The sequence below is a fragment of the Arachis ipaensis genome, chromosome B9 (genome assembly GCF_059453495.1).
Source record: "Arachis ipaensis isolate K30076 ecotype BB chromosome B9, ASM5945349v1, whole genome shotgun sequence".
Taxonomy (NCBI): Eukaryota; Viridiplantae; Streptophyta; class Magnoliopsida; order Fabales; family Fabaceae; genus Arachis; species Arachis ipaensis.
In genome coordinates, this window is record NC_142444.1 from 63,424,240 (window position 1) to 63,496,328 (window position 72,089).

The window sequence follows — 72,089 nt, forward strand, 5'->3', positions numbered from 1 at the left end:
TGCAAAGGGAGCTTAGGCCGAGGAGCTCCCACAAGTCCTATGGACATATCGGACAACTCCACATTCCACTACAGGAGAATCACCCTTCCGACTTGCTTACGAAATGGAGGCAATGATCCCTGTGGAGATAGAGGAAGGATCCTCCAGAATGATCCTTTATAATGAAGAGGCCAACTCCCAAAATCAAAAGAAAGAACTCGACCTACTTCCAGAAGCTCGAGAAAGAGCTCAGATTAAAGAGGAAGCGCTGAAGCGTCGAATGACTTCAAGGTACAATCAGAGGGTAATTTAGCGAAGCTTTGCCGACAACAACCTCATTCTAATCCGAAATGATATAGGAGTAGGTCGATCAGGAGAAGGGAAGCTAGTAGCTAACTAGAAAGGACCTTACCGAGTTGTAGAGGTACTGGGAAAGGGCTACTACAAGGTGTTCGACCTAGAGGGATGAGAGTTACCAAGGTCATGGCACGCTTGTAACCTAAGAAGATACTATAGTTAGAAAATAATAAAGATCTTAGTTCAAGGTGCACTCTTTTTCCTGAAAAGGTTTCTTAATGAGGTACCAAGCCAAGATCTACAAAATTGCCCGATTTAGAAGGATAAGCACTCATATGTATGTATATATATATATATATATATATATATATATATATATATATATATATATATTCCTATCTATATGCCTATTTTCTACTTGAATAAAACTTTTCAGATTTAAAAATTTCCTACCAAGACGCATTAAAAACATAATTCATCGCCTGATTTCGACAAGGTCGGCTAAGATGAAAGCGATAAAAACAGATTAATGCAAGAAGTTATAAAAAGTAATCCATAAAAAGTGGCCTGACAAGGTCTGACTAAAAATAGAATACTAAAAATAACTTAGCTACAGCTTGGACCGACAAGAGAAGTCGGACAAACAAAAACTACAGCTTGGATCGACAAGAGAAGTCAGACCAACAAAAGCTACAGCTTGGACCGATAAGAGAAGTCGGACCAACGAAACCTACAGCTTGGACCGACTAGTGAAGTCGGACATACGAAAAATGTGCGCTAAAAGGGATATAGTTTAGCCTAAAAAGCCATGGCTCTACGACAAGGCTATCGAAATTGTCCAGACTAACTAAAAAAGGGGTTCTACCAGAACGCTAAAAAGTTATCGGACGAAGTTAGCCCCAAAGGTCATCTCGCCCCGAACAAAAGATGGACTAAACAAAGATCTAATCAAAATGAGGTTGGACAATTGAGTACCAATGCTCTATAAAGATCTACAAAAGTGGCAAAGACATGGACAGTATAGAAATATACACATCAAAATAAAAATATTTAAAAGACTCAAAAGGCCACCTGAAAGGCAAGCCTCAAGAGTTTAAAAGTGTCTTGTTAAGTTGCATAGAAGCAACTAAAAGTCAAAGAAGTCTACCTTCATAAAAAATAGAGTTTAAAAAGCCCATAAATTAGGCTGTACAGATAAAACTCAAAACAAATCATAGGGGGTCCAAGGTTTCCCCAGTAGCAGCATCTGTGGCTGAAGGCGGATGAACAATGTTCATAGGGGTGGCGTCCACAGTCCCATCATCCCGATTAAGAATTTGACAATCCGGATCAGGTTCGGATGTTCGACCTCAGTAGAAGGAGTTGAAGAAGTTGTAGCTGTAGATGCCTTGGCTGGTGGTGCAGGAGGAGGAGGCCCATCATCTTCGTCATCCGGGGCAGGCACTATTTTACCATCTTCCACCACATTGTCCAGGCTAAAGAGAGTCAAGTCAAGTTCATGAGCAAGAACTCGGACTTGTGCCTTTAGATTTAATAAGTACCCGTCACGGTATCTACCAGATGGCCCTGGAGATCGGCGTAATTCACAAGAGCAAATTCAAGCCTCTCCTTCAGCTCCAACACCTCGGCGTAAGTGCGGGTATAACTTTCCTTATGTTTCTTCGTCATCTCCTCAGCTAATTTTGCAGCCGCCTCAGCCTCGACAGCTCGAGACTTCTCCTTTTCTAAATCCAGCTCTAGCTTAGCCACCCTAGCATCCAGTTCATCCTTCAAGCCTTTAATTCTATTAAACTCTGACTTGGCATCCTGAAGAAAAGCTTTCGTCGCATGGACCGGGGAGCCCTGAACAGTACGGAATAGAGTTGCTCACATATGGGCCATCCGAATACTGTTATTAGTAATAAAATTCAAATGGTGAAGGATGGACACATCATCCATCAGAAGTTGACCATAAGGAGCAATTTGATTATCAACAAACCCCACAACATCAAAATCAGGGGCGTCCAAGTCATAAGGATCCACAGTCTTCTGTTTTTTAGGAGGAGGACCAACAATAGGAGAAGAGGCAGTACCAGAGGATGACTGGAGAGGAGCAAAAGGAATCACACAAACCTGAGGATTTGGGATGATTTTTCTCGGCCCAGTAGTGTCTGAGGTCGGTTGACGGAGTTCCCCAAGGGTGTATTGGTAAAGATTTTCTTCAATAAGATTGCGTTGCAAGTATAGCTCTACCAACAACAATCCTCGGGTGTCAAATTTAGAAGAGGGATTTGATTGTCACAAGTTCAACCCCAATAGAAATAACCGAAGTATTCAAACCTCGGGTCGTCTCACAAGGAATGGGCAAACATGTGCTTCAACACTGGTTAGAAATCCGGGGTTGTGAGTTATGAGCATGAAAATAAATGGAAATCTTAACAAGCAAGTAATCTTAAATTGCAACAAATTAATTCAATTAACTAAGCGAAACATAAGCAATTCCAATGAACAAGTAACATTCCAATTAATTCTATTATAAACCAAACAAGTAACTATAACTAAGGCAAATAGTTGAGAAATTTGGTTTTCAAATATGAATAATAAAAGCAACTCTCGGCTAGGCATGGGAATTGAGGTCACCATCCTTGTCTAACAACCATATCTTGACAATTATGAGGAACCAAGCTCATTAAGTCTACTTCCAAAAGTCTTAAGTACGTAATATCTACCCCTAGACTTGAAGTACGTCAAATAGCTTTGATCACATCAACCCATAAGTCCCAACCTACCTACTAATTAGATTAGTAGTGGGTTGGCATCAATGAGTATCAAATTGACCACCAAGGGTTCCCAAATCATCAAATCCATTAGACCTAATGACTCAAGTTTACCCAATTTCCTTGACCTAGGCCAAGAGTAAAGAAGACTACTCCATAATCAAAGTAAACAATTCATCAAACACATGGTAAGCATTAACAAGAGGCATGTTCAAAATAGCAATTAAATTGAAATCTACAAGTACCCACTAACAATTATCAACATATAATCATCCAAACAACAAAGCTAAACATAGAATGCATCAATGTAATATCAACAAGTCAAGATTTACAACATTCATGAAATGGGTATAAAATGACAATTAACAAGGATTCATAAAACTATCACTAGATATAAGCAAAATTGTAACAAGGAATTCAAATTGAACAACTAAAACTAGTAATTAACAAGATTCAGTTCACAATCCAACAAGGGAAGATCAAATTAAAACTAGATCTAGAGAGGAACAAGGGTTTCTCTCTCTAGAATAATCAAAGAACCCAAAAAACTCTAAAATTGTGTCTTAGTGTAAAAATGATTGATCCCCCCTTTTCCCCTAGCATCATTGGGTCTTTTCCATGCAAAAACAGCTTGAAATTGGGCCTGATGAGCCTCAGAAATCGCCAGGCATGATTTCCTTTAATGAGGTCACGTGCAGCTTCCCACGCGTGCGCGCCATGCGTGCGCGTGTGCGTCGATGAGAATCTTCTGATCCGCGCGAATGCGTCCATCTTTGCGCGCCACTTCCAGCCAACCTCATCCACGCGTGCGCGTGTGGTGCGCGGGCGCGCCGATGCTGCTTCTTCCAAGATTTCAATTCTTCATGTTCCTTCCTTTTTGTACATGTTTTCTCCCTCTCTTCTAAGTCATTCCTACCCTATAATTCCTGAAATTACTCAACAAATACATCACGGCATCGAATGGCAATAGAAGAGGATTAAAATATGGCAATTTTAAGGTAAAATAAGCATGTTTTCCATCATGGAGCAATATTGAGAAGTGAACACAAAACTATGCATGTCTTGCGAATAAGTGTGAGAAATATTGATAAAATCTCCCAAAATAAGCACAAGATAAACCACAAAATCGAGGTTTATCATCGGCCTCTTAGGAGGAACTTGGGTAGATCCTTCTCCAGAAACCTTCGCCGAGATGTTTTGCACAGCAGTTGTGTTCCGAGGGTTACCTGAAACTGGAGATCGATCTCGGTCGAGATCTTCTGTACTGGTCGGTGCCGACGTGTCCGGCTGGTGAGTGGCAGCTGGAGCTGTCGTGTCCGACTTGTTGGCTGACTGCACTGCTGATCCTTGGTCACCGGAGGGTAGGGGGTACCTGCAAGAGACTCCGATGCTTAAGTTAGCACGGGTATTAAGCAGGTTTATTGTAGAATCAGAGTATGAGTTATACCTGGGTGCTCCAGTGTATTTATAGTAGTGTGGGCTGACTTTTCCGATAAGATAAGTTAGTTATCTTATCTTATCTTATCTTTGGGTGAGGTCAGCTTATCTTCAAGGGAACCGCCTTTATCTCTATAGGCTTGGACTGCCTTTGGATTTGGGTCGTGTTCCTCTATTTGGGCCCCTTATTGGGCTTTCCTGTCGATTTGGCCGACCTCTTTGAGAAGAGGTCGGGTAGCCTGATCTGAAGAGGTCGGTCGCTTTGTCGCCAATCATCCCAGGTCGGATAGCTCAACCCAGGATATGAACAGTGCCCCTGCTTGAGCTCGGTCTTTTGTTGAGGTCGAGTCCTTGACTTCGGTCCTTCTCTAGTGAAGCCGAACTCAAGCATTTTGTCGATTCCTTTCTTTGTAGAGCATTTTTGAATGTGGAACATTTTCCTTTAAAAGCGCGTGCTTTTATATCGGCGCTTTGGGAACATGCAAGGGTTTAATACCCTCATTAATTGGCTTCAAATGCCCCGTTTCCCTTGGTTTTTATTTTGAACTTTGCCATCAGAAATGGTTTCTCTTCTTCGTTCCTCTTTGTAACTTCTCCCTTTACTCTCTCGTTTTCTATTTTTCCCTAGAGTTTCACAGTTTCTTCCTGCGACGCCTACTCTACTACCGCTTTCTGCGGAAAAGGAGTGATTCTGGGTTTCTCCCTCCGTTTTCTTCCGGAGAATTTTTTTCCGTTCGAGGGGTGGCTCTGTCGCTTCTTGCTATTCAGCTTTCTTTTGAGGTTTCCTTCTATTTTCCAGGTTTGATTTTTCCTCTTCTATCATTTTTTTATGTCTGAGTTTGATTTTTCTTGGAGAAAGTTTGGATCTTTCTGCTTTTACTGCGCCTGATTGTTGCGTGTTCTGGAGTTTCTTCGTCTTTTGTGTGAATTTTTTCGTCTTTCCTGTTGCTTGATGCTTTTAGGGCTTTTTCCTGTTATCACCGTTTCTGCTTGTGCTTTCGATGATGGTTTTTGTTTGATTCTGGAGAAAAGGATGTGTCTTTGACGGTTCTCTGCTTGGCATGTTTGGTGTTGTCGTAGCTTTTTGTAAAAAGATAGTGGCTTTGATGACTTTTTGTACTTTTTTGTGTTTTGTCTTTTTCCTATGAAAATGCTTGCTGTTTGAAATCTTATTTTTTTTTGTTTGGGGGATGCCGAGACGTAAGCTGTAGATTTTTCCTGAAACCTTGCTTTGTCACTGCCTCCAAAGGATGCCCCAGGACTTTGGTTTGAGTCTTGGGGTTTTCCTTTTCTGTTTGTTCGTCTGTATCATATTAGTCGAGTTGCTTTGCCCCTTCTCCGAGATAGTTTTTAGTAATCCAATCTTCTTTTCTTTTTGTAGGATTAGTTGTCCTCATGTCTTCTCGCAATAACGTTGTAGAGATGTCTTCCAAAGTTCCCGAGGGGATGTCCGATTGGCTGGACTCCCTTGTCCTAATGTGTGTTTCTGTCATGGATACTGAATTTTGTGTAGAGCTGAGGAAACGTCATAGGATTTGTGGTAACAGTGTTCGGGAGAGTGATTATGAGCTTGTAGCTCCTGACTCTGATGAGAGGGCTTGTTTTCCTACTTCTGTCGAGGGGGAGCGTCCCTTTTTCTATGCCTATGAATATTTCTTCAGCCAGTTGGACATTACCTTTCCTTTTACTGCTTTCGAGACCGACTTGTTGTGGTCATGTAACATTGCTCCATCCCAGCTTCATCCGTATTCCTGGGGTTTTATCAAGATATTTCAACTGCTTTTCCAAGAGTTAGGCATAACACCTTCTCAAACTCTTTTCCTCTATCTTTTTGTCTCGGCCAAGCCTGGCGGTTCTTCCAAAAGGAAAGTTTCCTGGGTTTCTTTCAGATCGGCCCAGGGGCATAAAGTTTTTGCCATGTATGATGAGTCTTTTAAAGATTTTAAGAATTATTTCTTCCGAGTCCGTGCTGTTGAGGGGGTCCGCCCCTTTTTTCTTGATGAGAATGACGAGCTTGCTTTTCCTCTAGAGTGGCAAAAGAATGTGAGAGTGTCACGTTATACATGGGAGATGCTTAATGAGGTTGAGCGGGCTTTTGTAGTTGTTCTTGAAGATTTGTGGGGGGAACCACCCCATCTGAATACAAAAAGATTTTTGAGTGATCCATCTTTGGTTCGGACTGCTTTGGGTACTGTCTGACTTGTTTCTATACTTGTTTCTTAGTTCTTCTTCTCCTAGGTTGCTCATCATTATGGTTGATTCTGTATTTTCAGAGATGTCGAAAAATAATGATTCCATGAAGGCCTACAAGAAGGCGAAGAAGGCTGCTGCTGCTCAAAACATCTCGGCCAAGGCGGCCGGAGAGGGATCTTCTCAAGTTCCAGTGAAGCCGCCTGTGCCGAGTTCTCTTGGGCCGAGGAAGGTGATCCCCACTCCTCGAGTTCGTCTGACTGATCCTCCACAGACTTTCGCCATTACTTCTGGTGCTCCTCCCAACAAGTAACAGAAAACAATTGAGGCCTTTAACCTTGACGCCCCTGATTTTAATGCAATCGAGTTCGTAGATCAGCAAATCGGTCCCTACGGTACCCTCTCCATGGATGATGTGTCAATCCTTCGCCATCTGAATTTTATGACCCGAAACAGTGTTAAAATGGCATATATGGGGGCTGCCTTGTACCGGACTGCTCAAAATCTTCCTCTCCATGCCACCAAAGAATTTATGGAGGAGGCTAAACAGGAGTTCGACCAGATGAAGGGCCTGAAGGAAGAGCTTGAGGTAAAGGTAGCCAAGTTGGAGAAGGATCTGGAGAACGAAAAGGCGAGTTCCCTTGCTCTGGCGGCTTCTGTGCGGTTGGCCGAGGACACGGCTTATGTTACATCTTATCGGGAGGTGGTACGCCTGAGGGAGGAGTTGGAGAATGCCCGAGCTGATTACTCCGAGCTCCAAGGTCATCTTGTTGGCAGCGTAACTGCTGCCTATGAGAACCTGAAGGAGCAGGTTCGGATTATTGCTCCTGAGGCCGACCTTACTCTTTTAAGCCTGGATAATGTTGTGAGGGATGGTAAGATTGTCCCTGATGACCAGGATGATGATGATGTTGAACCTCCCCCTGCGTCTTCTGCCAAAGTGTCAACCTCTTCAGTTCCTCCATTTGTGTCTGATCCGGATTGCCAGATTCTGAACCGGGATGATAGAACCGTGGATGCTGTGCCTATTCAGACTCGCCTTCCTTCTCCTTGTACTAATGCTGCCGAAAAGGCTCCCGATCTTTGCTGATTTCTCTTGGATATTTTGTGTAAATAGCCCGGCTTGTGGGCTTCTGAACTCTTTTTTGTAGTTTGAATATTTTGCTCGACTGTGGATACTCTTTTGGGTTGCTTGTTTAGCAACTTTTATTTTTAAAAAACAACAAGTAGTTTTCAAGCTTTTGGGGCTGACCCTGAAGCTCGTTATAATATTGTATTTTATATCATGCTCGTTTGCACTTGTCTTAGCACTTTTTGGAGATGTTGGAGCCTTGCTTCTCGGCCTCTTTGGATCGCTTTGCACCTGTTGCTTGCGGGTTGACTCCTTTGAGGTCGTGGATGGGCGGGTCCAACTTGTTTCTCGGTTTTCTCGCTCTTGCTTGTATTTCTAGCAATCCATAGCCGATTTCTTTATGTTGGTCCTCGTTTTAGTTACTTTTGCAGTCCTCTTTCTTGGACCTTTGCTAGGTCTCTTTCAGAGACTACTTTAATAACTTGTTTGTGGGAGGTCGACTTCTTTACGTCATCCTTTTCTAAGTTATTTTTGTAATCCTCTTTCTTGGACCTTTGTTAGGTCTCTTTCAGGGATTACTTATATAACTTGTTTGTAGGAGGTCGACTTCTTTATGTCGTCCTCATCTAAGTTATTTTGTAATCCTCTTTCTTGGACCTTTGTCAGGTCTCTTTCAGGGATTACTTATATAACTTATTTTTGTAGGAGACCGACTTCGTTAGGTCGATCTCTTCTAAGTTATTTTGTAATCCTCTTTCTTGGACCTTTGTCAGGTCTCTTTCAGGGATTACTTATATAACTTATTTTTGTAGGAGACCGACTTCGTTAGGTCGATCTCTTCTAAGTTATTTTGTAATCTTCTTTCTTGGACCTTTGTCAGGTCTCTTTCAGGGATTACTTGTATAACTTATTTTTGTAGGAGACCGACTTCGTTAGGTCGATCTCTTCTAAGTTATTTTGTAATCCTCTTTCTTGGACCTTTGTTAAGTCTCTTTCAGGGATTACTTATATAACTTATTTTTGTAGGAGACCGACTTCGTTAGGTCGAACTCTTCTAAGTTATTTTGTAATCCTCTTTCTTAGACCTTTGTCAGGTCTCTTTCAGGGATTACTTATATAACTTATTTTTGTAGGAGACCGACTTCGTTAGGTCGATCTCTTCTAAGTTATAGCAATTCCTCTTTTATAGGATTGGCCAGACCTCTTTCCAGCGATTTGCTGATAACTTGGGTTGACTCGGTCTGACTTCTTAACGTCGGCCAGTCTTTAAGTTATTATTTAGCAATCCATAAGACCTCGTCAGGTTCTATTTCTGGATAACTCGATAACTGCTTGCATTATTCTGTGTTCATCTTTGCCGATTTGTAGAAGGTGGTTTTTATCTTTGTTTGTTCGACTTTTAGATGAATCGCGTTTTCATCTCTATTGGTCTTTATCGTGATCGTGCAGTGAATCTGTTTTTCACTTTCTGCCGATCTGTTGCTTTATAATCGGACGATGAATGCTTTAGATTAATGCATCTTGAAAATTTGTAGAATATCTAAATATATATATTATTTAAAAGCAAGTGCAAATATATACATGCGGGAGTTTTTCATCCCTTTAAATTGGATAATTTCTGAATCTCGACTTGGTGCCTCATTAAAAAACCTTTTCAGGAAAAAGAGTTCGTTCGAGATCTTTTACCTTCTCTAGCTATAGTACATTCTTAGGTTGCAGGCGTGCCATGATCTGGGAAGCTCTCGTTCATTGAGTTCGGACAGTCTGTAGTAGCCCTTTCCAAGTACTTCTATGACTCGGTAGGGTCCTTTCCAATTTGCTGCCAGCTTTCCTTCTCCGGGTCGAGTTGTTCCAATGTCATTTCGGATTAGGACGAGATCATTCTCAGCGAAACCTCTTGGCACTACCCTTTGATTATATCTCGAAGCCATTCGTCGCTTTAGCGCTTCTTCCCTGATCCGGGCACTTTCTTGGATTTCCGGAAGTAGGTCGAGCTTTTCTCTTTGAAGTTGAGAATTGGCTTCTTCATTATAGTGGACTACTCTAGGTGACCCTTCCTTGACCTCTATTGGGATCATTGCCTCCACTCCGTATGCTAGTCGAAATGGTGATTCGTTTGTGGTGGAATGTGGCGTTGTTCGATACGCCCATAGGACTTGTGAAAGTTCTTCGGCCTAAGCTCCCTTTGCAGCTTGCAGTCTCCGTTTTAACCCAACCAATATGACTTTGTTGGCAACTTCGACTTGTCCATTGGCTTGAGGATGTTCGACGGAGGTGAACTGGTGTTTTATGTTCAGATCGGCTACTAACTTTCTGAAGCCTGCATCTGTGAATTGGGTGCCATTGTCCGTGGTGATGGAATATGGAACCCCAAACCTTGTGACAATGCTCCTATATAGGAATTTCCGGCTTCTTTGAGCAGTGGCGTTGGCTAGGGGCTCTGCCTCGATCCACTTTGTGAAATAGTCTACCCCTACTATGAGGAATTTGACTTGTCCTGATCCCTGGGAGAAAGGTCCGAGGAGATCAAGTCCCCATTTTGCAAATGGCCAAGATGAGGTTATGCTGATGAGCTCTTCTGGTGGGGCGATGTGAAAGTTGGCATGTTTCTGGCATGGTGGGCATGTCCTTACATACTCTGTAGCTTCTTTTTGTAGAGTTGGCCAATAAAATCCCGCCCGGAGTACTTTTTTTGTGAGAGCTTGTGCTCCGAGATGATTACCACAAATGCCACTGTGTACTTCCTCTAAAACTTTCCTTGTGTTGGAGGTCGGCACACATTTTAGTAGTGGTATTGAAATCCCTCTTTTATATAGGGTGTTGTTTATGATGGTGTAGTACTGAGCCTCCCGTTTTAACCTCTTTGCCTCCTTCTTATTTGTGGGGAGTGTTTCTGTTTTGAGGTAATTAATTATGGGGGTCATCCATCCTTGATCCTGACTTGTTATGGCTAGGACTTTTTCCTCTTCTGAGATTGATGGATTCTGCAGCATTTCCTGGATGAGGCTTCTATTGTTGCCCCCTGGTTTGGTGCTGGCTAGTTTTGAGAGTGCATTAGCTCGGGCATTTTGTTCACGGGTATGTGGCAGATCTTATATTCCCCGAGTTGTCCGAGCTGTTCCTTAGTTTTATCCAAATACTTTTTCATGGTGGGATCTTTGGCTTGGTAGCTCCCTGTTATTTGTGAGGTGACTACTTGTGAATCGCTAAAGATGTTGAGTTTTTGAGCTCCCACCTCCTTAGCCAGCTTCAAACCAGCTAGTAATGCTTCATATTCCGCTTGGTTGTTTGAGGCCGGGAACCCAAATTTGAGGGATAGCTCAACTTGGGTTCCTTGGTTGCTTTCTATTATCACACCTGCGCCGCTTCCAGTCTTATTTGAAGACCCGTCCACGTAGAGATTCCATTCTGTGGGGGTTTCCAGGGTATCTGTGAATTATGCGATGAAGTCAGCCAAGTATTGTGATTTGATGGCGGTCCGAGCTTCATATTGGAGATCGAATTCTGATAACTCGACTGCCCATTATAAAATTCTGCCTGCTAGATCTGTTTTCTGTAGTATCCCTTTTATGGGCTGGTTGGTCCGAACCTTAATGGTGTGAGCCTGGAAGGTATAATACGAGTGGTTCTTCCTCTCGTGGTCGAGTTAGGATAGGTGGTCGTCCCAGAAAATTTTTGAAATCCTGGAAGGCTTGCTCGCATTCCATTGTCCATTCAAACTTCTTTCCTTTCCTTAAAGTGGCATAGAAGGGGAGGGATCTTATTGCTGATCCTGCTAAGAATCTGGATAAGGCTGCTAATCTCCCGTTGAGTTGTTGTACCTCTCTGACACAAGTCGGGCTCTTCATGTTGAGTATGGCCTGGCATTTGTTCGGGTTTGCTTCAATTCCTCTTTGTGTGAGCATAAAACCTAAGAATTTGCCCACTTCTACTGCAAAGGTACATTTTGCGGGATTGAGTCGTATGTCATGCTTCCTTATAGTGTCGAACACCTGAGCCAGGTCGGTCAGTAATATCTCTTCGCTTTGTGTCTTTATTAACATGTCGTCTACGTAGACTTCCATGATTTTTCTGATATGATCTGAAAAGACTTTATTCATTAGCCTTTGATACGTAGCTCCTGCATTCTTGAGACCGAAAGGCATCACTATGTAGCAGTAATTTGCTTTTGGTGTTAAAAATGAGGTCTTTTCTTGATCTGGTGGATACATGGGGATTTGGTTGTATCCGGAATATGCATCCATAAACGAGAGGTATTTATATCCGGATGAAGCATCTACCAGAGCGTCGATACTTGGGAGTGGGTAAGGATCTTTTGGGCAGGCTTTGTTGAGATTGGTGTAGTCAGTGCACATTCGCCATTTCCCATTTGATTTTTTCACCAAGATGACGTTAGCTAGCCATAGTGGGTACTTGACTTTTCTTATGAATCCTGCCTCCAGTAGTGCTTGTACCTGTTCTTCCACAGCTTGGGATCGTTCTGGCCCATGTTTTCTTCGTCTCTGCTGTACCGGCCGAGATCCTGGATAGACTGCCAACTTGTGACTCATTAGCTTGGAGTCTATGCCTGGCATGTCTGCAGCTTTCCATGCGAAGAGATCGACATTATCTCGTAAGAACTGTACTAGTAATTCTTTTGCGTTTCCTTTCAGGATCGTGCCAATATTAGTTGTCTTGTCTGAGGTGTCTCCGATCTGAACTTTCGCTACCTCTCCTTCGGGCTGTGGACGGAGTTCTTCTCGTCTCTGAACTCTACCAAGCTCAATTGTATGGAACTCTTCTCCTCTGCCTCTGAGGTTTGGACTTTCGTTATAACAGTGGCGTGCCATCTTTTGATCTGCTTTTATTGTAGCTATCCCTTCTGTAGTTGGGAATTTCATGCATAGATGTGGTGTTGAGAATATTGCGTCGAGTTGATTTAGTGTTGTCCGACCTATTAGGGCATTGTAGGCTGAACTCACATCGACCACGATGTAGTCTATCTTGAGTGTTCTGGATTGGTTCCCTTTTCCGAAGGTTGTATGTAGTGACACGTATCCCAGTGGTTGTACTGGGGTATCGTCCAGTCCGAACAGGCTGTTCAGGTATGCTCTAAGCTCTTTTTCTTCTAAGCCGAGCTTGTCGAAGGCAGTTTTGAATAAGATGTCGGCGGAGCTCCCTTGGTCTATTAATGTGCAGTGGAGATTGGCGTTCGCCAGTATGATGGTGATGAGCATGGGATCGTTGTGTCCTGAGATGACACCTGATGCGTCTTCTTTGGTGAATGTGATTGCAGGGATGTCGGGTGCTTCCTCCTTCCCTTCGACATGATATACTTCTTTAAGATATCTTTTACGGGATGACTTGGAGATTCCCCCTCCTACAAATCCTCCGTGTATCATGTGGACATGTCTTTCTGGCGTACGAGGTGATTACTCAGCTCATCCGACATCTTCATCCCTTCGTCTTTTTCTTTGCTCATCATCTCGGGTGGCCAGGTACCGATTTAGTTTTCCTTCTCTTACTAATTTTTCTATGATGTTTCTTAAATCGAAACATTTGTTGGTGGAATGTCCTCGGACCTGATGATATTCACAGTATTCGTTCCGATTTCCTCCTCCTCTTTTGCCTTTGAATGGACGAGCTGGGGGTATCTTTTCTGCGTTACAGACTTCTTTGTAAATATCCACCAGAGACACCCGAAGGGGGGTGTAATTATGATACTTTTTTATTTTTTCCCCCGTTCGATCTTCCTTCTTCTTGGATTCTTTATCTTTATCTCGGTAGGTGAAACCGGATTTCGAGGCCTCCCCAAGTCGGGAATTTTCTTCCATGTTGATGTACTTCTCTGCCTGCTCTTTGATATAGATTGGCTGAAAGGTCCCTCTCGTAAGTTGTTGATGAGGCCCATGACGGAAACCTCTGTTGGCAAGCTTTGTATATCTAGGCATATTTTGTTGAATATTTCCATGTAGTTGCGAAGACTTTCCCGATCTCCTTGCCTGATTCCTAGTAGACTGGGGGCGTGCTTGGCCTTATCTTTTTGGATGCAGAATCTGGCCAAGAACTTTTTGGCTAGGTCGTCAAAGCTTGAGATGGACTTAGGACGTAAGTTGTCGAACCATCTAATTGCTGTCTTCGTGAGAGTCATTGGAAAAGCTTTGCAGCGAACGATGTCTGAGGCGTCGGTGAGGTACATTCTGCTTCTGAAGTTGCTGAGGTGATGGTTGGGATCTGTAGTGCCATCATACAAAGTCATATCCGGAAGTTTGAAGTCTTTAGGGATTTTGGTCTTCATGATTTCCCTAGTGAAGGGGTCTTGATCCTTGCGAGAGTTGTCCTCAGGGGTGGTCCGGGTAGCCTTTGCTTTGAGATCGGCTTCAAGTTGTAGGAGTTTATCTTTCAATTCTCGATGTCGTCTTACCTCTCTTTGTAGATCCTTGCCGACTTCTTGCTGGTACTGACTTTCTTTTTCGAGTTGCTTTAGGCGATCTTGAAGTGCTTCTATTACTCCCGGATGTGATGAGTTTTTGTCTCTGTTAGATTCCTGAGTGTCCTTTGGTGTGGCACCCGTATTTTTGTGCGGCGTTCTGTCTTCTAAATCTGAGTTGTGGTCATTATCCTGTTCATCCACCATGGTGATGGGATGACTTCCAGGTTCCCCGGCAACGGCGCAAATGTTTCGAGGGTTACCTGAAACTGGAGATCGATCTCGGTTGAGATCTTCTGTACTGGTCAGTGCCGACGTGTCCGGCTGGTGAGTGGCGGCTGGAGCTGTCGTGTCTGACTTGTTGGCTGACTGCACTGCTGATCCTTGGTCACCGGAGGGTGGGGGGTACCTGCAAGAGACTCCGATGCTTAAGTTAGCACAGGTATTAAGCAGGTTTATTGTAGAATCAGAGTATGAGTTATACCTGGGTGCTCCAGTGTATTTATAGTAGTGTGGGCTGACCTTTCCGATAAGATAAGTTAGTTATCTTATCTTATCTTATCTTCGGGTGAGGTCAGCTTATCTTCAAGGGAACCGCCTTTATCTCCATAGGCTTGGACTGCCTTTGGATTTGGGTCGTGTTCCTCTATTTGGGCCCTTTATTGGGCTTTCCTGTCGATTTGGCCGACCTCTTTGAGAAGAGGTCGGGTAGCCTGACCTGAAGAGGTCGGTCGCTTTGTCACCAATCATCCCAGGTCGGATAGCTCGACCCAGGATATGAACAAGTTGCTTTCTTAGCTCGACGGAAGTGTTTCATTGAATATGTAGACTTCACCATCTCTGCAAAAAGAAAAAAGCGAAATCAAGTCGCAAGAAAGAAAGGTATAGATCGGAAAAATAAACAAATATAGAGAAGTTGCCATACCCAATTCAGCCTTAAGAAGGGAAGGATCCCCTATAAACTTTTTCGTATCAAGATGGGGAGGCTCTCCCCAATTTTCCACTAACACATTGACAAAGGCCTGCTCGACCTCATCCAAGCTTTCCCAAGAATACCTAGCTGATGAGCGGATAATTTACACCCTTTTTGGCATTATTTTTAGGTAGTTTTTAGTATGTCTTAGTTACTTTTTATTATATTTTTATTAGTTTTTATGAAAAAATCACATTTCTGGACTTTACTATGAGTTTTTTTGTTTTTCTGTAATTTCAGATATTTTCTGGCTGAAATTGAGGGACCTGAGCAAAAATCTGATTTAGAGGCTGAGAAATGACTGCAGATGCGGTTGGATTCTGACCCTCCTGCACTCGAAATAGATTTTCTGGAGCTATAGAAGCCCAATTGGCACGCTCTCAATTGATTTGGAAAGTAGACATCTTGGGATTTCCAGTAATATATAATGGTCCATACTTTGTCCGAGATTTGATGGCCCAAACTGGCGTAAAACGCCAGCCAGAGACCATTTTCTGGCATAAAACGCCAGAACTGGAGTTAAATGCCCAAACTGGCACCCAAGCTGGCGTTTAACTCCAAGAATGCCCTATGCATGTGAAAGCTTCAATGCTCAGCCCAAGCACACACCAAGTGGGCCCCAGAAGTGGATTTCTGCACTATCTGCACTTAGTTACTCATTTTCTATAAACCTAAGTTACTAGTTTAGCATAAAAACTACTTTTAGAGATTCATTTTGCAACTCATGACATTTTACATCTCATATTGTATTTTCTACGGCATGAGTCTCTAAACCCCATAGGTGGGGTGAGGAGCTCTGCTGTGTCTCAATGGATTAATGCAATTACTATTGTTTTCTATTCAATCACGCTTGATTCTGTTCTAAGACACTCACTCGTACTTCAATATAGAGAATATGATGATCCGTGACACTCATCATCATTCTCGAACTTATGAACGCGTGCTTGACAACCACTCCCGTTCTACCTAAGCTCAACATAGTCATTGGGCGACAGCTTGAGTGCGTATCTCTTGGGTCTCTAATCCACAGACCGAGTCCATGGGATTAAAACCTTCGTGGTAGAGGCTAGAACCAATTGGCAGCATTCTTGAGATCCAGAAAGTCTAAACCTTGTCTGTGGTATTCCAAGTAGGATCTGGAACGGAATGACTGTGACGAGCTTCAAACTCGCGAATGTTGGGCACAGTGACAGTGTGAAAAATGATAGAGAGATCCTATTCCGACACAAGTGAGAACCGACAGATGATTAGCCATGCGGTAGCTGTACCTGGTATTTTTCATCCGAGACGAGAGATCCGACAGTTGATTAGTCATACAGAAACTGTGCCTGGTATTTTTTCATCCGAGAGGACGGATGGTAGCCATTGACAACGGTGATCCACCAACATATAGCTTGCCATTGAAGGAAGCCATGCGTGCTTGGAGAAGAAGATAGTAGGAAAGCAGAGATTCAGACGACAGAGCATCTCCGGAACCTCAACCTGTTCCTCATTACTGAATCACAAGTACCATTTATTTCATGTTATTTACTTTTCATAAACAAAATCATTTTTATTATTAATCTCCTGACTAAGATTTACAAGATAACCATAGCTTGCTTCAAGCCGACAGTCTCCGTGGGATCGACCCTTACTCACGTAAGGTATTACTTGGACGACCCAGTGCACTTGCTGGTTAGTTGTGCGGAGTTGTGAAAAGTGTAATCACAATTTTGTGCACCAAGTTTTTGGCGCCGTTGCCGGAGATTGTTCGAGTTTGGACAACTGACGGTTCATCTTGTTGCTTAGATTAGGAAAAATTTATCTTTTTTTTTGGTTTAGAGTCACTAAAATTGCGTCTTCTTTTATTGTTTTTGTTAAAATTTTAAAATCTTTGTTTTCTTTTTCTAGATTTTTTTTTGAAATTTTCTAAATAAATAGATAAGAACCAATAAACTAATAATTGAGTCTTCTGTTTAAGTTTAATTTCATGTTTTAAGTTTGATGTCAATTACATGTTTTTATTTTCCTTTAATTTTTCGAATTACATGTTCTTAGTTCTTTCTTAATCTTCAAGTTGATCTTGTTTATTTTCCTTGTTTGATCTTTAGTTTTTCTTGTTTTTGTGTCTTTCCTTGTTTTTCTTGTGCAATTTCGAATTATTAGTGTCCAAAATATAAAAATTTTTAAGTTTGGTGTTTTGTGTCCTTATTCCTTAAAAATTTTCAAAATTTGTTCTTGGTATTCATCTTGATCTTCGAAGTGTTCTTGGTGTTCATCTTGACATTCAAAGCTTTCTTGTTTGTTTTCTTTGTTTTGATCTAAAAATCCTAAGTTTGGTGTCATTTTATTATTTTTCTCTTTCCTCATTAAATTAAAGAAAAAGTAATATATCTTTTCCTTTATTTACTCATCATTTTCGAACTCCTTAGATTGACTTAGTCAAAATTTTTAAAATTTGGTAGTTTCTTGTTAGTTAAGTTAAAATTTCAATTTTAAAAATTTATCTTTTCAAATCTTTTTCAAAACAAATTCTTTTTCAATTTTCTTCTTATATTTTTCGAAAATATTTTATAAACTTTTTCAAAATATTTTTCTTTTATTTATTTTTATATATAATTTTTGAATTACTTGTCCTATTTTATTAATTTGATTATAAGATTTTAAGTTTGGTATTTTCTTGTTGAGAATGTTTCAATCTTTAAAATTTTAAAATCATATCTTTTTCAAATCTTTTCTTTTATTTATTTTTTTTTATTTTCTTACAAGTATCTTTAATTTTAAGACATATCTTTTTCAAAACTTCCTAACCACTTTCTCTCTCTCCATTTTTTGAAAATCATATCTCAAAATTTTTCAAATCCTTTTAATTAATTAATCATTTTAGTTTTCCAATTTCTTGTATTTCTCTTCTTTTAATTTTCAAAACTTATACTTTTTTTTCCATTTATTTTATTTTATTTTAATTTCTTTAATTTTGAAAAATTTTAAATAAAAATAATAAATAAAATTTTTATTTTAAAATCCACATCATCTCCCTCTCTCCATCATGGACCTAAGGGGAATTGAACAGTCCAAAAGGACTCTGGGGTCGTATGCTAACCCCATTACTGCTTCATATGGGAGTAGTATCTGTATACCTCCCATCAGAGCCAGCAATTTTGAGCTAAACCCTCAGTTCATTATGATGGTGCAGCAAAATTGCCAGTATTCCAGTCTTCCACAGGAAGAACCTACTGAGTTTCTAGCACAGTTCTTACAAATTGCTGACACAGTACGTGATAAAGAAGTAGATCAGGATGTCTACAGATTATTACTGTTTCTATTTGCTGTAAAAGATCAAGCTAAGAGGTGGTTAAATAACCAACCCACAGCAAGCATAAGAACATAGAAACAGTTATCAAACAAATTCCTAAATCAATATTTCCCTCCAAAAAGGATGACATAGCTAAGGCTGGACATCCAAGGCTTTAAACAAGAGGATAATGAATCCCTTTATAATTCCTGGGGGAGGTACAGAGAGATGCTAAGGAAATGCCCTTCTGAAATGTTTTCAGAATGGGTGAAGTTAGACATCTTCTACTATGGACTTACAGAAAAGGCCCAGATGTCTCTAGACCACTCAGCTGGTAGATCTATACACATGAGAAAGACAATTGAAGAGGCTCAAGAGCTCATTGATACAGTTGCTACAAATCAGCATCTATACTTAAGTAGTGAGTCCTCCATGAAAGAAGAGGCTAAAGCATTATCCACTAAACTTAGTCCTCCAGAACAAGTTGTTGAACTCAATCAGCAATTGCTTCTTATAACAAAACAGTTAGCAGAATTTAAAAAGATGTTACAAGACACTAAAAATGCCAACAAGAATATGGAAGCACAATTGAACCAGACAAGACAGCAGCTATCTAAACAGATAACAGAAGAATGCCAAGCTGTTCAGTTAAGGAGTGAAAAGACATTGAATGTCTCAACTCAAGGCAGAAGAAAGCTAAGAAAGGAACAACTGACAGAGAATGACCAAGCCACTGCCCAAAATCCCCCTGAGGACAGTAAGAGCCCAGAGAAGAATGATTCTGGTGTTCAAACTCCAGAAAAGGGTGAAAAATTGGCGTTAAACGCCCAGTGGATGGCCAATTCTGGCGTCCAAACGCCAGAAAAGGGTGGCAATCTGGCGTTAAACGCCCATACTGCACCCAGTTCTGGCGTTCAAACGCCAATAAAGGATCAGACACTTGCAAGTACTGATAACAACCCCCTTAAGCAGGCTTATCCAACCCCTTCTGTAGGAAATAAACCTGCAGCAACTAAGGTTGAAGAATATAAAGCCAAGATGCCTTATCCTCAGAAACTCCGCCAAGCAGAACAGGATAAACAATTTGCCTGCTTTGCAGACTATCTCAGGACTCTTGAAATAAAGATTCCATTTGTAGAGGCACTTGAGCAAATACCCTCTTATGCTAAGTTCATGAAAGAAATCTTAAGTCAAAAAAAGGATTGGAGATAAACTGAAAAGTTTTCCTCACTGAAGAATGCAGTGTAGTCATTCTGAAAAGCTTACCAGAGAAGCTTAAAAACCCCAGAAGCTTTATGATACCATGCACATTAGAGGGTGCTTGTACCGAGACAGCTCTATGTGATCTTGGGAAAAGTATCAACCTAATACCTGCATCCACTATCAAAAAGCTTGGTTTGACTAATGAAGTTAAACCAACCCGGATATGGCTCCAACTTACTGATGGCTCCATTAAGATTCCATCAGGCATAATTGAGGACATGATTGTCAAGGTTGGGCCATTTTCCTTTTCCACTGACTTTGTAGTGTTGGAAATGGAGGAGCACAAAAGTACAACTCTCATTCTAGGAAAACCTTTCCTAGCAACTGGACGAATGCTCATTGACATCCAAAAAGGGGCAGATAACCCTGAGAGTCAATGAGGATGAGTTCAAGTTGAATGCTGTCAAAGCTATGCAGCATCCAGACACATCAAAAGACTGCATGAGCGTTGATATTATTGACTCCCTGGTGGAAGAGGTCAATATGACTGAGAGTTTTGAATCAGAGCTAGAGGACATTTTTAAAGATGTTCAGCCTGATCTGGAGGAACCAGAGAAAACAAAAGAACCTCTGAAAACTCCTCAGGAAGAGGAGAAGCCTCCTAAATCCGAGCTTAAACCACTACCACCATCCTTGAAATATGCATTTCTGGGAGAAGATAACACTTTTTTGGTAATCATAAGCTCTACTTTAGAGCCACAGGAAGAGAAAGCACTAATTCAGGTGCTAAAGACACATAAGACAGCTCTTGGATGGTCCATAAGTGATCTTAAGGGCGTTAGCCCAGCCAGATGCATGCACAAGAACCTATTAGAGGATGATGCTAAGCCAGTGGTTCAACCACAGAAGCGGCTGAATCCAGCCATGAAGGAGGTGGTGCAAAAAGAGGTCACTAAGCTACTAGAGGCTGGAATTATTTATCCTATTTCTGATAGCCCCTGGGTGAGCCCTGTCCAAGTTATCCCTGAGAAGGAAGGCATGACAGTGGTTCATAATGAAAAGAATGAACTGGTTCCTACAAGAACAGTTACAGGGTGGCGTATGTGTATTGACTATAGAAGGCTCAATACAGCCACCAGAAAGGATCATTTTCCTTTGCCATTCATAGACCAGATGCTAGAGAGACTAGCAGGTCATGAATACTACTACTTTTTGGATGGCTATTCAGGTTACAACCAAATTGGAGTAGATCCTCAGGACCAAGAGAAAACAGGATTCACATGCCCATCTGGAGTATTTGCCTACAGAAGGATGCCATTTGGTCTGTGCAATGCACCTGCAACCTTTTAGAGGTGCATTCTCTCTATTTTTACTGATATGGTAGAGAAATTTCTGGAAGTCTTCATGGATGACTTCTCAGTATTTGGAAACTCATTCAGCTTCTGTCTTGACCATCTAGCACTTGTTCTGAAAAGGTGCCAAGAGACTAACCTGGTTTTAAACTGGGCGAAATGTCACTTTATGGTGACTGAAGGAATTGTCCTTAGGCACAAAATTTTGAACAAGGGAATAGAGGTGGATCAAGCTAAGGTAGAGGTAATTGAAAAATTACCACCACCTGCCAATGTTAAGGCAATCAGAAGCTTTCTGGGGCATGCAGGATTCTATAGGAGGTTTATAAAGGATTTTTCAAAAATTACAAAACCTCTGAGCAATTTTCTAGCTGCTGACATACCATTTGTCTTTGACACAGAGTGTCTGCAGGTGTTTGAGACTCTGAAAGCTAAGCTGGTCACTGCACCAGTCATTTCTGCACCAGACTAGACATTACCATTCAAACTAATGTGTGATGCCAGTGACCATGCCATTGGTGCAGTATTAGGACAGAGGCATAACAAACTTATGCATGTCATTTATTATGCTAGCCATGTTTTAAATGACGCGCAGAAGAATTACACAACCACAGAAAAGGAGTAGCTTGCAGTGGTTTATGCCATTGACAAATTCAGATCTTATTTAGTAGGTTCAAAAGTGATTGTGTATACTAACCATACTGCTCTAAAATATCTCCTCACAAAGCCAGATTCAAAACCCAGACTCATACGATGGGTGTTGCTTCTGCAAGAGTTTGATATAGAAATAAGAGACAGAAAATGGACAGAGAACCAAGTAGCTGATCACTTGTCCTGGATAAAACTAGTAGCAGGAGCGTCCCTCCCTCCTACTGAGATCTCTGAAACCTTTTCGGATGAGAAACTCTTGCCATTCAGGAAGTACCGTGGTTTGCAGACATTGCAAACTATAAAGCTGTGAGATTCATACCCAAAGAGTACAGTAAGCAGCAAACAAAAAAATTGATTTCTGATGCAAAGTACTACTTGTGGGATGAACCATATCTCTTTAAGAGGTGTGCAGACGGAGTAATCCGTAGATGTGTGCCTAGAGAAGAGGCACAAAAGATCCTATGGCATTTCCATGGATCACAATATGGAGGACATTTCGGAGGTGAGTGAACAGCCATAAAAGTTCTCCAATGTGGCTTCTAATGGCCTACTCTCTATAGAGACTCCCGAGAGTTTATACGTAACTGTGACAGTTACCAGAGAGCTGGTAATCTGCCTCATGGTTATGCCATGCCTCAGCAAGGGATCTTAGAGATTGAGTTATTTGATGTATGGGGTATTGACTTCATGGGGCCTTTTCCACCATCATACTCAAACACTTATATTCTGGTGGCAGTAGACTATGTATCTAAATGGGTAGAGGCAATTGCAACACCACTAATGATACTAAGATAGTGATGAAGTTCCTCCAGAAGCATATCTTCAGCAGGTTCGGTGTCCCTAGGATATTGATCAGTGATGGAGGCACTCATTTCTGCAATAAACAGCTTGACTCTGCTCTGGTCCGATATGGAATTAACCATAAAGTGGCAACTCCATATCATCCACAGACAAATGGGCAGGCTGAAGTCTCGAATAGAGAACTAAAATGAATCTTGGAACGGACTGTAAGTACCCGTAGAAGGGATTGGGCAAGAAGTTTGGATGATGCTCTGTGGGCATACAGAACCGCATTCAAGACTCCTATAGGGACCTCTCTATACCAGCTTGTGTATGGAAAAGCCTGTCATCTGCCAGTAGAACTGGAACACAAGGCCTACTGGGCAACCAGGTTCCTAAACCTTGATGCAAAGTTAGCTGGAGAAAATAGATTACTCCAATTGAATGAGCAAGAAGAGTTCAGACTCAATGCTTTTGAAAATGCTAAAATTTACAAGGAGAAAGCAAAAAGGTGGCATGACAGAAAGTTGTCATCTAGAGTCTTTGAGACAGGACAGAAGGTTCTGCTGTTTAACTCTAGGCTCAGATTGTTCCCTGGGAAATTGAAATCCCGGTGGAAGGGACCATATGTGATTACAAGCGTGTCACCATATGGATATGTAGAGCTTCAGGATATGGACTCTGATAAAAAGTTCATTGTCAATGGACAGAGAGTCAAATATTATCTTTAAGGCAGTGTTGAGCAAGATTGCTCAAAACTTAGACTGAATTAAAAGCTCAGCAAAAGTCTAGCTAAAGACAGTAAAGAAGCACTTGCTGGGAGGTTCAGAACATAAAGCAGAAGAATCACAGAGAAAAAGAGCTCACAGGCATTAAAATGCCAGTAAAGAGGCAATTTGGGCGTTAAACACCAGAATGGCTACCATTCTGGGCGTTTAACGCCAGTAAAGGTATCATTCTGGGCGTTAAACGCCAGAATGGGCAGCATTCTGGGCGTTTAACGCCAGAAATGGCAGCATTTTGGGCGTTCAGAAAAATGCCCAGTAAAGAAGGATTTCTGGTATTTAATGCCAGCTAGGGTACCTAGCTGGGCGTTAAATGCCCAAAATGGCCACCAGATGGGCGTTTAACGCCGGAACAGTAAAGGGGGAGGTAATTTCGTTTCCAATTCAAATTTTTTCAAATTTTCATGTTCTAATTCATAATTTTCTGCATAAAAATGTTACAAATATTCATCTTTCAATTTCCAATTTCAAAAATTAATAATCTTATAAACTCTTTTCAATCCTTTTTTTTAATGTTTTTAAAAGAAATAACTCATTTACCTTTCCAATTTCTTTCCAAATCTTTTGAATTCATCCATCTTATCTTTTATTTCTTAGGGGCATTCACAAAAATTCAGATTTAACTTCCTCATATCTTTTTCAAATCTCTCATATTTTACAAACTGTATTTTTTATCAATCATATCTTTCTACCTTATCTTTTTCAAAAATAATTCGAAACCCGTTCCCTCCCTCCCTTTTAAATACATATTCGACCAGCCCCTCTTCATCCATCATTCGAATCCTTCTCTCCCTCTATTCATCTTATTTCTTTTTTTTTTTTTGAGGACAAGTAAATCTCTAAGTTTGGGGTGATTTCCATGATCCCTGAGCTAAAACAAACTAATCTCATGGCACCCAAAGAAAGACAAACCGCTTCAAGAGACAAGAAAGAAAGCAATCCAAAACCACGTTGGATGCATGAGAATTTCTGCACCAAAGAACATGCAGACCATTATTTCAAAATTGTGTGCAGAAAATCAGTGATCCCGGAAGTTAGGTTCAATCTGAAAGAAGATGAATACCCGGAGATCCAAGAGTAGATTCAAAACAGGGGCTGAGAAGTCCTGGCTAATTCTGAGATACATGTTGGAAGAAACATGGTCCAGGAATTTTATACAAATCTGTGGATGACAGAAAAGCAAAGATTAGAGGGAACTACTTTCTACTCCTTTCGGACTATGGTCAGAGGGAAGATTATTTACTTTCACTTTGACAAAGTGAGAGAAGTTCTTAAACTTCCTCAACTAGAAGATGATCCAAAGTCCTTTAACAGGAGAATGGCCAAGGATAAAAGGCTAGATCAAGTTCTAGAGGACATATGCCTCCCTGGAACTAAGTGGATTACTAATTCAAAAGGTGTCCAAAACCAGCTAAAGAGAGGAGATCTCAAACCAGTTGCTAGAGGTTGGCTGGATTTTATTGGGCGTTCTATACTCCCAACCAGCAACCGATCTGTAGTCACTGTCAAGAGAGTAGTGACGATTCACTGTATTATGCTGGGGAAAGAAGTAGAGATTCATCAGCTAATTCTTGGTAAAATTTATATATTTGCAAACAAGGAATCCACTGGTGCTAAATTGGCTTACCCAAGCTTGATTAGTCTGTTATGTAAAGATGCTGGGATAGAGATGGGTGTGGATGAATATATCCCAGTTGAACGCCCAATCACCAAAAAGGTGATGGATGGAGCTCAAGTTCAAGACAACTCCATCAAGAGGAGGGCGCATGAGCTCCTCCCAGAAATTCCTCAATTTGAATATTAGGCCCGCTTAGAAGCATCTGTCACCAAGCTGCAAGAAGCTATTGATCAACTCAAAGAAGAGCAATAGAATCAAAATAGCATGCTCTGCAAACTGCTCAAAGAACAAGAGAAACAAGGGCGTGAGATACAGGAGCTAAAGCACCAGAAGCTGCCCCTTGAAGAGCTAGACGTCCCACAGATTGAAAGAGCAAGTATCTCTCAAAATAAAGGTTGTTGAATCCTAACTCTGTGATAACTTTTGTTATTAGAGACCTATTTTAAGAGTTACAAGAGCATTAGTATTAGAGTCATTTATTTTTATGTCTTTAATTTCCTTTCTTTTATGGTTATTTGTCTGCTTTTATGTTTAGTTTCTGTCTTATTTTTATCTTTATTACATGATTATTAGTGTTTAGAGTCTATGTCTTAAAGCTATGAATGATTCCATGAATCTCTCACCTTTCTTAAATAAAAAAATATTTTTATTTGCAAAAGAACAAGAAGTGCATAATTTCGAAATTTATCTTGAAAATAGTCTAATTATTTTGATGTAGTGGCAATACTTTTTGTTTTCTGAATGAATGCTTGAACAGTGCATATTTTTTAAAGTGAAGTTTATGAATGTTAAAATTGTTGGCTCTTGAAAGAATAATGAAAAAAGAGAAATGTTATTAATAATGTGAAAAATCATAAAATTGATTCTTGAAACAAGAAAAAGTAGTGAAAAACACAGCTTGCGAAAAAAATGGCGAAAAATTAAAGAAAAAGAAAGAAAAAGAAAAAGCAAGCAAAAAAAGTCAGTAACCCTTTAAACTAAAAGGCAAGGGTAAAAGGGATCCAAGGCTTTGAGCATTAATGGATAGGAGGGCCCAAAGGAATAAAATCCTGGCCTAAGTGGCTAAATCAAGTTGTCCCTAACCATGTGCTTGTGTCATGAAGGTCCAAGTGAAAAGCTTGAGACTGAGCGGTTAAGGTCGTGGTCCAAAGCAAAAAGAGTGTGCTTAAGAGCTCTGGGCACCTCTAACTGGGGACTCTAGCAAAGCTGAGTCACAATCTGAAAAGATTCACCCAGTCATGTGTCTGTGGCATTTATGTATCCGGTGGTAATACTGAAAAATAAAATGCTTAGGGTCACGGCCAAGAATCATAAAGTAGCTGTGTTCAAGAACCAACATACTGAACTTGGAGAATCAATAATACTATCTGAATTCTGAGTTCCTATGGACGCCAATCATTCTGAACTTCAAAGGATAAAGTGAGATGCCAAAACTGTTCAGAAGCAAAAAGGCTACTAGTCCCGTTCATCTAATTGGAACTAAGCTTCATTGATATTTTGGAATTTATTGTATATTCTCTTCTTTTTATCCTATTTTGTTTTTAGTTGCTTGGGGACAAGCAACAATTTAAGTTTGGTGTTGTGATGAGCGGATAATTTATACCCTTTTTGGCATTATTTTTAGGTAGTTTTTAGTATATTTTAGTTACTTTTTATTATATTTTTATTAGTTTTTATGCAAAAATCACATTTTTTGGACTTTACTATGAGTTTGAGTATTTTTCTGTAATTTCAGGTATTTTCTGGCTGAAATTGAGGGACTTGAGCAAAAATCTGATTCAGAGGCTGAGAAAGGACTGCAGATGCTGTTGGATTCTGACCCTCCTGCACTCGAAATGGATTTTCTGCAGCTACAGAAGCCCAATTGGTGTGCTCTCAATTGTGTTAGAAGGTAGACATCTTGGGCTTTCCAGCAATATATAATAGTCTATACTTTGTCTAAGATTTGATGGCCCAAACTGGCGTAAAACTCCAGCCAGAGACCCTTTTCTGGCGTAAAATGCCAGAACTGGCACCAGAACTGGAGTTAAACGCCCAAACTGCACCCAAGCTGGCGTTTAACTCCAAGAATGGCCTATGCACGTGAAAGCTTCAATGCTCAGCCCAAGCACACACTAAGTGGGCCCCAAAAGTGGATTTCTGCACTATCTGCACTTAGTTACTCATTTTCTGTAAACCTAAGTTACTAGTTTAGTATAAAAACTACTTTTAGAGATTCATTTTGCAACTCATGACATTTTACATCTCATATTGTATTTTCTAAGGCATGAGTCTCTAAACCCCATAGGTGGGGTGAGGAGCTCTGCTGTGTCTCAATGGATTAATGCAATTACTATTATTTTCTATTCAATCACGCTTGATTCTGTTCTAAGATACTCACTCGTACTTCAATATAGAGAATATGATGATCTGTGACACTCATCATCATTCTCGAACTTATGAACGCGTGCTTGACAACCACTCCCGTTCTACCTGAGCTCAACGTAATCATTGGGTGACAGCTTGAGTGCATATCTCTTGGGTCTTTAATCCACGGACCGAGTCCGTGGGATTAGAACCTTCATGGTAGAGGCTAGAACGAATTGGAAGTGTTCCTGAGATCCGAAAAGTCTAAACCTTGTCTGTGGTATTCTGAGTAGGATCTAGAACGGGATGACTGTGACGAGCTTCAAACTCGCGAATGTTGGGCGCAGTGACAGTGTGGAAAAGGATAGAGAGATCCTATTCCGACACAAGTGAGAACCAACAGATGATTAGCCGTACGGTAGCTGTACCTGCTATTTTTCATCCGAGACGAGAGATCCGACAGTTGATTAGCCATACAGAAACCGTGCCTGGTATTTTTCATCTGAGAGGACGGATGGTAGCCATTGACAACGGTGATCCACCAACATACAGTTTGCCATTGAAGGAAGCCATGCATGCTTGAAGAAGAAGATAGTAGAAAAGCAGAGATTCAGATAACAGAGCATCTCCGGAACCTCAACCTGTTCCTCATTACTGAATCACAAGTACCATTTATTTCATGTTATTTACTTTTCATATACAAAATCATTTTTATCATTAATCTCCTGAATAAGATTTACAAGATAACCATAGCTTGCTTCAAGCCGACAATCTCCGTGGGATCGACCCTTACTCACGTAAGGTATTACTTGGACGACCCAGTGCACTTGCTGGTTAGTTGTACGGAGTTGTGAAAAGTGTAATCACAATTTCGTGCACCACTAGCAACTACCACATTCTTTAGCCAGCTTAATGGGAAGGCGGGCTCATTGTTCTCATCCAAGAAAAAAGGGTGAACACCCTCAGCAGCTCGGACCTTGAAATAATAGTTTCTTAAAATCCCTAAAGGATTCGTCGTACATAGAGAAAACTTTCCTTCCTTGAGTAGCTCGGAAAGAAACCCAGGAGGCTTTCTTCTTCGCTATCCCAGGCTTCGTCAAAACAAAAAGGTAAAGAAAGAGAGTTTGGATAGGTCGGATATCTAGTTCTTGACACAACAATTGGAAGATTTTTATGAAGCCCCAAGAGTTCGGGTGGAGCTGGGAAGGAGCTACGTTGCAGGACCACAGCAACTCGGTCTCAAAAGGGGTAAAAGTAATGGTAATATTCAATTGACTAAAGAAATAGTCATAAGCGTAGTAAAAGGGACGTTCTTTTGGAATCAAAGAAGGAAAACTATTCCTCTCCTCAGGGTCAGGAGACACTAACTCATAATTTTTCTCCTGATCCCTATCACTACAAATTCTATGGTGCCTTCTAAGTCGCACACAGTACTCAGGGTCAGCCACCGTAACACACATCAAAATAATAGAATCCAGCCAGTCAGACATGCCTTCCGGGATCTTGGTAGACATCTCAACAATATTTTTGCGAGAAGACATGGGACAACTATTCCTACAGTGAGAAAAAGGAAAATGGGTTACTACCAAACAACTCGGGCAAATAAGGAAGTAACTCGGACAATAACATATGAACATCAAGAGTTAGATACGTCAGTAAAAGGGAAACCCCAGGATTCATACTAAAATCCAATGGCACCCTTTGGAGGTAGTAACAAGGTAAGAACTAGGAAAGAAGACGATCTATGCCCTAAACATCTCACAACAAGGAAAACACAATCCTTTTCTAGTCATCATCACCAACAAAAACATCAAAATTACAACCTTTCCTACTAACAAGTTTATCACCAAAAGATTGTTAAGCCAGAACAAAAAGAAGCCAGACAACGGGAAAAAGAAACAATAACAGCAACGAAAACCCTAAGCAAGATCACCAGAAGGCACACATTCTTCTCAAAAGATGAGCGACAAGGAAAAATCACAAGTCGTGGATCAAGACATAAAAAGACGCAATCTTTTCACAGAGGAATCAAAGTTTTTCAAAGACAAAGTCAAAGCCTTACATCAAAATCATGCATAGTTGTCGAAGGTAAAAGGAGAAAAGAAAGAAAACACTAACCTGCAGAGGAGAAGACAATAGCGGCTCAAAGTGAAGAACGACGCAGTCCACACCAAACAGTCGCTTCGGGGCAAGGAAAATAGAAGGCTTGGAGGTGCGAAAGTGCAAAGGCAAAGCGCTACAGCAAGCAATGAGACAGGGGCAAGTAAAGGGAATTGCAGTATTAATAAAAAAAATGCAACCTTTAGGATCAAGCCTTTTTAAAGCGGATTTGGTCAAAGTTGTTCACAGACATGCAAAACCAAGACAAAATTATCAAAACAAAAGTATGGAGGAAGAGATACCAACCTGTAAGGAGAGAGGAAACCAAGGAAAAAAGGGGCAACGATCAAACACCCTCAAGCTAAAGAAGACAGAGAAAACTACGAAGCAGGCAGAAGGGATGAAGCACTTTCAAGTGAAACGATGAAAGCAAAGGGTAAAGAGAAGAGAGAAGAAGAAGAAACTGAAAGCAAGTCTTTTGAAATTCAAAATGATAGGTAAAATGGTAAAGATGGAATGGCAAGAGGAGTTAATAAGCATTAAACCCTCGCACGTTTCCAAGGACACAAAAAATGTGCGCTACAAATAAGGGAAGGAAACGCTTTGAATTTTAAAGGATAAACCTAACAGGAGTCATACTGGAGATCGACCCAAGGCGAAATGCTCGAGCTTGATTTCCTCAAAAGGATCAAAAGTCTAAGGGACATGATCACAAAGAGAAAAGTCGAGCTCAAGCAGGGGCACTATTCATACCCTGGGTTGGGCTATCAGACCCGGATTGATTGAAGAAAAAGTGACCGACCTCTTCAGGTCAGGTCCCCTGACCTCTTCTGTAAAAGAGTTCGGCCAAATCGTCAGAAGAGCCCAAAGTAGGCCCGAATGAAGGGACACAGCCCAATCTAAAGGCAGCCAAAGCCTAGAAAGATAAAGGCGGTCCCCTTTTAAGATAAGATGACTTCAGTTAAAGATAAGATAAGATAAACTATCTTATCTCCAGAAAGGTCACTCCACACTACTATAAATACACTGGAGCACCCAGGTATAACTCATACTCTGATTCTACAAAATATCTGCTTAAATTCCATGCTAACTTAGGCATCGGAGTCCCTTACAGGTACCACCATCCTCCGGTGAACACGGATCAGTAGCACTACCAAGGTCCACAAGTCGGATACGACAGCTCTGGCCACCATCGCAAATCTCGACTGAGATTGACCTACAGTTTCAGGTAACCCTCGGAACAGCAAGGAACTAAGTTTGGTGTTCACACACTAACTTAAGTTTAGAAAATCACAAGCATACATGCATGTTAACCATCTCTCAAGTGCTTGGGGAGCAAGCAACTTTCAATATCTCTGTAGAAAGTCATTCAATCTCTTGGAAGAGATATGCACCATCATCTAAGGAGATAAAGAAGGACACAAAAGTTAAAGATGGTGGACACCAAGAGGTTGTATTGTTACTTGATTGTCTCTAGCTTAAGTGTGTTAATTGAAAGTGCAATTGTATCCCTGTTGATTAGTGTCCTTTTAGTCATGATTCATTTGCATTATGTTTGTCTTTCTGCTATATTAGCTTTTTAGTTTAAGTGCTTATGTCATTTCATCTTGCTTGAATTGTATGCTTTGTTCCCTATGCTTCAATAAAAGAGAATGTTATGAAACAGAGAAGAGTAGAAGTCTATTTTGTTAAAAGATAGAATAAAAATCCTAAGGTTATGTGGTGGTGCATGCTTGAGTACTTTGTAAGTTTACAATTAAAGTGGAAGGGTAGAGTGTCCCCTTAAGTATAGGCTTAGTGTGCATTGTATGGAACCTTTGAGAACAGAAGATCCTTGCAAAAAGAAAGAAAGAAGCTGGCGTTAGTGGCCAAATTAGCCCACTAACACAAGCACTAACGTTGGCAATAAAGAAAGAAGAAAAAATGAATAAGCTAGGCACCAATAGCTTGACCCTAAAGATATATGCCTGTGATGCTTTTGTGCTAGGATATGCTTGGATGATTAGGTTCTAATGAGTGCTTCATCACTTGATAACTTGGGTTAACTAACCCAGGATTATCAACCAAAAATCCATTGTCAAGAGCAACCTTACTACAAAGCATTTAGTAACCCAAAGAGGTGCTGGACATCAATGTCTGAAGGATTTGATTGCAAGTCAAGTGCCTGTGGTGTGTATGTATTGAGGAGAGGCTTGAGTTAGTAAGTTTTGAGGGGTGCTTCAACACCTAGCACCTTGAACCAACTGGTTCGGGAGTGTTGACTAAAAGCTTATCATAAAGAGCTGCCTCAACACAGAGCACTAAGCTTCAATAAAAAGAATAAGCCTCTAGCAAGAAAAAGAAAAGCAACAAGTTCAAACCAAGGATCAAAGAATGAAAAGGTTTCATAGAAGCAACAGAGTTAATATTTAAGGGGATGCTATAACTTGGACACCAATAAGTTTATGACCTTCAAAGATATCATGCATGAAACCCCAAAAACTAGGATTGAATATCTTTTAATAAGGGCTTATATCTATCTCTGTTTTCATTCATTATTCTTATGCTTTACTGCTTGCTTGGGGACAAGCAAGATTTAAGTTTGGTATTGTGATGCCTAGGCATCTTTGGCCAGTTTCACAAGCTATTTTCCTTAGTTTTTACTTGGTTTCATGCATTTTATTAGTCAATAAGCAAGCATTTGAATGAATAATGTATGCATGCCTTGATTCAATCAAACATTGTGAATTCTAAACATTTTCATGAGATTGATGCAAGAATTACTTGATGCAAGAATTACTTGATGCAATAAATGATGCATTATCTTGTGATGATGGCAAAGCTTTGATGCATTTGTTTGGTTGATAATAGGCAAGGAGAAGCAAAGGAGAAGCAGAGAAGAAGTAGAGGTTGTGGCATTAGTGGCTAAGTTGGTCCACTAACTCCATGGTTAACGTTGGCTCTACAAGAAGAAGCATGCGTTAGTGGCCAAGTTAAACCATTAACGCCAGTACTAACGTTGCCAAGGAGAAAAAGCTGGCTGGTGCACCGAATTGTGATCACACTTTTCACAACTCTGGTACAACTAACCAGCAAGTGTACTGGGTTGTCCAAGTAATAAAACCTTACGCGAGTAAAGGTCGATCCCACGGAGATTTCCGGCTTGAAGCAAGCTATGGTCATCCTGTAAATCTTAGTCAGGCGGATTCAATTGATTATGAGTTTTGATAATTGAAAGATAAATAAAACGTAAATTAAAATAAAGATACTTATGTAATTCATTGGTGGGAATCTCAGATAAGCGTTTGGAGATGCTTGGTTGCTTCTGAACCTCTGCTTTCCTATTGTCTTCATCCAATCATGCATGCTCCCTTCCATGGCAAGCTGTATGTTGGTGGATCACCGTTGTCAATGGCTACCATCCGTCCTCTCAGTGAAAATGGTCCAGGCACGACTTCTGTACGGCTAATCATCTGTCGGATCTCTCGTCTCGGATGAAAAATAGCAGGCACAGCTACCGCACGGCTAATCATTTGTCGGTTCTCACTTGTGTCAGAATAGGATCTCTTTATCCTTTTTCACACTGTCGCTGTGCCCAACATTCGTGAGTTTGAAGCTTGTCACAGTCATCCTGTCCCAGATCCTACTCGGAATACCACAGACAAGGTTTAGACTTTTCGGATCTTAGGAATGCTGCCAATTGGTTCTAGCTTCTACCACGAAGGTTCTAATCTCATGGATTCGAATGCTCTGTTGTCAGGAGAGGCAAGTCAAATCCATGGATCAGAGACCCAAGAGATTATACTCCAGCTGTCGTCCAATGACTATGTTGAACATCATGTAGACCGCTTGTGGTTGTCAGGCACGCGGATCTTAGCTAAGCGAGTAATGAAGATAGTGGGTGATTGTCACGGGTCACTCCTTCATTCTGACTTAACTGAATTAAGAATGAGAGTATATCTTGGAGAAGAGACATGCGTGAATTGAAAGAGAAACAATAGTACTTTCATTAATTCATGAAGAACAGCAGAGCTCAGCACCTTAATCTATGAGGTGTAGAAATTCCACCATAGAAAATACATAAGAGAAAAATGTCTTTGCATGGCTGTGTGGCCAGCCTCCAAATGTGAAAAATGGCATAAGATTATAAAGGTTTAAATACAATAGGAAAGACTAGTATTTATACTAAACTAGTTACTAAGGATTACAGAAAATAAGTAACTAAGTGCAGATAGTGCAGAAATCCACTTCCGGGGCCCACTTAGTGTGTGCTTGGGCTGAGCATTGAGCTTTACACGTGCATAGGCCTTTTCTAGAGTTAAACACCAGCTTAGATGCCAGTTTGGGCGTTTAACTCTAGTTCTGGTGCCAGTTCCGGCGTTTTTTTATGCCAGAAAAGGGTCTCTGGCTGGCGTTGAACGCTAGTTTGGGCCATCAAATCTCGGGCAAAGTATGAACTATTATATATTACTGGAAATCCCAAGATGTTAGCTTTCTAGCCCAATTGAGAACGCGCCGATTGGACTTCTGTAGCTCCAAAAAAATGCATTTGAGTGTAGGGAGGTCAGAATCCAATAGCATCTGCAGTCCTTTCTCAGCCTCTGAATAAGATTTTTGCTCAGGTCCCTCAACTTCAGTCAGAAAATACCTGAAATTACAGAAAAATACAGTAACTCATAGTAAAGTCCAAAAATGTGATTTTTGCATAAAAACTAATAAAAATATAATAAAAAGTAACTAAAACATACTAAAAACTACCTAAAAACAATGCCAAAAGCGTATAAATTATCTGCTCATCACTGGCGTTAGTGGCCAAGTTAGCCCACTAATGCCAGTGTTAACATGACTCAGAGATGAAAGGCAACGTTAGTGGCCAAAGATGGCTCACCAATGTGACTTAAGGAAAAAAGGGCAATGTTAGTGGCCTAAGTTGGCTCACTAACGCTGCAACACAAGAAGAGGTGCCAACGTTAGTGAGCTAACATTACCCAAATTAGCACACTAACATCTTTGACAATTTCATGAGTTGGAACTGGAAAATTTTGGCTAATGTGCGTATGCACGGAGCAGTGTATGTACGCACAAGAGGAAAATTGACTGGTGTGCACATGCACGAGGCAGTGTGCGTATGCACAGCAAGAAGAACGTTGATGGCCTCGTTAGTGTGCTAACGCCAGTGGCAACGCCAGAATGGAATTTGAAGGCAACGTTAGTGGGACCGTTAGTGCACTAACGGCAGCATTAACGCCAGTTCCAGGGACACTCATGAGAACGTTAGTGAGCTAACGCTAGTGTTAACTTCAGAAAGAGCCACTCAAACTTGCTTCAACTAAGGCCAAAAGCCCACATCCAAGTACTTAAAGACCCATTTGAAGATGAGAAGAAGAGTATATATAGGAGAGTTTTTGAACTTGAAAGGAGGCTGGGACCTATAGGGAACTCTGATAGCAGAGGCTCTGAATTAGATTTTCTTTTTTGCATTTAGTTTACTTTTCATGTACTTTTCTTTTCTCTTTGAATTTTCTGAGCAATGATGAACTAAACCCCACATCATTAGGGGGAGGAGCTCTATTGTAATTCAAATGAATAAATGAAATTTTTCTTCTTCTCAATCCGCTTGTTGTAGCTAAGGGATAACTTTCGTGCTTAATCGATCTATTCATTACCAGAAGGGGGTTTAGATCCATTGAATTTCTATGTGAGCCTCGAAAAGGGAATCATAGAAATTAGTTTGAAGCTCTTTCTCTCACAACTCTCTTGATCAATAAATTCCTGGTTTGAATTGAGATCCTGAGAACTTGTGTGGCTTATGGATAAGAGAATTGAACTTAACCTCTTCTCATGACAATTAGATCAAGGAATTGGCAAATTGATTGTGTTAAGAGAAATTGGGTTGCCAAGGAATTGGGACTCAATTAATTACAATCCGCCATAGATCTACCTCATATGATTGAGAATGAAGTTGAGACCCATTGATTCATGATGGATTATGATATCTCCAATCCCTAATGAATCTCTCCCATTGTTATTCTTCACTTTAATTGCTTTGAGTTTTCTGCTTTCTTTGATTTCCAGCTCCCAAAACCCATTTACATTTCATGCAATTTACCTTTTATTGTCATTTACATTCTTGCTTTTACTTTCTTGTCATTTAAGTTTCAGCTCTTTTAATTTCTTTCCATTTAAGTTTCCGCCATTTACATTTTACCATTTACTTTCAGCACTTTAATTTCCAGCAATTTACACTCCGTTAATTCAATTTCACCAAAATCATAAACTATTAGCTTGACTAGATAAATCTCATAACTAAAGTTGCTTAATCCATCAATCCTTCTGGGATCGACCTCACTCAAAAGTGATTTATTACTTGACGATTCGGTATACTTGCCGAAGGAATTTGTGTTCTACAAATTTCCCCGCATCATTACTCTCATCCGATTTAGGGTTGTCGTACCAATCAAGGCATTATATGCTGAAGTCACATTGACAATAATGAAGTCGATGTTTAGAGTATTGGACTTCAATCCCTTTCCAAAAGTTGTGTACAGGGAGATGAAGCCCAATGGCTTAATAGGAGCATCTCCTAACCCGAAAAGAGTATCTGAATAGGCTTTCAACTCCTTTTCTTCTAACCCCAACTTATCAAATGCCGGCTTAAACAGTATCATGGTGATTACTACCGGATCGTCGTGTTCGGGCACAATTCCTTGTCCGTATTCTTGGTGAAAGAGATGGTGGGAAGATAGGGCCCCTCATTCTCGACTTGGTAGACTTCTTTTAGATGTCTCTTCCGAGATGACTTAGTTAGTCTTCCCCCAGCGAAGCCTCCCGAGTTATGTGTTTGAGAGGATGGGGGGTGGTACCTGCAAGACACTCCAATGTCTAAGTCAGTAAAGAGTTAAGCAGGTTTAGTGTATTGTAACTTAAATATACCTGAGTGTGTCAGGGTATTTATAAGAGATGAGCCAATAACCACCGCTAAAGTAGTTCCACTTCTGATGTTGGATAACCATCCCTTTATCTTAGGGTTGTTGAGATCTCTCTTTTAAAAGTGGGTGAGAGATTCAGGGAGGTAGTTACTTACGTGGGTAAGCATGAGCTGTCCGTTTTCGTCGAATCCGACCTCTATAGGAGGTCGGGTAAACGGTAGAGGCTATCCTCGTAGTTGGGCTTTTCAACCTTATTAAGCTTGGCTTATGTTATGGACCAGGGTATGAACAATAAGTATTTATAAAAATTAACTTCAATTTGGTTTATATTATATAAAGTTTGTGTTCTCAACTTTTAACTTTATTATTTTCATTGTAAAAAATTATTGGTCTTGATATGTGAGGATATTTGCTTATTGTTTTTTGAAGAAAAAATTAAAAAATTCATCTCGTGTATGTTCTTATATCCAAATAGTCATATTGTCCTTAAAATTTAGTAAGGATCAAAGAAAATAAATTCTTTTCATCTTATAACAATCTTGTTTGATTGAATTTGATTGTCACATGGATATCATCATCAATTTACTTTATCAATGTATTATTTTTGTTTATTTGTATGTTTATTTTTTTTAACATCTTTATTTTTATTATTTTTTACTTGCTTTATTTTTCTTATACACCTTTATCAAGGCTTTCAAAAGTATTTTTTGTTTCACTAAAAAGGAAAACAATCAAAAAAGAAAAAATGGATTTGGTACATAAGAGTTTTGGAACCAATGTAAAATTGGATTGAAACGAAAATCATGGATGCTTTTGTATAGTATTCATGATTTGAAAAAAATGAAAATCATGTTTGTTATTGTAATGCAAATTGGAATATACGTACCTTGACTTTAGATTTGTTAGTAATTTAGATTTCTTTTTATTTTATTGATATTTGTGCTTATTATTATTATTATTATTATTATTATTATTATTATTATTATTATTATTATTATTATTATTATTTCTTTTGCTTTTTTTTGGGTACAGAAAAATACCTTTTGGTATGCTATTACACCAAAATTTGAAACAATATAAAATATTTTATATAATTATTTAATTATAATTATTTTTTTAAATGATCAATCACATATAATAATTATTTTTATTGATATAATATTTTATAATTAAATACATGTATATAATTATTTGAAATGATGATAACGTATTAAATTGAATTATCAATAACATAGCAAGAAACTTATGTTTGAAAAAATATTTTATTGATAAAGGCCATATAACATTCAGTATATATGTATAGATAAAGGCTATATTTAAAAGACTATATACATCTATCCTTTTTATTGAGATATTTAAAAAGTCATATTTGACTGCTGAGATTTTCTTTTAAAAAAAACTTATACGAGAATGTTTATTTAAAATAAGTACTTAAATTTAAAAATTCAAAAATAATAAGATTGATTTTATTTATAATTTTTTAATTTAAAAATAATACGAGTACATTGATTTTTTTAATTTAAAATTACTGATTTTAAACCGTTATTTTTTTTGAAACTGAATAAATATAATTGATCATATGAGTAAAATAATATGAATAAGTTTATTTTTATCAAATTAAATTAAATTATTAATTTAAAGTATATTTATTTAAATTTTAAATTAAAAATTTTATAATTTAAAATTTTAAATTATGTGAATTAAATAAAACTATAAAAATATACCAATACAATCCAAATTGTACAGAAATAGGAATAAGTTCGCCGCTCGCCGCATCAATGGGCGAACTTGTTAGTTTCAATGAAGCTTGCCAATGTAGTAAGCTAACTTGTTCCAATTCAAAAAACAAAACAATTTTGGAAAATAAAAATAAAAAAATTTGTTTTAGAAATTAATAATTATTTTTTAATTTATTTTAGAAAATTTTCCCAATGCTAACTGTAAAGTATATTAAGTCCTATATTATCTGAAAATAAAACATATTTTTTATAAGTGTAAAATAAGATCTCTTAATATAACTTTTAGGTTAAATCAGACAAATTTAATTTCTTATAATAACTTCTATAATCACTGAATGTCAAGATTTAAATCAATTATCCAAGGGTTAAAAAAACTTGTCTAAAATAACTTACTCCAGATTTTGAAACTACACAAGAATAGACCATCTATCTATCTATGAGAACTTTACTCTTAATATAATCTATATATGCCATCCATGAATATTAGTATTATTGCCAGAAACATAATCAACTGCTAAAAGATTTTGTAAACTCTATGCAAATAAAAGAAAAGAGATGTTGGCAAAGTATATGTCAACCTTTCCATAGTACAAAGCTTTCTACCTTTGTTTTTTAGCTTTCATGCCAGTTCCTGCCAAGGGTGAACAGTAATTAGTAAGTAAGTAGAAGACCAAACATATGAAACCATTATGCAATTATTTATGACTCAAAATTATTAGGCAACTTAATTAAAATTTAAAACTATTATAGGTGCTGATCCCAAACAATATCAATTTTTTTCAATTTTGTTATCAACTCAAAAGTTGTAGTTGAAACAACTCTAAAGAATTGTCGGAAAAAAATATGAAAAAGTTTGCTTCACAAAAATTTTGTCACGACTGTGATTAAACTTTTTTTAGGTTGTGTTTGACAAGTATTTCAATATAAAAAATATAATGATACCGAAATAAGGTAAACTCCTTTATTTGACCATTTCTCACCATGTATCGCAAAGAAAATATCCCTCAACTTTCTAGTAAACTTGCAATTTCAAAAGAAAGTATTTATAATTCTTGGGTATTGTCATGCGTGGGTTACATTAAATAGGGAAGATAAATCAAATTCTGACATTGCAAAGCAAAGATAAGAGCAAATTATGTAACCGACCTTTCTTTTTCTTGTCACGGCAGAAGGTACTTCCACAGCAGCATTGAAATGCTTTAATAGGATGTTCCTGATCATCAAAGTCAATACCATAATCCTGCAAATAATTCTTCGTTATATCTTGTATTCTTATCCATGAGGGAAACTTTAACAAATTCATAGAAACATTTGATGCGTGTAGCTTTCAACTTAATTAATTAGATTAACTTAGGTTATTGGTACTCTATCATCTCATCCAAGCATGTAGGATTTAATATATACACCCTTCCTAGTGGTCTCAAATTTGAATCCCGGATAAGGATAGAAAAATATTAGTATTAGGAGGGATAACTACAGTTTTTCAAGTTGAACTAGTCATATTCCTAATAATAAGATCTAGATACAGGTGGTAACGACCAATATATAGGAACATAAAAAGATTCAGAGGGCATGAGATATGACAATGGTTTATGAATATTAAAAATCATAGGCCGTCTCATTTCTTTCATAACTAAAGAATCTAGAAGGGATAGAGTCTGTTATTGTTATAACAGCTAATAACGATCTGGCTGTTAGTGACAGCCGCAACAAACAAATTGGTTGATAACACTAATATTTTCCGTTGTACCAGTGATTTTCACTCGTAATGAAAATATCATAGATTATCTCCTACTCCCAAATTCCCTGGATTCTCTCATTTCTTACACAGGTATCGCACAAAAATGTTTTGTGCTATCATTCCGTTGACATTTTTCTGTAGATTTAACTTTCATACAATGACAGTAAATTTATGGATTATATATGATAAAGAAATTTGCATCCTCTAAATTTTGAATTTTTATAATAGAAGGTAAAATGTGATTTTTTTTCCCATTTATTTCATAGGTGGGATCAAGAGAAAATATGAGAAAGAAACTATTCAAGAGTGAGAGATAATACTTTATCCTCTAAAGTAAAATTTAAAATTTAGAAGATCCAAATCTATGATAAAGGTTACTTTAGGAAAGAGAGTTGTGCTTTAAATCTCTCCTATATTCTCATTATATATAGTAGAAGTAGATGACAATACATGATAGAGCATCAAAGTTAAATTCAAATAAAAAACCGGTGAAATTCCAATTAGCTTACCCATGTCAACTCTTTGTATGCTTTCACTTTCCTATTAGTAAAGAGAGCAATCTGTCAACAAGGAACATAAATTCTCAAAGTTGGTTTCATTTTCTTTTATTAAATGAAGTGAAACAATCCATTTGTAAGATTTTAAGACAAATTTATTAAATACTTTTGTTGATGTAGCATGCTTGACCATTTATGTAAATTTTTTTCATATTGACATTATATCAATGTTAAACTTAGGATAGATTTGGCAAAGTTTATTGAGAGGTTTTTGTTCTTTCAAAAACATAAACATCTTACTCTGTGTTTGATAAATAAAAAATATTATGTGTTTGTATATATAATTTTTAAAAATTAAAAATATTTTTAAAAGCACCTTTAAATACTTTTCAAAATTAAAGAATCAAATTTAATTTTACATATTAATGAATAATTAAATTTGTTCTTACTTTTTATCACATATATTTCTATTAAAGTTATTTTAAATTTTAAAAATTTTTATCAAAAATAATTATTATAACTTATACTTATTATAAGCCACTTTTATTGAGATTTACTAAAATAACTACTATAATTTTTAAAAAATTATTTTTAATAAATTAAAAGTACAAGCTTTACCAAACTCACCGTTGATATAAGGCTTGGTTTGTATTGCTGTTAGTAGTAAAATTGAATAGGATGGAACAAAACAAAGGGGAATGAAACTAAGGGATTTTTCTTTTTAAATAAATAAAATAAATATTTTATTTACCGAAATAGAAAATTTGTAGTGTTTTTACCGAAATGCGTCGCATCTCTTATCTCGTCTACAGTGTAAACGAGATAAGATTATACGTATCTCGTTTACACTATAAACGAGATAAGACACGAGACGACGTGGCCGTATCACGTTTGTACACGTATTGTGTAAAGTCTTTATCTCGTATATAGTGTAAATAGATATGTGTAATCTTATCTTGTTTACACTGTAAACGAGATAAGAGTGGATAATGTCTATATATATGTATCTCGTCCATAGCCTTGATTAAGAGCTTTTTACTTTCATTTCTTGGCTTTTTCTCCCATTTTTACCCTTTTCTAATCATATTTCCGAATTACTTAAAGAAGATGGTGCGCACTGATAATCACGATTGAAATATTAACAGACTAAGCGCGACTTGGTACATGACAAGGGCAGCCGACTTTGAGGTTGGTGTTGTTTTTTGTCTTATGCTTATGTTAAAACATAGATGTGTTGCCATACTTAGGATACTTTTATAGAGGTAGTATGCATTATATGTTAGGCGGCAGAATATATGGTTAGGAATGATTTAAATGTTAGGATACGATGTTAAACATACTTTAAAATACTTTAAAATGGATTTGTTAGTTAAATATTTGTTTAGGTTTATTTTTTTAATCTAAGTAATTATTAGGCATATGTTTATTAATTTAGTTACTAATCTAGGTTATTAAAAATTTCTAGTAAACTTAATTAAGTAGCAAAATGTTTATGTTTGTATTTATTAAATATTTAAGTAAATAACTTTTTTTAAATTTCTTGTTACTTAAACTAAGTTATCAAGTTGATAGTGTACTTTATTCGGGTATGTCTAAAACGAGCACAACAATTATGTGCTTATTAGATGCACCATATTTATATAGACCGTTAGATTTGATTAGATAAAAATTAAAGGCTAATGTAAAAGAAGAGAATTGATGGACTCTAATAAATACAGAATATCCTAGTACATAAATAAATGCTTTAAATGACATTACTTTAATACACAATACTTTAAAGGATAATAGAATATTTGATTCTTGAATAATTAAATATAAAACATATAAATACAAAAATATGAATATTCTTTATTCCATAAGATTAATTATTATGCAAAAAATTTTTATGATATTAAAAAATTATATTAAAATAAAATTTTAAACTGTAACATAAAAATATAAAATAATTAAAATTTTATTTAATATTACTTGACAAATAATTAGATTATTATATTCAAAATTTATTAACTAACTAATTTTATTAAAGATATTATTATATAATATAATTTTTCATCAAAATATTTTAAAAATATAATTTATTTAATATTATATATAATACATGAAAATATTAACCTTTTTATTTTTTTTATTTTTTTTTAAAACAGAATAAATAATATAATTCTAAAAACATACCCATCATATTACATACTTATTTATATTAGTAAGACCTAAACTAATTAAGCTTATGTAATTAAAAATATAAAACATATAAATACAAAAAAATAAAAATATTTTTTATAACAAAATTTTAACCAAATAATTAAAAATGATTGAATGTTTTGTTTAAATGAAAAATGCCGCAGCTTTAGTATGATGTACTGAAATGCAAAATGTTAGAATATAATAATAGTTAAACCTAGAATTTTGATCCTAATTTTATGAAAAATGACCTCATTTAGCTTTTTGTAGTTAATTGTCACACATATAAAAATATAAAGTTTATATATTCTTTTTCTTTTTCATTCTTTTTTTTTCTTTCAAAACTTCTATCTTTTTAATATATAGAATGAGTGCCTATCCTAAAATGAAATTTATATAGCGTTGCTCTATGTTTTAAACAAAAATATGATTTGAACATATTCTTTATGATGGTCTTAACCAGAAACAGAAAAAATATACAAATATTTAAAAATGCCTTAAATAACATTGTTATATATTTTTTATTTTATTATATATTATTTTAAAATACTTGGAAATATTAAAAATAAAAAATAATCTTATTATAAATATATAATTTAAATATTATATATATGAAACTTTAAATGTTAATTTTAATAAATAAAAAATATTTATTTTATTATATTTATATGTTTTATATTTTTAATTATGTAAGTTTGATTAGTTTATATCTTACTAATATAAGTAAATATATAATGTTATAGGCATGTATTTAGAATTATATTATTTTTATTCCGTTTTTCTAAAAAAATATTGAAAAAAATAAAAAAGGTTAATATTTTCATGTATTATATATAATATTTTAAATAAATTATATTTTCAAAATATTTTGATGAAAATTTATTTTATATAATAATATCTTTAACAAAATTAGTTAATTAATAAATTTTTGAATATAATAATCTAATTATTTGTCAAGTAATATAAAATAAAATTTTAATTATTTTATATTTTTATGTTACAGTTTAAAATTTTATTTTAATATAATTTTTAATATTATAAAAATTTATTGTATAATAATTAATCTTATTGAATAAAGAATACTCATATTTTTGTATTTATATGTTTTATATTTAATTATTTAAGAATAAAAGATTATGTTATCCTTTAAAGTATTGTTTATTAAAGTATTGGCATTTAAAGCATTTATTTATGTAGTAGGATATTCTGTATTTATTAGAGTCCATTAATTCTCTTCTTTCACATTAGCCTTTGATTTTCATCTAATCAAATCTAACGGTCTATATAAATATAGTGCATCTAATAAGCACATAATTGTAGTTATTTGTTAAAATAGGTGACTTATAAGTCAAATTAATTCGTTATGTATACGTTTGTTGGTAGAATGTTTTACGTTGAAATTCTTATAGCTTTTTAGGTTTACCCAGGAGAGTAAATCACAAACTCCCACCACTGGACGCCATTGTCCCGTACCTCAGGGAGGCTGGGTTCGGCGACGAGTTACCACTCAGGGATTTTTTATTCGACAACTCCCTGATCACGGCATTTGTTGAGCGCAGGCGCCCAGAGACCTACACCTTCCACCTACCGTGAGTTGAGTGCACGATTACCCCATAGGACGTCGCATACCACCTCGGGCTACGCGCTAACGGAGAGCCCGTGAGTGGTTACTTTCATGACTTTTATACATGGTACAAGATCGGGCCTGGCAGTTAGTTGAGAAGCTACTCGGTGTCAGGCCTCCTGTAGTCCAGCTACAGAGAGTGCAGAGGAAGGAGTCTTTCTCCTTGAAGCTGACATGGCTTCAAGAGTGTGTCCGACAGATGTCGCCCGATACTGATGATCCAGCCATTCTCCAACAATATCCGAGGTGCTACATACTATTGATAATCGGAGGTTGCCTGATGACTGATAAGTCCAATAATCAGGTTCATCTCCAGTGGCTCCCACTACTGGATGACTTTCAGAGGTGCCGATCTCTATCTTGGGGATCTGTGGTGGTTGCATGGACGTACCATTCCCTATGTTCTACGGCATACCACTCCACCACAAATATCGCAGGCTGCACTCCTCTGCTGGTATCTTGGATATATCAGAGGTTCCCTAAATGGTGTCCACCTGAGCGACAGATTTACATGTAACCTATAGATGCGACGTAACTGTTTAGTTTGGTTTTACTATTCATCATTTTTCTCATAATGATATTATGATAGATTGACTGAATGGTGGTTAATCTTGCAAATGTCCACAGGTTGATTAGCATGACACAGCAGAGCAGGGACCAGCACGAGCAAGAGAGTCCTACGATAGTGTCAGGAGTTAGATCAGTTACTCCAGAATGAGCTATGTGAGTTACCCTTTTATTTGGTTAAGTTGCATAGATTACTCAACCTTTTATAGCACCTGTCACTTATCATTCTTCACTACATCTGTTATAGTTCACGTGGATGCCATATGACGACTCTGTACTACAGGATATTTGCCAGCTATGGCTGAAGGAGGAGGCAAAGTGGGGGACATGGATGTCTGTTGTCCCCTTCGTCTACTTCAACATAGTTGAATTCTACCATGCCGATCCTGTGAAGTGCCAATTCAATGGCGAGCAGCCAGTGCCAGGGGACTCGGTTAATGTCGACAAATTCCTAACTACCACAGGGCGTGTGAGTACGTCTGGTGGCCTACTAAGCTTCGTAAGTGGTACGATCAGTAGAGGGATCGGTTTGGGGAGGGACACTGGATATCCATTCAGCCGTGCTTGGACTATCACCCAACGTGGGAGTATTGGCATTGGTATAGACTAGCTTGCCGTGTCAGACACTTGTCGGGATAGGATGTGCTTGATGACCCCAGGTTGTTGGACTTACTGGTTTGGGTGTGAGAGGTGGGTCATCTGGATGAAGTCTGACGAGCTAGATCCACCGCCACTAACGTCCCTACCTTCTGCAGAAAGTTCCATCACTTGTTCCGCTATAATTCTCCTATAGATGTCAAACATCAAATGCACATGCTCGTCGCCATGGAGTCAAAACAGACGAAATTGAAAAACTTCATTTTCCATCGGTAATAGCAACCTATACCCCACCTTTCCGATCTCTTTTCTTCTGCTACCACCGACGCTACTCAATATCAAACTCTTCAACTTGGACAAAGAACTTACGCGCCAGGTATGCAACAGAATGGGATTCTTGCACTCAAATAATACCCCAGTATCACTATTTCTCATACGACAATTTGTATACACACTTACAATAAAGTATCCACTACTATTAGACATTTTGGCTTATTTTTGGAAGAAAAAGGTAGAGAAAAAGTAGTGAAATGTTTATAGAGAATACAAAGGGTTGCACATCCTTTTGTAGCTGTTGGAAATTTGTCTTTACGTATTTCGTTTATAGTGTAAGCGTCATATTTATTCACTTATCTCGTTTACAGTGTAAACGATATATACACTTCATTTCTATGTGGCCTTATCTGATTTACAGTGTAAACAAAATACGTGTAATGTTATCTCGTTTGATGCGACGCATTTTAGTAAAAATGGTATAAATTATTTATTTCGGTAAATAAAATATTTATTTTATTTATTTAAAAAAATCCTAAAACTAAGTAAAGTGATATTATATAATTGTTCCGTCTATTCATTGGATATTTTAATAATGGAACAGATTGATATTCCATTCCCAATTACTTAAGCATACCAATGGAATGGAATGGAATATGAAGGCAAGAATTGAATTGGATGGAATAGGTTTTATCCTTTGTTGTTCCACACTATTCAATTTTATTGCATTCCGATCATGGAAAATATAATTTTACCTTTTCATTCCATTCCACACTTGTTCCACTCTAATCTAAAACATAATTATGAATATAAAATGAGAAAGTATAGGAACAAACTTTTTAGTTAGCCAATATTAGTCAACTTTAGTATTTAGATTTATAATTTAGAATTTAGAGTTAAAGGTTTATGACTTAGAGTATAGAATTTATGATAAATAAAATAATTTTAAAAAAGTTTGCCAATATTAGCTAAAAAAAAGTTGATTACTTAACATTACTCATAAAAATTAACCAGTCTTACATGATAATAGTGGCGATCAGGAATCTCCACTTCAACAGGAATGTCTATCAAATTTGCATCAAAGCATCTGGAATTTTGAACACAAAAATCAATATTAGAAATCAATATATAACAACAACATTAACAACCATCAAATCTTATTCCATCTCAATAAGCAACACCTTAAAAGAAAAAGACTAAATAAAGAAAATCTCCGATAATAAGCAGTGAATAAATGGAGAAAAAGAAAACAATAGAAAGAAGTAAATAAAAATAACTAAACAAGAAAAACAGTTAATAATTGATAAACTAAAAAGATTCAAGTGCACATTTGATTAGAATATTCAAGAGAGACCACATTGTAGATTTTTTGGTTTATAAAGTCAAGTGCACATGACCTACAATTGAAGAGGGTAGGTTGTTAGGATTTAGGAAACATTTTGGGGGTAGTATATAGCAGGAAAAATAAGAAGAGTTAGAAGACGAAGAGTGAAGCAGCAACAAACTCTGTTTAGTGGTTGAGATAGTATTTAAGAAGGTAAAGTGGTGTAAATTGAACGAGAGGATCATTTTTTGTTAGTCTTGCCATTCACATTAGTTTGTAAGGAATCAAGGTCGCTGTTCTACAACAGAAGAGAATAGGAAAAACATGTGAACATAGAGGTCAATGACACCATAAAGATGTACATTGGAACTTATTCTTTGAGATAGAAGAGTTAGTTGCTTACAAACTAATGTAAACAGAAAGAGTAACTGCAACTGACCCCACTCATTCTATAACAACCTTGTAACCACTTTTCCTTCTTATAATGCCAGCTCAGCAACTACTTAACAGAGTTAGTTGCTGCCTTACACTCCCTCTTGTAGCTCTTTTTATGTCTCCTGCTATACAATATCCCAGACAGTTCCTAACATAAAGTTAAATGAGATATATGATGTTGTAGTCGGTTTGTTCATGTAAAAAGGTTATTTTATTTTTACATCAAAAGAGTTAACCACCTAGCCAATTCAATGATTCCATCACATAAGGTGTGTTTGGAACAGAAAAAAGTTAGAACTGAAATCAATTAAGCTGTAAATCAATTATCAAAAATAAGAATTGAATCAATTCAAATTTATTATTTACATCCTTTATCCAATCTTATCTAATTATATTGTACAACCTACCACCACTGCTAGACCACCGCTACCTCCCTCTCCAACCCCCTCCCCCCTTCCCAACTCTCTTTACACTAATATTTAGAGCACAAAATAGTTTATTAGTTATATAGATTCAAAATTAATTCTACTCTATGTAAATCCTATAAAAAAGAAATATTTCAAATAAAAAGAGATAGAAATTCATTGGACTTCAAATTAATTCATTTCTTTCTTTCTCTTTCCCAAACCCAAACAATAAAAGTCATTTAAAATTGAAATGAAATCAATTTCAATTTTTTGGGGTTCCAAACACACTCTAATAAATAGTGATCACGCTAATACAATTTTAGGCAAAAGTCATTGTGTTAGCTCATTTTTACCTTTGATTAAAAAGTTTTGGTTCTTAAATTTGATAAATTTTTATTTTTTGGAACGCAACCATTTAAAAGATAAATAAGATGTACCTATGATTGATAAACCTTGCAATATTTCCATTATAAGTTGCATCTAAGCACAGTGCCTCATCATCCTTTAACACCCTTTCTGAGCCCCAATCTGCATCAAGGGTTACAGGATATGTATGTCTGTCCTTGCTGCTTTTGTGTAATACCCTTTCATACAATTCTGCATTGGTTAATATTTCTCCGACGTACTCACATACAAAGCAGCCTTTGGGCAAATCTTCTAGTGTTCTAATGCCCCAGCCCTTTCCTTCCTGAGTCAAGAATACCTGCAGATTAGAGAATCACAATGTACCCCATCATATATCAAATATTCAAATTCATTAAATGAACTAATAAAATAGTGGCTGGGGAAAGGCCGCTCCAATAGGGTGTAACATAGGCAGCCAAACCTAATTTAGGCATTAGTCACTCAGAAAACACAGTTTGATTAATTTGTGGTAACTTTTTTAGTGAATGATGGCACATTGATAGACTTATCAAGTTCATGCCATTGAATGTAGGTTTGTGGATGAGACCTTGTATAGATACCTTGTACTAAAAGAATGAAAAAGACAAGATACTCATAGAAACCTAGTATGATATCATAAACCAACTACGCCAAAAGCTTAAGATGGTGAAAGCTTATAAATGTTTTTTGCATTTAACAGAAATTATTAATGCAGAAACCAAGAAAAAAGATTGAAGTTTTATGCGACACGAGCTCCAAAATGTTATCTTAGTCATGTTACTCTAACATTCAAACACCATTACAACAAAGATCTAAAACATTTATATTGAATGTATAAAATGTTGTCCACTTGTAGCTAGACGATGGAATTGTCAGTTGGTAGACTAACAAATACCAAACTTATGTTGTGATCCAACAGAAACAAATAGGTTAGTACAAGATGTACTGCTAGCTAGAAGTTAAGCATTTTTTTTATTTAAAAAATTCAAATAGAAAAAGATGACACCTTCACGGCTTCACCACATGAAGAAAAAATTGATGATTATGATCATAAACTAGATAGTATCATAGGTGGATAAGAAGAATGATTCAGAGTCATAAACAAGAAGTTAAAAAGGTTCCTATAGTGAAGTTTTGACTTGCCATTAGAGTCCATATAACAGTCATAGAAAATTGAAATTAAGGAAAATAAATAAAGCCTAAAATAAATTGCAAGATTAATCAGATAACAATTTACCTGCAGTTTACATCTTAAACCTCGCTGCACTACCCGATTTCCACACTGCATATCACATCCACATTTCCTCCAACATTCCTTTATAAACTTTCTAACCAAATGCCCCTTGCATTCTTCAGGCATGTGCTCACTCCCTTTATAAATTGGGCATTCTTGACAATACACAAAATGATATGGCTGAGGTTTGATTTTCATAGCTATGCATGCTTCTAAGAACTTTTCCTTCAACAAACCTTCTCGAGTATAAGCAAACTCCCCACCAGTTTCTTGAGAACATGCACAAGGAAATGTCAAAGAAAGACAGTTGCCTAAACAATCAGAACAACAACCCTCATCCGCAACCCGAGCAAGTGAAATGTTCACATTAGCATTTTGATAGATTATATTATTTGGTATGTAATTAAACTTAGGCAACTCCTCACTTCCAGTGTCATCTAATAATGAAATTACAACCTTTTCAGAACCTTTTGTTATGTCACTCAAAAATTGAACATAACTATTTTCAGCATGAACAATAGCTTGTTGTGCCATTTTTGTTAAATTGGCATGGTTGAGATTTGGCCCATATTGATAAAGAGCTGATATAGATTTGAAACGACAATTTACATTTGAATCATCGCATGGGCCTCTAGAATTATGTTCAGGATGAATAACAGCTCGTTGTACCATGTTAGTCAAATTCGCATGATTGGGATTTGGCCCATTTTGATAAAGAGATGATATAGATTTGAAACGAGTATTTATGTTTGAATCATCGCATGGGCCTGCAGAATTATATTCAGGATGGACAACAACTTGTTGTACCATGTTAGTCAAATTGGCATGATTGGGATTTGGCCCATTTTGATAAAGAGCTGATATAAATTTGAAACGACGATTTACATTTGAATCATCACAAGGGCCTACAGAAAATCAGCAAGACATTCACTTGAGAGCAGTTAGTATGAATATATATGTAAAAGAAGTTAAAACGTTCAACAAAGTATGAATTGTCTTCTAGTTTCATCATGTCTTAAGAATAACAAGGAAGCAAGTTGGAAATTTTTTTATTATTTGGACTTAGAAAGGGAATTCAGGTCTGTGAAAGAACAATAATAACAATAAAAAAATTAATGTGATAATTTTCTCTTGTAGCATTTATAAGAATCCAAGGAAAACTCCACTAAGTTTTGCACTAAACAAATCCAAGCTGCTGAATCTTATCTCAAATTAAGTACTGTCTCAGAAAAGTCTCCTTAAACATAATAAGAAATTTTCATTCCAAACAAGTACATCACATTGTTGCATAGATTACATACTGTCATAAAACTTTAGACTCTCGTCCACAAACTGTGAAAGCTAATCCTTGAAAATAGGTCCTAGGAACATAGAGTTGTTATGACATATGAGACATCTACAAGAATTCATTGTGTTGTCTTACATTTCTTTTCATGGAAGAAATATAAGAGGTGTTACTAATGCAAATCAATTTACTTTTTCATAATACTTATCTTCTACTCGGATGAAAAATCATAAGGAGGACAAAAACATTTAACATTGAAAATAAAAGAAATTTGGATCATAACCGATGTAAAAGTAAAAACAAAACAAGACACCAAAAAGAAAAAGAACAGAAACAAAACCAAGCAAAACTAAAAAGGTATTAGACATCCAGGCTTGTTTGGTAACTTTGGTTTATATTTTCATTTTTTATGTTTTTGGTTTCCAAAAATTTGAAAAGAAAAAAAAAAGTGAAAAAATAAAATCAGATTTTCTGCTTTTATTTTTTTCCTTCACAAATTCAGAAAATAAAAAAATATAAATATAAATCAAAATGTCTCAATTATAAACTATTTCAATTATATACTCTGGCATGAAAATTACCTTTAAGATGTGATGAAACAGGTCCAAGATGTAATTTCGGTTTCTTAGCTTTTAGTATTATAAGTTCTTTCTCATAACGATCACTTGACATATGTATCTTCTGGATGTGGGAACGGCTAGATCCATCAAAATAATCTCCACAGTGCCCTGCAGATGCTGCATTCTCATGGCACAATTTTCTACTATCTCTAGCATCCATGCAAGATAAACTTGAGATAATTTCTACCTCACTCAACCTTGTCTGCAATGGTTGAGAACTATTTGTCAGTTTTATATCTTCTTTAGATGCCTGAGATGGCCTAATGATTTCCTTTTTGGATGTCTTTGAAAGTATTTCATTGTCCTCTACAGATATCATCTGTAGTTTCAGTCTTGCTCTTTCTCCATCATGATTACTGATTGGAGCTTTTCCCTTACCTTCCCCTTGCTATATTTGGAAGAAAATGATGTGTTATTAACAACAAATATATTCTAGACAAAAAGTGCAAAAGAGATAATTGATGTAGATTCAAGTGAAGCAATAAAAATAACTTTATCCTTGAATATAAAACACTTCAAATTGAAAGGACTATTGATCAAATTGATGTGTATATAGACAGATAAAAGAAGTTTGTAGAAACCTGATATTCCATTGACTCAAAGTATGCATGTACAAGTGTTTGATAATTGTCTTCTTCAATAAGCTCCCAGCTATTACCATACACTTTGAGCAACCTTTTCAAGACAGGCCTCACCTCATCATCAGAAATGCCTAAGGTCCTCATAGCATTATAGGCATTGGTAACTCTAGGATTAGGTGCCATGATAGTCTCAAAAATTGATTTCACCCAACGCTCTAAATGGCCCTTTTACTAAAACTCACTACCAACTTGAACTACTTCTCCTACATATCCCAAAATGGGAACAAGATACAATACTATGCATTTAGAGGAAAGATACAAAATGAGATCAAGTTATAATACTTTGCATTTAGAAGAAAGATACTGGACAACGAATTAAAGTGAACACAATAGAATCAAAGGAAAAAAGCAATAATTTCAAAGATCATATCGATGGAGGATGTGGTGTATATAGGATAGTGGCATTCGGCCCCCTATACAGCTTTACTCAAGCAGTGCAAAGTCACCCAAAAGGGCATGTTGCCAAGTTGCTAGAATATAGTTATACATTTAGAATTTCACTTTATATATAATAATGATAAAATTATCTAATGAACACTCACATAAATCAAGCTCAACAAAATTAGACACAATATCAAGGGTTTGAATTGATCAAATTCATAAAAACTTTTACTAAAATGAACAAAACAATAAAACCATAACTTACTACAGAACTAAAAGCGAAGAATAGCTCGCACAAAAGAAGTCACCCAAGGGGGTATGTAGCGAGATTGCTAAATTCTAGTTATACAGATAGAATTTCACTTTATATATAATAACGATAAAATTGTCTGATGAACACTCTCGTAAATCATGATCAACAAAATTTGACACAAAATCAAGGGTTTAAAGAGATCAAATTCATAAAAAATTTTGCTAAACTAAACAAAACCATAAAACTATAACTTACTACAAAACCAAAAGTGAAGAATATAGCTGCCATAATAGAAGTCACACAAGGAGGCGTGTGACTAGGTTGCTAAACCTAGTTATACAAATAGAATTTCACTTTGTTTAAAATAACGATAAAATTATCTGATGAACACTCACATAAATCAAGATCAACAAAATTAGACACAAAATCAAGATTTTTAAGATATCAAATTTATCAAATATTTTGCTAAACTAAAAAAAATCACAAAATCATGACCTACCACAGAACCAAAATCGAAGAATATAGCTTGCACAAAAGAAGTCACACAAGGGGGCATGTGACGAAGTCGCTAAAACCTAATTCGACAGATAAAATTTTATTTTTTATATAATAATGATAAAATTTTCTGATAAACACTTATATAAATCAAGATCAACAAAATTTGACACGAAATCAAGGGTTTAAAGAGATTAAATACTTAAAAAATTTTGCTAAAATGAACAAAGTCATACAACCGTAACTTACTACAGAACCAAAAGCGAAGAATATAACTCGCACAAAAGAAGTTACACAGGGGGGCATGCGCGCGAGGTTGTTAAAACCTAGTTCTATAGATAGAATTTCACTTTATATATATAATAAGAATAAAATTGTTTGATGAACACTTACATAAATCATGATCAACAAAATTTGACACAAAATCAAGGGTTCAAAGAGATCAAATTCATAAAATTTTTTTCCAAATTGAACAAAATCATAAAACCATAACTTACTAGTGAACCAAAACCGAAGAATATAGCTACCACAAAAAAAGTCACACAAGGGCGCGTGTGACTTGGTTGCTAAAACCTAGTTATACATATAGAATTTCACTTTGTATATAATAACAATAAAGTTTCCTGATGAACACTCACATGAATTAAGAACAAGAAAATTTGACACAAAATCAAGATTTTTAAAAGATCAAATTCATCAAACATTTTGCTAAATTGAACAAAATCATAAAATCATAACTTACTACAGAACCAAAAGTGAAGAATATAGCTGTCACAAAAAAGTTACACAAGATGGCATGTGGGCAGGTTGCTAAAACCTAGTTATATAAATAGAATTTTACTTTGTATTTAATAACAATATAGTTGTCAGATGAACACTCATATGAACCAAGAACAACAAGATTAGACACAAAATCAAAATTTCTAAGAGATCAAGTTCATCAAATATTTTGCTAAACTAAACTAAAAGATAAAATGATGACCTTCTACAGAGCTAAAAACGAAGGAAACAACTCGCACAAAAGAAGTCACACAAGGGGGCTTGTGGCTAGGTACTTAAAACCTAGTTATATAGAACGAATTTTACTTTAGATATAATAATGATAAAATCATCTTATGAGCACTCACATGAATAAAAAATAATAAAATTAGATACAAATCAAGATTTTTAGGGATCAAATTCATCAAAGATTTTCTAAACTAAACAAAAAAATAAAATAATGACCTACTATAGAATCAAAAGTGAAGAATACAGCTCACACAGAGTAAGTTATGGCAGAGGCAAAGTGCATGTGCGAAGAGGAAATAAGAAGACTTATATATTGAGTGGAAGAATGGGTATATTTATATAGAAAAGGTAGGTTTTTTCAAAATAGAAATTGCTTAATATTAATAAAACTACTAATAAACACTTGCATAAATAAGAATGATAAATTTAGAGATATATGCAAGATTTTTAGATGATCAAATTCGTCAAACATATCACTAAATCATTAAATTAAATAAAAACATAGAAACATAGGTAATATTTATTTTTAGAAATTGAAACTAGGATTGAGACTCAGTATTGTGTTTGGTAGCCAGCGATTGGAACTAAAATTTTAGTTTCGGGACACAAAATTTTAGTCCTTTCAGTGTCTCTAGAAAGTGGGAACACACGGGACTGGAATTTTTGAAATGGAGACTGAAACTTTAACAATATTTTCTTTAATAATTAAGGATATTTTAGTAAATATTCTTATTTCATCTCCATATGTAGATTTAATTACTCTATTGGTCCTTATAGTTTCACAAAGCTTTTAATTAGGTCCCTAATAATTAGGTCCCTATACTTTTTTTTCCTTTCAATTGGGTCCCTACACTGCTTTAATTTTGTAATTAAGTCATTTCTAGTATAAAAAAATATTAGAGTTAACTGAATATTTTTTTGCAAATTAAAGGTATTTATAATTAAAAACTTAATTAAATCTTTGATCGCATGTATTTTAGTAAAATTATTATGTTAATTTTAACATTTTTAACGTAAAAAAGACGTAATTAAAAAATTAAAATTAGTGTAGCGACTCAACTAAAAGAAAAAAAGTATAGTGACCTAATTAAAAATTTGGTAAAACTATAGAGACCAATAGAGTAATTAAACTCCATATTTATCTTGAATCAAATAGTATATTAAGACATAACTCAGTCATGTACAATTTACACCAGACATAATACAGAGACTTAATTTAGTCTCAGTGTCAATTACCCTTTCAAACGCAGCATTAGAATATTGGAATTATGGAGTTCCAAAGTCTCACATTAGATAGTATTAAATGCTTAATATTGTATTTAAGGAGAGTTGTTCTTTTCTTTAATAGCTAGTTTTTGAGGTGTGGTTTCTCAGTTTTTTTGGATACTTAACAATGGTATCAGAGTCTTGGTTGTTGGCCCATAAGAATGACTATTTATAAGTTAGATTAAGATAAATACTGAATACTGATAGACAATAGTAAAGTGGTGATGATGGCCGAAAGTGGGTTTGGAATTTTTCTCAAAATAGAATTGGCGTTGCAAGTATAGTCCCAAACCAACAATCAACCAACATCAAAGTTTAAATAAAGATAAGTCACAGGTCAAACCAAATAACTGGGAGTTTTAAATCTCGGGTCATTCTCCCTAGAAATTGCAATGAAGTGCTCAATTATTGGCTATGAGGGGACAAACGGTTTGATGGCAAGAGGCAAGAAATGTAAATAGCAAGGAATTAAAGAGAAAGCATGCAGGGAATTAAATGGAATGCAATTAAAGCAATGAAAATAGAAATTAAATGGAAAAAGGAAACTCTTGGCAAGGGTTGAGAGTTAAGGTTATCTATCCTAGCCATTGACCACAAACATGTGATGATTACAAAGAGTCAATCATATTTAGTCAACCCTAACATCGAGGATAAGTCAAATAGGCATAATTGATCTCAATCCATAAGTCCTAGCCAACTCACTAATTAACTTAGTGAAAGACTAGCGTTAATGGAAACCAAATCAAATAACTATCCTAATATATCAATCAAGAATGGACATCAATGACTCTAGGTCACCAAAGACGTCAATTCCAAGCCAAGAGTGTGGAAAACTACACTAAAATTAACCCAAACATTTTATCAAACACTTGGTGTGCATGAAAATAAAAGCATATTAAATTGAATGAAAATAAAATCTAAAGCTACCAATTGCAAGAAATTAATAATAACAACTCAATTAAACATTAATAAACATAAAAATATTAAATTGCATTAAATAAAATGGAAATTAACAAGGGTTCATCAACATAAAAAGTAACCAAAATGAGAAATTAACAAGATAAACTAAGAAAATTAAGGTAATAGAATAAAGAAAAGTAAAAGAAACTAGATGAAAACAAGAATTAAAAAGAAAAATTAAAGAGAAATTAAACTAATAATCCTAATTTCTAGAGAGAAGGAGGAGCTTCTCTCTCTAGAAAATGACCTACAACATGATACTAAACTAAACCTAATTGCTCTCCCCTTATTTCCTCTTGAGTTAGGGTTGAAATAGCTTCAGAAATGAGTTGGATTGGGTTCTAGAGGCCCAAAAATCGTTGCCAACGTTTTGCATTTCATGAGGTCACGTGCTGGGACTTGTGCGTACGCACACTTGATGATTTTTCCACCTGTGTGTACGTACAGATGTGTGCATACGCATGACTGCACGAACTTCCACTTGTGCATACGCATGAATAATTGTGCGTACGCACACTTGCTGACAAGCTCCAAACTTAATTTCTTCTTGATTTCTCCACTTTTGCATGTTTTTTCTCACTTCTTCAATCCATATTAGCCTTGTAAGCCTGAAATCACTCAACAAACACATCAAGGCATCAAATAGAATTAAACTAAATAAAATTTAGCAAATAAGGGCCTAAAAAACATGTTTTCACTTTTAAGCACAATTTAGGGAGAATTTACAAAACTATGCTATTTCATTGAATAAATGTAGGAAAAGTTGATAAAATTCACCCAATTAGAGAAAATAAATACCATAAAATATGGATTTATCACATCCCCACACTTAAACAATAGCATGTCCTCATGCTAAACTCAAGAAAGAAACAAGAAAGAGGTATTACGTTTATTCAAAGCAAACTACCTATATGCAATCTATCTACATGAATGCAACTACTTAGTTAAAATAAATCAATTTTCAAGAATGCATATATAAAAATAAGGGCTAAAGCAATTTCAATCAAATCAAATCTACAATTGAATTGAGTTATTGAAAAGAATTATAAACTTGCAAGATAAGAAATAATAACCGATGGAAACATAGAATTGAGCAATCGAATCCCTCACCGGATGTGTATACGCTCTAATCGCTCAAGTGTTTAGGGTTGACTCACTCAATTCTCCTCTAATCATGCTTTCTAGATTTGTTTTTGATCTAGCAATAAACAATTATTCAATGTATGCATACAAGTATCAAGAGGACTTTTTATGGTTGTAATGGGGCTAGGGTGAAGGTAAGGATGCATATGGTCAAGTGAGCTTGAAATTTGAATCTTTGACTAACTTAAGCTCTCACCTAATGATGAGGGAAAAACGATTCCACACAAACTCACCGGTAAGTGTACCGGGTCGCATCACGTAGTAATAACTCATAAGAGTGAGGTCGATCCCACAGGGATTGATGGATCAAGCAACTTTAATGAGGTGATTAGTTTAGTCAAGCTAACAGTGGTGAACTGGGTGAAATTGAATCAGCAAAAAGTAAATTGCAATGAATTTAAAGTGCAGAATGTAAATCAGCAGCAGCTTAAAGAGCAGAAAAGTAAATTGCATCAAATGTAAAGGGAATTGGGTGCTGGAAAATTAAAGAAGACAGTAAATCAGAACTCAAAACTCAAAACAATTGCAGAAGATTTAAATTTCATGAAAGTAAATTGGACGCAATGGGAACAGAAGACAATGGGAACAGAAGATTAAAATCAAGCTTAATGTAAATTGAATTGTAAAATTGCAGAAAGGGAAATTTGCAGAAGAGAATTATCGGAAACTAAAATTGCATAGGCCAAATTGAATTCACTACTGAGATGTAGAAAGTGCAGAAAAGAAAAGTGTATCAAAGAGAGTCTTCTATTCTACTCCTACTCCTACTCCTATTGCTCTCTAGTAGAGCCAGCCTAACCGATCTCCTTAATGGAATGAAACTGATGCCTTTATATAGGCTTTACAAAATGAAAAAAATGAAATTGAAATTGAAAACAAATTACAATTTAAATGAAATTCCTAATCTAACTTTTTCTTGTGCCTTTGAGTCATGTCAATGGGCTTTGCTTGCTTTGGGGCTTCAATGAAATTGGTCTTGGGTGTTTGGTTGCTCTCAGGGGACCACTCAGTTGAAACAATGAGTGCAGCATTCACTCCCTCAGCGTGCATCTCTCGTGCACTCGTTGTTCACTAGCGCTCCCTTAGTGAGCGCCACGTTGGTTCTTCAAGCGCTGCCCCTTTGGTGCGCATTTTTCTCTTCCTAGCGCTCTCTTAGTGAGCGCTGAGTTACAATATTGAGTGCTCCTAGTATGTACGGATGGCACAAGGCTTGCCTCCCAAGCTGAAATTCCCGAAAATGCTCACTTAGTGAGCATGGCGCTCACTTTCCAAGCTTCCCTTTCAATTAACGTTTCCATGCTTTAACATAGCGCTCTCTTGCTTAATGAATGCTTGCTCTCTTGCTTGGTTCATGAATTTGATGGCGTTACTAATGTATTGCATGCTTTCATTTACTTTATTATATTACTTAGTAATGCCAATGCATTAACTTAAAGCTTGATTCATTCATTGCCAATTGGCATTAGTAATAAATATTTCATGCATGCATGCTTTAATTAGCAATTCATGGTAATGCATGCGTAAGATATTAATACTAATGTATCATGTTACTAATGCCAAGGCTTCATGATCATGGGCTACGCTTTTAAAAGCGTGGCCTAAGGTTCCAAAGCGTGCTCAAACTTCAAAGTGTGCCCCAAAATTCTTCTTTCCTCTTTTTGAGCTTAATTTGTGCTTTTTTGCTTCTTTTTCCACTTATTTCCTACAAAGTTTATAAAATCAAAAGATCAAAGAAATATACCATTTAAGCACAAAAGCATTCAATATTTAGGCACTAATCATCAATTTCTTGTATGAAAAAGCATAAAAAAAATATGACATGATGACATATAATCACCTAACCTACATAACCTATATAATTCAAATACAAACCTAACTACCCATTATTCACTTTTTCACACAATCATGCATTCTTTCAATTCATGTTACATATGCATTTTTATTTCTCAAACTTTGGGGTTAACATTTGTCCCCTTTTTATTGCTTTATTTTTCCTTTTTTTTCTTCTTTTTTTATATATAAAATATATACAAGAGACTAATGCATATGGTTTAAGTATTGAATGCATGATATGTACCTAATTCCTAAGATTTTCAATGAGAATACACTCTTATCTCATCTAATGTTCCTAAACTTTCCCACACTTAAATGATACATGTAACACCCTACCACACAGAGTCTTATGCTTAAGTCATAAATTTGAGGTGGTAAGGTATTACGACCTCTAAAAGTAAAAATATATATATGTAATAATAGTTGAAAGAAATTTTAACTAGAAGCCTGTGAGGAAGAGTTAATTCGAACCTAAACACCGAATTCAAGCAAAATCCAACATGATTACACATTGAATTCTAAATTGGGAAAGGAAAAATTAGAAATGAAAACATGGATTACTTACCAAATTTCTTACTGGGCTTTATAGAGCTTAACGTTGCAATCACGCGGCCGTAAACGGTACGGCGATCGGAGCTCGGAGTAGGAAGATATCTTGGTTTGAAGTTGGTGTTAGGGTTTGAGCTTCAGCCCCTTCCTCCATGGTTCAGCGTTCCTCATGTAATGAGGAAGGAGGATGGCTGAATCTCTTATATAATGAGGCTTTGGTTAGGCTTTGGGCCCAATACGGGCTCGATTCGCCCGGTTCAGCCCGTTCGGCCCAATCTTGGGTTAAATCCTTTAAAATTAGTGTCAAAATTTTTATTTTAATTAGTTCTATCTCACTAAATCATAAAATTTAATTTTCTAATTTGTTTGATTAATAATTAATTTATTAAATAATTATTCACTAATTACTCAGAGTTTACATTCTACCCCCCTAACAAAAATTTTTGTCCTTGAAAATTCGCTCTTAAATGATATATGCTTGCTCAGATTATAGAGCTTAGAGAACTAAAACGGAAACCATAACTTAAGACGGTTCTTCTAAGGATTCCTAACCTAACCAAAACATAAACTTATCTAAAATCTTTAACTTCTCCGCCTTTCCTCCAACATTAATTTAATACCCTATTCCCAATTCAAGCCTAACCTTAACTTGTTTGTCTCACTCTTAGCTTCGTATAACCCTCTTAAGAAGTACAACTTCCTTATCCTTTAATGGTTCTTTCTAAATGAAATTAATCTCAATGTTTTCTCAACTATCTCACTCACTAAATAATTCCTTAATATCTTATTTTGAGTTAATCTGTTATAACCTAAGCTATACCTTCCCACTCTGCATTCCTCGATCCTGTGTTAATCCTTGAATCATGCTCATACTTCACAACTGCGTCCTCTCATCATCACTACTCTAGAGTCACTAAAATCACTGTGCTTCTGCAACGTTACCCTGATTATAAGCTACTAAGATTTTAATCATGCTCCTACTCTGCCAGAACACTCCTTGAATCCTCTCATCTCTCTAACTAGCACTATCGACCTTTACTCCAGCTACACGAGTTATAATCCCTTGGTTTAGTTCATTACCGGGTCCATTACTGCCTCCATAACCATTCCTAATTTGTTCGCTCCATCCTTTCAGTAGAAGCTTGCACAACAGCAGTCACAGAGTTAATCGTATTTCCTCACTCGCGCCCATGAAACGCCATTTGGGTCTTGCCCATACCGAATGATTGATATTAAGGTGATCAGTCTTAATATCTAAATTCTATTGCTACGAATTTCCAAAGGTAATGCTCATGAACCTTCATGCTATATATGTTGAGCAGATATCCTAAATAGTAAGTACACAAAGCCAGAGTATGCTCAGAAGCATAGTCAGTCCATTCCCCAAGCTCTACGGGAACGAACTGCTCTGATACCATAATGTAACACCCTACCATACAGAGTCTTATGCTTAAGTCATAAAATTGAGGTGGCAAGGTATTACGACCTCTAAAAGTAAAAATATATATATGTAATCATAGTTGAAAGAAATTTTGACTAGAAGCCTATGAAGAAGAGTTAATTCAAACCTAAACACCGAATTCAAGCAAAATCCAACATGATTACACATTGAATTCTAAAATGGGGAAGGAAAAATTGGAAATAAAAACGTGGCTTCCTTACTGAATTTCTTACTGGGCTTTGTAGAGCTTAACGCTGTGGTCACGTGGCTGCAAACGGTGCGACGATCAGAGCTCGAAGTAGGGAGATACCTTGGTTTGAAGTTGGTGTTAGGGTTTGAGCTTCACATTCAGCCCCTTCCTCCATGGTTCAGCATTCCTCATGTAATGAGGAAGGAGGATGGCTGAAACGCTTATATAATGAGGCTTGGGTTGGGCCTTGGTCCCAATACAGGGCCGATTTGCCCGGTTTGGCCCGTTCGGCCCAATCTTGGACCGAATCCTTTAAAACTGGTGTCAAAATTCTTATTTTAGTTAGTTCTATCTCACTAAATCATAAAATTTAATTTTCTAATTTATTTGATTAATAATTAATTGATTAACTAATTATTCACTAATTACTCAGGGTTTACAATACACACTCTCACTAGCCTAAGTGATGAGCAGATATTTTATACGCTTTTTGACATCATTTTCATATAGTTTTTGTTATGTTTTATTTAATTTTTATTATATTTTTATAGGTTTTAGTGTAAAATTCACATTTTTGGATTCTACTATGAGTTATTTTTTATGGTGATTTCAGGTATTTTCTTGCTGAAATCTGAGAGTTTTGAGAAATTCTGATTCAGGGGCAAGAAAAGGTAGCAGATGCTGTTAGGATCTGATCTTCGTGCATTGAAGCAAGCGTTTTTGGAGCTACGGATATCAAAATTGAGTATTCCCAATGGCTATGGAAAGCTAACATCCAGGGCTTTCTAAAAATATATAATAGTCCATGCTTGTCTTTGGAGATGAAAGCCCAAAACTAGCGTTCAACGCCGGCTATCTACTCCCTTTCTGGCATTGGACGCCCAAAAGAGAGCAGCTGGCATCCAATGCCCAAAGAAGTGTCCCAAGCAGGTGTTCAACACCCAAGGAGCCTACCAGCACGTGGAAACACCTTTAGCTCAACCCAAACACTCACCAAGTGGGCCCCGGAAGAGGATTTTTGCACTACAAGCCTAAGCCTATCATATTTCTATAATCCTTAGTTATTAAATTAGTATATATAGGAGAATATCACCCTTGTTTTAGGATCTTCGGCCACCATAGAACATTATTTGCATATTTTCGAGTTTCATTGTACAGTATGAGCCACTAAACTTCCTAGGTTAAGGTTATGAGCTCTGCTGAGTTTTATGGATTAATAAATGTACTACTGTTCTATTTCAATTCGTGTTTGATTCTCTCCTAAGATGTATCTTCATTCTTCAACCTTATGAATGAGTTGTATAAGAACGGGAATAACCTCTTTGATAAAATAATAATTTTCGATTGCCCGAATAGGTTCAAAAATATAAAAATGTTCTTTTTAAAATATAAAGGTCAAATTTGATTTCAATAAATTTTTCTGAGTGGGAAAATGTATCTTTTATGAAAAGTTTTTGTAAAAATACGTACCGGCACTTAAGCCGGCAGTACCGGCTCTAGTCGGTCCAATACCATGTATTTTGAAAAATAATATTTTGAAAATTAAATTTATTTTTTGAAAGGACAGAAATATTTTAGAATTGAAAACTATGCGCTAATCTTAAAGGTTTTGGCCCAAAATTGGACCAACGAGCTAAAACAAGTAAACCGGACCTAAGTTGTCCCAAGCCCCCATATATATACCCACATTTAATGGGTTTTCAGCCACCATTTTCCCCATTTTTGAGAGAGACAGGGAATTGAGAGAAGAGAAAGAGAGGAGAGAAAAACCAGGCCACCCTTACCTTCAAACCACCATAACTTTTGCTACAGAACTCCGATTGACGAGCAGTTTAAATGGTAAGATTTTCTAAATCTATGCTCCAGTTTCCATCCCAAACAGTTCTTCATTTTTGGTTCTAGTTCTTGAGTAGATTTTATGGTTTTGTTTGTTTAGGAGTGATCTCATTGGAATATTATTGGGTTTTGCTCCTAATCTCATTGGGTAAGGTAAGGCCTCGCTAAACCCTTATGTTTAGTTGTTTTGTGAATCCTAGGTTTGATGTTTGGTATGTTATATGATGTTAGATTGAGGTTTGGTGTTTGTTGGAATGAGCTTGATGGTTTTGGAGCTTGGAGTTTGAGCTTGGTGTTTTGAGTTGCATCGGAATCGGCCAAGGTATTGTTTCGGTTTTCTTTATGTAATATGTAATGTTTCTGGACACTTAGACTAGTTAACCTTAATATAGGAGTGAATTAAATAAATGGTGGATTGGATTATGTATGTGACATGTGAATTGTGATGAAGATTTTATGAGTTGTGTATGTTAGAGTTTGATTATGATGTTGATGAGAAAATTGATGATTGGTGTTGTTGATGGGAATTGATAGATGTTGTAGTGGTGTTGTGTAGAAGGAATTGGAATAATAATGATGATGATTATATGATTTGATGATGAATGATGATAATTGTGTATATGGCTTGAATATGGAATAATGTTATTGTAATTGGGGTTATGGAATGAATTGAAGAATGGAATTGATTTGGATACCTTGGTAGTGATGTGTGTTTGATTGATAAGGTACATGGAGTATAGGATTGGGATTTTGGTGTGTTGGCTTTGGTTTGATTGTGAATTTTGGAAGTTTGAGAACCTAGTAAACTTTTGGTAAAAATCAGTTTTTAGTGAACTTTGGTGGATCATAACTTGAGCCTCGGTTTTCAAAATTGATTGAAATTTATTTTAAATTAAAGATAATTTCAAGGGCTTTAAAATGATATAAAGTTTGAGGAAAATGGATTTTTGCAAAGGAAGTTATGGACGTTTAAAGTTTAGGGTTTAAAACTGATTTCCACAACTTTGTAAAATTTTCTAAGTCTGAGAGTGCATGCGGTGTGATTTGATATTAGTTAGAAATCTCCTAAGTTTAGATAACCCTGTTTATGGTTTATGGTTTATGGTTTAAGTTATTTAGTTTTGTTAAGCTTGAAAATCAGTATTGATGTGAAGTTCTAGGATTGCCTTCGGCGTCCCGGAACCTTACATCTTACATATTGGGCAATGTTACCATACTGAGAACCTCTGGTTCTCATACCATATGTTGTTGATATTTTTCAGATGCAGGTCGTGACCCACCTCGGTGAGTTGCGAGATGGTAACGGAGCAGAGGATCTCATGCTCTCTTTTGGTGTTTTTGATTATTTTGTTGTAGTACTCTCTTTCACTTTTCTGTTTTAGACTTTATGGCCTTAGAGGCTTGATTTGAGAGATAAGTTGTATAAGCTGTTTTAAACTTCAAATCTATGTTGTATTCAGTTTGACTAGCCGGCCTAAACTCCGCAGGCTGTGACTAGTCCTCTTTTGTATATTATACTTATATATATCTTGTTTACTTTAATTATTACCTTGTGTATCCTGGAGCTATCTACAAGGTTTTATATATATTATGTCTTGTTCTGTTCGTACCTATGCGTTTAGTTTTTGTGTGTGAACGCTTCGCGTTTCATAATTCTTCTTTACGCAAATTGAGCTTTTATTCCTTCATCGGGCTTCTAGTATTACTATTTCTTTCTATATATATACATATAATATTATATGACCTTAGAATTGTCGTGACACTTTGTTATCCTTTGCTTTACGGCGCGAGGTAAGGCTTAGAGAAACGGGGTGTTACAAGTTGAACCATCACATGTTATCTCTATTTTACATGGGTTCAGTGAGCGTCTTTTGTCGGATATTACTGAACCACTAGCTTGAGGATACATCTTTTAGACGGCTAATCTATGACTTCGTTAGGGACTTCTCGAGACATCAGTTCAGCCGAGGTATGGGGAGATTAGGGTCGTTGTGGTAAAGGCTAGAATCAAGGTGCAACATTTTCTAATCTGGAAGATTCGACCTTGTCTGTGGTGTTTTGAGTAGGATCACCAAGGGGATGAACTGCAGGAGCTTCACTCTCATTCAGACTGAATGCGCACTAAACCTGGTGTTCAGCCTAGAGGATGATTGGCGGCCTCTCAACCGACGTTGATCACATACAACTCGCTATAGAAGAAATCATTCACAGTTGGAGTAGACAGTAAGAAAGGATTGATCCAGAAGAACAAAGCATCTCCGTGGCCTTAACCATCTTCTTATCATCGAATTCACAACCACTGAGTGACCTTATCTTTATTTTACTTTTATGCGCTTAAACAACTAAACAACTTTTCTATCCGCCTAACTAAGATTTACAAGATAACCACTATTTGATCCAAGCCGACAATCCTCGTGGGATCGAGCCTGACTCACCTCAGGTATTACTTGGATGACCCAATGCACTTGCTGGTTCAGTTGTACGAAGTTACATGTAGTAGAGGCTGGGCGTTCAACGCCCAAAAGAAGCAGAAGACCTGGCGTTGAACTCCAGGAAGGAGGTCCCTCCTGAGGCGTTCAACGCCCTGAATGGAGCATAGCTAGAGGATGGTTGGAATTTATCCAATGCTCTATCATTCCTACTAGCAACCGGTCCGAAGTGACCATAGGTCAAGCCATCATGATCCATTGCATCATGCTCGGAGATGAGGTGGAAGTACATGAGGTGATACCTCAAGAGTTGTACAAAGTGGTGGACAAGCCCTCCACCCAAGCAAGGTTAGCTTTCCCTTATCTTATCTGTCACCTATCAATTCAGCTGAAATTGTCATAGAAGGTGACATTCCAATTGAGGAGGACAAGTCCATCACTAAAAGAAGGATGGAGCATACTAGAGAGCCAACACATGAGATCCCTGAGATACTTAAGGGATGTATTTCCCTCCTCAAAGCTATTGGGATCAATGGCATACTTCTATGGGAGAATTAAGCTCTAAAATGAATCAGCTGAAGATGGAGCATCAAGAGCATTCCATTATCCTCAATGAAATTAGAGAAGATTAAAGAGCTATGAGGGAAGAACAACACAGACAAGGGCATGACATTCAAGACATCAAGCACTCAATTGGATTCTCTAAAAGAAGTGGTAGCCGTCATCATTAAGGAGGTCCCGTTCCATCACCCTTTGCTTTTATGTCCTTTTTCTATTTTCCATTATGTTTTACTGTCTGTTCTCGTGTTCTTATTGCATGATCATTTCTATCTATGTCTTAAAGTTATAAAATGTTTCATATATCTCTCACCTTACTTAAAAGAAAATCTCATTTGAAAAAGAAAAATTAAGATGCATGAATCTTTGAGTTTATCTTAAGAATATTTCAATTATCTTGATGTGGTGGCATTGCTTTTGTTCTCTGAATGTATGAATCAACAGTGCATATTTGAAATTGGAATTAAGAATGTTGGCTCTTGAAAGAATGATTAAAAAGGAGAAGTATTATTGGTAATCTGAAAAATAAAAAGAAATTGATTCTTGAAGCAAGAAAAAGCAGCAAAAAGCAAGATGCAATAAAAAGAAAAACAATTGCATGTGAAAAAAATATAAAAATATAGAAAAAGAAAGAAGCAATAGAAAAATCCAATAGCTCTTTAAACCAAAAGGCAAGAGCATAGGTCCAAGGCTTTGAGTATCAATGGTTAGGAGGACCTAAAAGAAACAAAATCTTGGTCTAAGCACTCCAAAGGAACAATGTCCCTAACTATATGCTTGTGGTGTGAATGTGTCAAGTAAAAATAAACTTGAGACTGAGCAGTTAAAGTCGTGATCCAAAGCAAAAAGAGTGTTCTTAAGAACTCTGGACACTTCTATCTGGGGATTCTAGCAAAGCTGAATCACAATCCGAAAGGGTTCACCCAGTTAAGCGTCTGTGGCATTTATGTATCCGGTGGTAATACTAGAAAATAAAGTGCCTAGGGTCACGGCCAAGACTCTAAAATTTGTGTTCAAGAATAAAAAAAAATTAAACTAGGAGAGTCAATAATATCATCTGGATTCTAAGTTCCTAAGGATGCCAACACTTCTGAGCTTCAATGGATAGTGAGATGCCAAAACTATTCAGAAGTAAAACGCTACTAAGTCCCGCTAATCTAATTAAAACTGAATTTCATTGAAAACTCTGATATTTATTATATCTTACTCTTATTTTTATCCTACTTTGTTTTTAGTTGCTTGGGAACAAGCAATAGTTTAAGTTTGGTGTTGTGATGAGCGGATATTTTATACGCTTTTGACATCATTTTCATATAGTTTTTGTTATGTTTTATTTAAGTTTTATTATATTTTCATAGGTTTTAGTGTAACATTCACATTTTTCGATTCTACTATGAGTTTTTGTATTTTATGGTGATTTCAGGTATTTTTTGGCTGAAATCTAAGAGTTTTGATAGAGTCTGATTCAGAGGCAAGGAAAGCGTAGCAGATGCTGTCAGGATCTGACCTACGTGCACTCAAGCAAGCATTTCTGGAGCTACCGATATCTGCATGGAGTGTTCTCAACGGCTATGGAAAGCTAACATCTAGGGATTTCCATAAATATATAATAGTTTATACTTGTCTTTGGAGATGAAGGCCCAAAATTGGCGTTCAACGCTAGCCACCTACTCCCATTCTGGCATTGGATGCCCAAAAGGGAGCAACTGGCGTCCAACACCCAAAGAGGTGTCCCAAGCAGGCGTTCAATGCCGAAGGAGCCTACCAGCATGTGGACACACCCTTAGCTCAACCCAAACACTCACCAAGTGGGCCCCAGAAGTGGATTTTCGCACTACAAGCCTAGCCTATCATATTTCTATAATGCTTAGTTATTAAATTAGTATATATAGGAGAAGATCACCCTTGTTTTAGGATCTTCGACCACATTTGAAAATTATTTGCATATTTTTTTGTTTTATTGTACAGTATGAGCCACTAAACCTCCTAGGTTAAGGTTAGGAGTTCTGCTAAGTTTTATGGATGAATAAACGTACTATTGTTGTATTTCAATTCGTTTTTGATTCTCTCATAAGATGTATCTTCGTTCTTCAACCTTATGAATGAGTTGAACCATCAGAAGTTATCTCTATTCTACATGAGTTCAGTGAGCATCTTTCATCGGATATTACTGAACTACTAGCTTGAGGATACGACTCTTAGACGGCTAATCCATGACTTCGTTGGGGACTTCTCGAGACATCAGTTTAGCAAAGGTATGGGGAGATTAGTGTCTTTATGGTAAAGGATAGAATCAAGGCACAGCATTCTCTGATCCAGAAGATTCGACCTTGTCTGTGTTGTTTTGAGTAGGATCACCAAGGGGATGAACTGCAGGAGCTTCACCCTCATTCAGACTGGATGCGCACTAAACTCGGTGTTCAGCCTAGATGAAGATTGGCGGCCTCTCAACTGGCGTTGATCACATACAGCTTGCTATAGAAGAAATCATTCACAGTTAGAGTAAACAGTAAGAAAGGATTGATCCAGAAGAACAAAGCATTTCCGTGGCCTCAACCATCTTCTTATCATCGAATTCACAACCACTGAGTAACCTTATCTTTATTTTACTTTTATGCGCTTAAACAACTAAACAACTTTTTTATCTGCCTAACTAAGATTTACAAGATAACCACTGTTTGATCCAAGCCGACAATCCTTGTGGGATCGACCCTGAATCACCTTAGGTATTACTTGGACGACCCGGTGCACTTGCTGGTTCAATTGTGCGAAGTTAAATTCCTCGCACCACTAAGCTAATCAAAGATCCAAATAAGGGACATTTATTATTTTTCACTTAGGGATAGTGATATGCTACAATTAAGAATAGAGGGGAATTTAAAATAGGCTCGAAATGGGTTAACAAAGATGGATGAAAGGGTAACTGGTGCGCAAAATTGAACTCCGCAAGTTTCGCACAAATGAACCGGCAAGTGCACTGGGTCGTCCAAGTAATATCTCAGGTGAGTGGGGGTCGAATCCCACGGAGATTGTCGGATTGAGCAAGCAATGGCTATCTTGTAGATATTAGTCAGGCGATTAGAAAATATGGTTGTTTGTTTGAAAGCATAAACGAAATAGTAAAAGAACGAAATACGAGGTTGGTGTAAGAATAGTGAGAGAGATTCAGTTAAGGCTTCAGAGATGCATATTCTTTCTAGATTAACTTTTCTTATTGTCTACTTCAATAACGAATGATTCATTCAATGACAGCCATAATTGACTAACTCATGTAGCATCCTCATCAAGTTAGCCTCTTCGAAACCATAGCAGTCCACCATATCCGAGCAACTCATGTAGCATCTTCATCAAGTTAACTCATGGCTTCTCACTATGGCCGAAGGTGAAGATCTAAGCAATCCACTCCCTTCGCGATCCTAGTCAAAATGTCACTCATGGCTTCTCAGACTCTAGCCTTAACACCACAGAGACCTCAACAACCCACGATCAATGGGATTTTATGTCACTTATCCAAAGTCACCCAGGCACTCTCTTGGAATCCGCAGTGCATTCTCTAGCTGTGGTTCAATGTTATCCAGGTAAAGGACTCACACAGAACCTATGTAGACAAGGATGAATGTCATGGTTCATCCTTAATTAATGAGATGAAGACCGAAAATGCACAAGAGAATAGAATCAAATGTGTACTGGAATAGAAACAGTAATATTATTAATCCATGAGAATCATCCGAGCTCCTAACCCTAACTTAGGAGGTTTAGTAGCCCATAGCTTACAGAAAGTAATAGTGAAATGTGCAAAAGGGCAAAGATCTCTAACAGTGGTGATCTTTCTTCTATATATAATAACCTAATAACTAAGAAGTAAAAAGCATGATAGACTAGACTAAAGGTACGAAAATCCACTCTTGGGCCCAGTTTGGTTGAGTACTTGGGCTGAGCTTGGCGTCTAACTTGAGGAATGGGCGTTGAACGCCCATTGAGGGGTGATTGGCGCTGCCTTGTATCTCTTGGTGGCATCGAACGCCAGGAATGGCGTGGAATGTGGTGTTCAACGCTGGCTTAGGTTCCTTTAGGGCGTTGAACGCCAGAAAGGGGGTAACTCCTTGGCGTTCAACGCCCAATATGGGCAGGCTCCTTCGAAGAAAAGTATAGACCATTATATATTTCTAGAAAGCTCTAGAAGTTAGCTTTCCAACGTTGTTAAGAGTGCATCATTTAGACCTCAATAGCTCCAGAAATTCTCGTTTGAGTGCATGGAGGTTAGAATCTGACAACATCTGCTATGCTTTTCTTGCCTCTGAATCGGACTTTGCCAAAATTCCTCAATTTCAGTTAGAAATTACCTAAAATCATCAAAAAACACAAAAACTCAAAGTAGAATCCAAAAATGAGAATTTTTCACTTAAACCTATAAAAATATAATGAAACTTAAACAAAACATAACTAAAACAATATGAAAATGATGTCAAAAAGCGTATAAAATATCTGCTCATCAGTAAGCTATTTGGGTAAGTGAGCTAAATGAAACGATGGCCTCAATCATATAAATGCATATATACATCAAACAATGGACATACATAATCAAACAAATCAAAGATTGCAATCATAAAGAGAGAATAATACACACAAGAATGAAATAGTGGTTAATATAGTGTAACCTAACAATTAGGCTTAAAACACATATGCTTATGTGTTCTTAGCTCAAAAACATGTTCCATAATATGTTTCAAGCAAGTTTCAATGAAACAAATATCAACTCAAATCAATTAGGATATCAATGCCCTATTAAGAATGTTTTTCTTGGAAAATTTCATTATTTTAACTAAACTTATTATCTATATGCAAAGAAATGCAATAAACTAAGAAAAAATGCAATTAAAGCTCTAAAATATATACACATTAAGAAAAATAAAATGCAAAAATTTTCAGGATTTAGAAATTTGTCACCCAAGATTGTCGATCGGTGATGACTGATGAGCGGATATTTTATATGCTTTTTGACATCATTTTCACATAGTTTTTAGTAATTTTATTTAGTTTTTATAAAGTTTCTATAGGTTTTAGTGTTAAATTAACATTTTTGGATTCCACTATGAGGTTTTTTATTTTTGGGCAATTTCAGGTATTTTCTGGCTGAAATTGAGGAGCTGGAGCAGAAGTCTGATTCAGAGACAGAGCAAGCACTGCAAATGCTGTCCAAATCTGACCTACTTACATTCGGAAGAGCTTTTCTGGAGCTACAGAAGTTCAAATGAAGCTCTCTCAACGGCTATAGAAAGAGCTTTCAAGCAATATATAATAGTCCATAGTTTGCTTCGGATTATAAGGCCCAAAACTGGTGTCCAACGCCAGCTTCCTACCCCCTTCCAGGCGTCCAGCGCCCAAAGAGCAAAGCCCAATGTCCAAAGGCCCAGAGAGGACCCCCTAGCTGGCATTCCATGCCCCAGAGACCTCATGGCACGTGGATCTTATCAAAGCTCAGCCCAAATACTCACCAAGTGGGCCTCAAAATTGAAGTTTAGCACTAAATAGACTGTTTTACCCTTACTAGTCATTTGTTTAGTATTTAAAGGGATTCTATTCATGTAATTCAGATCATAACGCATGCTCTCCAATTCAGGAGAGCATTATTCACATTTTTCCTCTATTTTTTTATTTTTAGTATGAGTTTCTAAACCTCTTAGGTTGAGGGGAGGAGCCCTGCTGAGTCCTATGAGTTAATTAAAGTACTATTTCTTCTTCTTCGATCTGTGTCTGATCTATCTCTAAGATGTGTATTCCGATCTTCATCATGGTGAACAGGACGATCTGACAAATTGGCTCTGTTCATCACATTAAGACGAACGTGCCTGACAAACACCCGCGTCTACTTGGATTCGTATGAGTACCTGGAAGAAAAGCACGAGCCAACAGCTATGTTTATACATCTCTCAGAATATTAATCCACGATTTCGTTGGGAACTTCTCGAGACACTAGTTCAGCCGATCTCCGGGAAGATTAAGGATTCTGTGGTATAAGCTAGAATCCAAGAAGCAGCATTCTCTGATCCGGAAGATTCGACTTTGTCTGT

At 36.8% G+C, this 72,089-nt stretch overlaps 1 protein-coding gene across 1 annotated transcript; it reads right to left on the reverse strand.

The window, feature by feature from the left end:
* Positions 1-1,806: 1,806 nt before the first annotated feature.
* On the reverse strand, positions 1,807-51,799 carry LOC107615621 (uncharacterized). The gene is made up of 9 exons (XM_088499006.1): positions 51,617-51,799; positions 50,997-51,423; positions 49,134-50,035; positions 47,950-48,215; positions 46,367-46,433; positions 40,120-40,170; positions 38,978-39,109; positions 2,206-2,358; positions 1,807-2,118 (listed from the first exon to the last, which is right to left on the reverse strand). The coding sequence occupies exons 1-9, from the start codon at positions 51,797-51,799 to the stop codon at positions 1,807-1,809; spliced, it is 2,493 nt and encodes an 830-aa protein (XP_088355132.1).
* Between the last annotated feature and the right edge of the window lie 20,290 nt (positions 51,800-72,089).

Excerpts from the sequence above, each read along its gene's own strand:
- LOC107615621 (XM_088499006.1), bottom strand. The coding sequence starts at position 51,799 with ATGGCACCTAATCCTAGAGTTACCAATGCCTATAATGCTATGAGGACC. Across the intron at positions 48,216-49,133 it reads GTTTAAGATGTAAACTGCAG|GTATTCTTGACTCAGGAAGG; the intron begins GTAAATTGTTAT and ends TCTAATCTGCAG. Across the intron at positions 2,359-38,977 it reads TCTTATCTTTGCTTTGCAAT|TCATCCTCTGGTACTGCCTC; the intron begins GTCAGAATTTGA and ends GCTCCTCTCCAG.